Genomic DNA, 72,089 nt, shown 5'->3' on the forward strand with positions numbered 1-72,089 from the left:
GATTGATCCTCTCACACCTCAAAAACACATACACAACTCTCTCTCTAACATCTCTCTAGATCCCGATAAACATACCCTCGATCTACCTCGATAAACGTACCGTAATACCTCAATTTCCGCACCCAAATACCGACATGCCTTGATAATCGTGCCACCACCCGACGACGTTAAAAAGGAAAAGGTGTTATAATCCCGACGTCCCGAAAATCAACTCGAAGAGTATAATGTGAAGAATGGTGTCTCGATAAGCGTGCCAAGAAAAAGTGTTGATCAAGGAAGTAAAGAAGACAAAGCAGCAACGAAGTGCTACTCAAGTGTATAGGGTTTATTAAGCCAAGAAAAGGTAGGCATAATGCCCGAATAAAATAATAATAAAATATTGAAAAGGCTTAAAACCTAAGGTCGAGTAAATACTCAATACCTCGATAAATAAAAGAATAAATAACAAAGAAAAGAAAAGAAAAAAATATAAATGTATATTCAAATACATGTGTGGATATATAAATAAATCTTTGTTATAAATATTATTTAAGTATAATGAGTATTATTAAATAATAAAGAAGAAAGATATACGTTTCTTATAGAAAAAGAAACATAGGGTATGTTTAGTATAAAGTAATGGAATGAGTGAAAGAATGGAATGAATGTGGTAATGGAATGGACAAGAGAATGAAATGGATCATTACTATTCCATTGTCTTGTTTGGTTTCCATATAAAAATAGAATGATTCATCACTTTATTAATATTATTGTCAATATTAATAATACAAATATCAATAATAACTAGTTTTTAGGCCTATGCATTGTGATGACATTATCAAACAAATAAATATAATTGTAAAAACATGAATCACGTATGCACGATAAAAGTATTTTTAATTCATCAAATTTAAATTAATTATAATAATAATAATATTGATAATATAATTATAATATTACATTGTATTATACAAATATATATTAAAAAATACAGTATCAGTAATAATAATACTATTAATGATGGTTGACTATTCCATTTCTTAAAGGAAAGGAAAAAAAACACATTTTACCAAAGAATGAAAATGCTTAAAAAAGGAAAGAATTTCATTCTTTAGGAATGATCAATTCCATTACTTCATGACAACCAAACATGCTTAATTTCATTCATTTGGAATGATCTATTCCATTCCGTCTTCCATTTCTTCATACCAAACGCTACCATAGGGTTTTATAAATAAGATATCTATAGGATATCTTATAAAGAAAGATATTTTTAAACTAAAGGTTTAAAAAGAAAATGAAAGAGATTACTTTATAAACTAAAGGTTTTAAAATAAATCGAGGTGGCGATTATAAAACTAAGACTAAAGGTCTTAAGCCGGATTGTATATCCGACTAATAAAAAGTTATACTCGTACTAAAGGAGCGAGATAGCAAGGGAAAGACCCTCGGACGGTGTTGGAAGCCGATCCCAATCAAAAGGTGAATACGCCCCAACTTTTACAAACTTGTTTTCAAACGAGTCAACTTGTTATATGAAAAAACTTTACATGAGACTAAGTGTCTCTAAAAACATTATAAATAAGAGTAAAAGCCTAGCCCTCAGGCTGTAGTATACGCTTGTCTGGATCCTTACATATGTGGTAAAATGCGGTGGGCACATCGCACCACGCTTGGTCACGACCTCCAGCCACGATGGGCCGGACCTAAGTACGTTCGAGTGAGACTGACCATGTGTATATTTATGGTACCTAAGTATATCGAAACGCTGCGGTGTTTTGATGGGGTGACCTAGTGTAAAGACTCAAGTTTATAATGATGTTGTTTTAGCTTGATTATTCCTAAGCCACGATGGGCCGGACCTAAGTTACGTCTCGAGGGGTAATCAAGTAAAAGAAAATATTTTTAGCGTCAGCATATTCACCAGTATTCGTTGCTGTTCTTAACATTTTGCAGGTAATCAAGAATAAGGCTTGAAGAACGAAGTGCTCATGATTCCGATGGCTCGGATATTTTGTTAACTTAAATATTAATGAATGGTGGTTTTTGTAAAGTATAAACAAGTAAACTTAAATGAGACTTTTTGTCTCATCTTTTGTAATGTAAATATTTACAACTTAAAACCACATGTTTTACAAGACTTCCGCTAATAACCCGTAACTCTGATTTATTTACAAATGTGGTACCAACTGTTGGTCGCACTCCTAGGCCTTAGATGGGGGTGTGACAGTACAGAAAAGTTTTTTCCGGGACACAAGTGTAAGAAAAAACAGATTTACATACTCGAGGTGGAGGATGAAAAACAAGCAATGGAAGAGGATGAAGACCATGTTACGTGAATCACTTTTTGAGGGCAAAAAGTGGATTAAGGGGGGAGTATTGTTACATTATTTATTATTATTATTAAGTATTTATCTATTTTGTTTATGTAAGGGGTTAGTTGCTATTTTTGTTAGTTGGGGGGTGTCGTTAGTAACTTGTTTTGCTATTTATTTTGGTACGTATTATGAATGAAATCATATTAGAAGTTTAAAATATTCTTTCTTCTCTAACAAGTCTCTTCATCCCATCCTAACCCTATCAGTAGAGATGGTGATGGAGGAGAAGGAAGAAACGTGGGTAGTTCCGTCTATTTTCTCATTCAACGATGTCTCAAAGCTGAATGAATAAGAGGTTAACTGAATCATTCAGATGTCTTCTTTATCAAACCAAACAGCCCTAACACTGAGCGAATCAGGCATATTCTCTGAATGGTTTCATTCAGAGCCTAAACAAACCTGGCTAACAAGAAATCCGACAAAACGAGACAAAATTACGAAACAAAGGACTTCCAAATTTGTTGTTGTGATGGCATTTATTGTTATTAATAATTTTAATTAATGTATTACGAGCCTTTATTGACTTTTCATGCTTATTCTTTCGGTTAGTAAATAAATTTAAGTTAGTAAATAAGTTTGTTTTTGCTTTTCTTTCTTACTTCTTACATCTTCAATAATCTCTTTTTTCTTCACATAATAATAAGAGAAAGTTATGATTTCTCTCCCCGCCTATAATAAGCGGGAGCACGTTGAACCACCGACTCTTAAATTGCGCGTATTGTACCATTCATTTTTTCCAGCGGGCTCAGTCTGCCCCCTTATCGTATCATTGGTAGTTAAATGGCCAATATACCCTTCATCTTCATCATCAACATTCAACATCTAAGAACCCTAACACAAACAAAAACCCAGAAAATCTCCGACTAAGAACCCAAGCCCAAACCCAGAAAACACATAAATCTTATACAAACACATAAATTAACATCAACATACCCACTTAAACCCATATCTTCATCATTATCATACAACACCACCAAACCCAGATCTTCATCATCATCATACCCACTCAAAACCACTTGGATCTTCATCATCATCATCATCATCATCATCATCATCATCATCATCATCATTCCCACCCAAAACCACCACCATGTTGCTGCCGGAAAATCAAGAACATGTTACCGGAAGTTCAAAAAAGAAGTCCGGATTTGAATTTGGAGTTGAGAATGAGCCGACACACCGCCACCATCGGTGACAACCGCCACCACCACCGTCTTCATCCTTCACCGTCATCGTCTTCATCCACCACTACTGTCTTCATCCGCCGCAAACACCACCGTCTTCATCCACCACCATGATTTCTTAGTATTTAGAACTGATTCCAAGCTACAAACTTTGAAAAACCCCAAATTATTTCGAAACCTTAGGTTACCAATGTTCATGGCTCTTGCAAAACTGGAAGAAAACCGACACATGGGTTTTGTTCTTCTCGAAAAATCACTAAGTTCCATGTAAATTTTTTTTAGATTTGGTGATGATTTTAGAGAAATATGGTAGAGAGATGATGATGATAATGATGATGATGATGGTGGTGGTGGTGGTGTTCTTGAGGATGAAGTTGAGAAGATGATAATGATGATGATAATGTTCACGAGCAAATGAGGATGATGGTTGAACAGATGCTCATTTATTATTATTATCATTATTATTATTATTATTATCTCTAACATTGTTATTATTATTATTATTATTATTACTATTACTACTACTAAAGTGCCCTTAACTAAACGGTCAATTTAATAACAGGGGTTCAATACGCGTAACCTGTGGCTCATATCGGTATTATAGAAAACACATTGGTCAATACGTGCAATTTAAAAATCAGTGGTTCAACGTACTCCCGCCCATATTACACAGGGAGACAAATCATAATTTTCTCTAATAATAATAAGTTTGTTTTCCAATTTTTGGTTTTTAAATATTTATTACTAACTATTTAACATTTAATGTATTATTTATTCTTTATTTAACTCATTTAATAAAAAAGTTTATAAGTTATAACCTAGTAATATAGTGCTCAAATGATTATAATTAATAAACTTATATATTTTAGTTTTATAAATAAAAAATACAACTCATTTACCGTTGCTTTTTTCTACTTCAACAAATAAAATAACCTTGTTTTTCTCTTTAAATTAAAATTTCCAAATTCTTAAATGAATCCAAATCAAGCAGTAGTAGTGAATTATAAGAGTTAGAGCATTCTCAACCTATTCTCTAAAATAATGTGAGGGAAATTTGCAAATGTTAGAGTGGGGTTATGAGTGGTTGTGAGTGTAAATTATAGGATAGAGAGAGAAAAGTAGTGATTTTTTTTGTAAATTTGGAAAAATTTTGTTTGCCAGTATTTATTTTTTAATATTTGTTGAATTGATTGTGAGTATATGAGAGAGAAAAATGTAATGATAAATGTTAAAGAATATTATTTAATTGAATATGAAAGAGAAATGTAATGTTTTTTAGTGTAATTATAGAGATATGGATGACAGACGGGCTAAGAATGCTAGATAAAAGTAAAAAAAATCATTTTTTCTCTCTATATCAAAATTACCAAATTCTTAATTAATCCATATAGAAATCAAGAAAAAAAAATAACAGCAGTAAATTATAAGAACAAGAAAAAAAAAGTAAGATTTTGTTATACTTAGTGAATTTTGTATGATACTAAAGATGAAGAATTGCATCGTTATAAGCCACATTTAGCAAAAATATTAATAAGACACAATAACTAGGTACTGTTTGTTTTTCATAGGTAAAATGTGTGCAGTATGCGGACCACATCTTCAGACATCTGTAGAAGAAGATGTGGACCAAACATCTGTAATTTGAGAGGAGAAGACTGTTTGTTTCTTAACAACTGTAGACTTCTTAAATAATTGGTGGTGGTGTATGAAATGTGGTAGTGATGGTGGTGATGGACGGTGGTAGTGGTAGTGGACAGTGGTGGTGGTAGTGGACAGTGGTGGTGGTAGACGATCAGGCCCAGCCCATAGGGAGGGCAGGAGGGCTCAAGCCCCAGGCCCACTCCCTTTTAAGGGCCCCCCCCACACACACACAGACACATATATATATATGTATGTATTGGATCATTTCAGAAATTTTTTTACAGCGAGAAGTGCGAGAAGTGAAGGTGTAACTCCATTAATCCCTAATTTCACTCCCTTTCTTATTGTGTAGGTACGTATTTTTGTATATGTGCATGTATGTTTGTATGTGTGTAGGTATGTAGGTTTGAATGTGGCTCGGTACATTTGTATGTGTGTAGGTAGGTTTGAATGTGTGTAGGTACGCATGTATATGTGTGTAGGTAGGTTTGAATGTGTGTAGTTAAGACATAAATACAACCAACCTACATAACATAATAAGAAAGTGAGTGAAATTAGGGATTACTGGAGTTACACCTTCACTTCTCGCTGTAATATCACTTCTCTCAAGATCCATATATATTAATTTTGACAAAAGAAAAATGACTCATCTATGTAAATTTGTTACAACAATTATTGTATACAATTATATCCGGCAGTTTCTCTCCGACAGTATCACCTGGAAATAAGTTTCCAACACCAGGTATTTTCCGGCAGTTTCTCCACCTGGAAAGCTTCCGACACCAGGTATTTTTACCCCTTTAATCTTAACCATACTCATAGATCCATCAACCTCCAAATTACTTTAAAACTTGGTGGTCCAGATTCATCAATCTCCATGTATTTTACCCTTTAATCTTAACCACCTTCATAGATTTTCGTCTTAGATTTGCTGTTTGTGAACTCAATTTCAATAAAAATCAGAGCTTTTTTGCTTCTTATTTCTTCCTGAGGACATTTGCGTTTGTCAATTCCACGACTTGAGTTGGGTTGAGCTATCCGATTTGTTTGTTTGAATTGATCTGGGTTTTGGATTACTAAACAGTTTATGTTTATTATAATTGGTGATTTGGGTTTTTGTTTTGCGTCCGAGCCACGACATATTTTTTCTTTTTTTGGCAATTAATTTGTGATTGGGTGCTCTATCGCTTGTATTTGTGTGAGTAGTTGCAATCATAGAGCGTAGGAACCATGACTATTACTTGAGACCAGGTCCCGAAACGAGAGGTGTAGGTAGGGGTGTAGGTAAGGGTAAAGATAGGGAACATATATTGAGTATGGCGTCTTGGAATGTAGGAAATCTAAATAGTAGGTTGCTAGAATTAGTAGATGTGCTTAAAAGACGTAAGGTTCATATAGCTTGCCTTCAGGAGACTAAATGGAAAGGGCATAGAGGAGCCGAGTGTAATGGATATAAGTTGTGGTACTCGGGGTCTGATGAAGCTAGGAATAGAGTGGGGTTTCTAGTGGCTAAGGAACTACAAACTAGTGTGGTGGAAGTGATAAGACATAACGACAGGATCATGGTGTTGAGATTAGTATTAGGAGAGGAGGTAGTGGCAGTAGTGTGCGCCTACGCGCCTCATATAGGCTTAGGGGATCAGGAAAAGAGAGAATGTTTGGATTGCCTAGACGCAGTGGTAGGGGGCATACCTAGGGGTGAGAGGATTTTCATAGGAGGTGATTTTAATGGACACATTGGCAGGGCTAACGATGGTATTCAAGCCGTACATGGGGGCTTCGGTTTTAGTAATAGAAATGAGACCGGCACAGAGCTTCTAGAGTTTGCGGTGGCCCACGACCTAGGTATTATAAATTCGTATTTTAAGAAACAAGATCCACATTTGATCACTTTTAGCAGTGGCGGACGCAACACGCAAATTGATTAGCTTTTGATGAGGAAAAGAGACCGACGTTGGTGGAAGGACTGCAAAGTCATACCGGGGGAGACGGTTTTGGCTCAACATCGACTGCTGGTTGCAGATATAGGCTTTAGAATTAAGCTGACGGTTCGATAAAGGAAATGTACACCTAGAAATCGATGGGGAAATTTGAAGGACGAGAAGCTTCCATTGTTTAAGGATAAACTCATGTTGCAGACTTTGGCTGAAGTAAATGGGGACTCAACTCAGATATGGGAAGCTATGGCGACAAAGATCATTCAAGTAGCAAAGGAGACTCTCGGGGTCATAACAGGAAATACAGGTGGGCATAAGGAGTCTTGGGGGTGGAATAAGGCCGTACAAGACAAGATAAGGGAAAAACAAGTAAGTTTTAGGGAGCTTATGAGGTGCACGAATGAGGAGGAGCGACTGGAGTTGAGGGAGACTTACAAAACGGCCAAGCAAGAGGCGAAGAAGGCGGTGGCGGAAGAAAAACACAAGACCTATATACAGATGTATGAACGTCTAGAAACAAAAGAGGGGGAACATGCTATGTTTAAGATTGCCAAAGCCAGGGAGCGTAGAAGGCAAGATCTAGGGCCTGTGAAGTTTATAAAGGATACAGAAGGACATGTACTGGTTAAGGAGCAGGACATCAAGCTAAGATGGCAAACATATTTCCACAACCTTTTTAACAATGGGAGAGTCTACCAAGTGGAATATGACAACACAACCTCCCATCGACAACAACCGAATAACTACCACTGTCGAAGGATCACATGGGAAGAGGTCCAGACTGCACTTAGGAGGATGGGAAGGGCTAAGGCGGTTGGCCCAGACAACATACCCATCAAGGTGTGGAGGTGCATGGGAGAAGAAGGAGTAATGTGGTTAACTACTTTGTTCAATATTATCCTTAATTCTGGTAAGATGCTAGACTAGTGGAGGACCAGTGTCGTAGTCCCTATCTATAAGAACAAAGGAGACGCCCAATGTTGTGGTAACTACCGAGGAATCAAACTGCTAAGCCTTGCTATTAAGCTATGGGAAAGAGTGATGGAGGTTAGACTTAGACGGGAAACTCAGGTTACGGTGAATCAATTTGGATTCATGCCGGGGCGTTCCACCACAGAGGCAATACACATTTTAAGAAGATTGATGGAAAAGTATAGGGAGAAGAAGCACGACTTTCATATGGTGTTTATTGACCTAGAAAAGGCGTACGACAGTGTGCTACGCCAAGTGCTTTAGAAGTGTCTACATGGTAGAAGGGTCCCGGGGAAATATATAGAGATATTTATGGATATGTATACCGGGAGTGCAACAAGTGTCCGTGCGCCCGTGGGGGATACCGATTTCTTCCCCGTGGAGGTAGACCTTCACCAGGGGTCAGCGCTGAGTCCGTTTCTTTTTGCAGTAGTCTTGGATGAATATCAAAGGAAATTCGAGAGACACTCCTGTGGTGCATGATGTTCGCAGACGATATTGTGTTAGTTGCTGAGAGTAAACAAGAACTACGGGAGGCTAGAGGAGTGGCGAACAGCCTTAGAGATAAAAGGTTTAAGGATTAATCGCTCTAAGACGGAGTACCTACACTGTGATTTTAATGGGGTAAATGACAATGAGGATGTTCATATCACCATTGAAGGGCAAATGGTTACGAAGGTAACGAAGTTCAAGTATCTAGGATCATTTGTCCAGAGCGATGGGGAATTATACAATGATGTGGCCCATCGGGTACAGGTAGGATGGTGTAGATGGAGAGCAGCCACAGGTATACTGTGCGACAAAAGATTCCCAGCTAAACTCAAGGGAAAATTTTATAGGGTCGCAGTTAGACCTGCAATGTTATATGGAACAGATTGTTGGGCCATCAAGAAGGCACATGAGCGGAAAATGGAGGTAGCAGAGATGAGAATGTTACGCTGGATGTGTGGCCACACAAGGTTAGACCGATTAAGAAACATGGTGTTTCGGGAGAGATTAGGGGTAGCTAACATATCCGACAAGATAAGAGAGTGGAGATTGAGATGGTTTGGACATGTGAAGAGAAGAAAGATGACGAACCCTGTTAGATCCGTAGAAAACATTACTATAAGGTGGAGGAGGGGTAGAGGTCGTCCTAAATTGACTTGGGATGAGAGGATTAGACATGATTTGCTAGACCTAAACCTCTCTGAGGACATGGTTGAGGATATGAATTCTTAGAGACTTAGAATTAAGGCTAAGAAATTTTAGGGAGAAAGGATTACCTTAGGTTTTTTTTTGTTTTTGTTACCTGATTTTGGTCATACACCATTATGTTTTTCTCTTTTCATATATTTATATGTTGTTATCTATACATGTATTGGAATTTAAATTTTACTACTTGCTACTATCAATTTTATTACTATTGAACTTTGATGCCCCTTATTTTTCTCCCATACAATGTTACTTTGAGCTGAGGGTCTCCCTAGAAGCCACCTCTCTACCCCATTGGATAGAGGTACGGTGTGTCTACATCCCACCCTCCTCAGACCATACTTATAGCTTTGCTATTGGTGGGATTCCACTGGGTATGATTGATTGATATATATATATATATATATATATATATATGATCAGGATCATGTGAGAACCTTTTTGAAATTGAGAACTATGAGAACTACAAAAAACCTAAAAATAAAAAAAAATCATAAAATAAAAAAAACACAAATATCAAAAAAGTAAAAAAACCAAAATTCTTATTTTATCATCCCGGTTTCATAATAAAAAAAAACTCGGTTTAGCTAAATTATATACACATATGTATAATATATACATATATGTACATTTACATGTTTTTTTTGTACACATGTGTATAATTTAAGATAAATGATGATGTACATATGTGTATATTACGTAACTAAAGATTAAATAAAATTATACATATGTGTATAATACGTCGTTTTTTTAATTTTTTTAATGAAACCGGAATGAAATATAAAAATTTTGGTTTCTTTACCTTTTTAAAATTTTTATTATTTTTTATTTTATGACTTTTTTAAATATTTTTTTAAAAGTGGTTTTAGTGGTCAAAAATAGTTCTCAATTTGCAAAGGATTAATAAAGCCGATATGTGTTAAGAGGCCCACTTCTTTAACAAAATCAAAATAAGACCGGTGTTTGATTGTGAGACGTACGTACATCGAGGGTCCCGGTTCTGAACGACGAATGGCGACTTTAAGACCTTTTGTTTGGCTGGCTCCGGCGTCCAGAGATCTTTTTCATCCAACTATTTATTTCTGTGTCACTGATTTGTGGTTCGTTGTTCAGTGACTCGATATTCCACAGTCCACTCTTCAAGGGAAAGGAGAACACAAACACTTGTGAGGTAATTAACTTATTAGTTATTTTAATTTCCTATTGGTTATTGTTAATTTTTATATAAGTTTTCATCTTAAATAGTCTAATATTTGTTAACTTTAACTTTAATGAGTTTATGATATATCGGTTGGACAATTGATTACTAATAGTTAATTAGCTATGTTAATATTTGTTTTTAGATATTATGCCTCCTAAATTTAAACACTTATCCGGTAGTCAAAAACGTAAAAAGAGAAAAATAGAGTAAGAACTATGAAATAAACAAATCGAGAAGAATGCCAAGATACATACGTTTTTCCAAAAGCATCCTCAAAGTTCTAATTTAAAAGAAAAAGATGTCCGTGTCAATGAAGATCATGAAGATGCACATGTTGATGAAGATCGTCATGGTAAAAAAATTTGTTTTTAATTTTAAGGCCTTTTGTTTTTCATGTCCTAGGCCTTGTTTTTTTTTTGTATTCTCAGAGACGGCCTTGTAGACGATGGTGGTAGGTGGTGAACGGTGGTGGTGGAGAATGGTGGGTGGTGGTGATGGACTGTGGTGGCGGTCAACGGTGGTGGAGGTGGACGGTGGGTGAATAGTGGTGGCAGAGGGCGGTGGGTGGTGGTGGACAATAGGTGTTGGTAGGGTGTGAAGAAGTTTGAAGAAGTTGAATATTAGTTTATTTTTTAAAATCATAAAAGCACTCTTTAGGTCTTTAAAAAACAAAGTGTCTTTTAGATGCTTATGTCTGCGGGCGCAAATTACAAACCTTTAAAGCAAAGACAAACATAACCTAAGTTAAGTACACACGTAGATCAATCATGTAAACTTGACAATAACTTATTTCAACTAAAAACGCCATTACTGAAACAAGTCAATACAATACAGAAATCAAACTTGGAAATTAACACACAAACTCCTTCCAATACATTGGCATCATGCATAAGGGAAACCCAAGTTTCTCTGTATAAAGTTTTTGCCATCATGCATGCATGTTTTCTTGAAGTTGTTTTGAATCATGAAGTCTATGTGTGTTTCTTGATAGCATGCAAATTAGTTCTTATGGATGAGGAGGTAGGGGAGGGATATCTTTTGGAGGAAGTTTTGGCAGAGAAATAGGAGGGCAGGGTTTCTTATAAATTGGTGGAAGAGGTTTGTAAATGGGAACATGTGGTGGCAGGCTAATCGGAGAAGGTGGATTTACTAGCGGTGGCTTTGGTGTTGGTTTGTAGATTGGAACCGGAGGAGGCTTGAAAACTGGTGGCTTTGGCTTGTAAATTGGAATCTGTGGTGGATTTGGCTTGTAAATTGGAACTGGTGGAGGCTTGAAAACCGGTGGCTTTGGCTTTGGTTTGTAATATGGAACCGGAGGGGTCATGAAAACTGGTGGATTTGGCTTGTATGTTGGAACAGGTGTTGGTGGCTTCGGTTTTGGTTTTGGTTTGTATTCTGGGACTGGTGTTGGCTTAGAAACTGGTGGTTTCGGTTTGGGCTCACAGTTTGGTGGCTTGACGACTGGTGGCTTTGGCTTGACAATTGGTGGTTCTGGTTTGTAAACAGGTGGATTTGGTTTTGGCTCTGGCTTGTAAACAGGTGGCTTTGGTTTTGGCTCTGGCTTGTAAATAGGTGGCTTTGGCTCTGGCTTGTAAACAGGTGGCTTTGGCTTTGGCTCTGGCTTGTAAACAGGTGGCTTTGGCTTTGGTTCTGGCTTGTAAACTGGTGGCTTTGGCTTGTAAACAGGTGGATTTGGCTTTGGCTCTGGCTTGTAAACGGGTGGATTTGGCTTTGGCTCTGGCTTGTAATCGGGTGGATTTGGCGTTGGTTTCGGTTTGACAACTGGTGGCTTTGGTTTGGGCTTGTAAACAGGTGGCTCTGGCTTGACGACTGGTGGGTGGGGTTTAGGCTCTGGTGGCGTTTGGACTGGAGTTGGAGGAGGCTCAACAACAGGTGGTGTTGGTACCGGTGGGTTGGGTGTTGGGTTGTACACTGGAACAGGAGGAGGTTCAACAACCGGTGGGTCGTATACAGGCGGTGGAAAAAATTTCTGAAATGGTATTTTTGGTGGGAACGGAAAAGAAGGATACACCTTTGGTGGAAGTGGAAAATGGTGGCCAAAAAAATTGTCTTTTTTCGGCCAATGTGGCAGTTTCAGCTGGGGAGGGTACTTAAAAAATGGCCACAAGAATGCAGAAGTGCAAACAGCTGATGAAAACTTTAGTTTTCCTGTTGGCCCAAATGTGTGCTTTTGGTCTGACTTTGACAAAAACATAATCTTTAAAGTACCATCAGGATCAACTGCACAAGGTTCATTTGCTGCATTGTGAAGTTTTATGTAACATTCTTCTGCCAGCTTTCCATCTTTCAACATCTCTTGTGGTAAAGAAATTTTAAAATTTCCTTCTCCGTTTAGTTCCCCAACACCTCTTGTTTTCAACATCCCGTTTGCGAGTTTGCACTCGACTGTTGCTTTAAGCCCTGAACAAAATACATACATTCTCCGCCTTAAATGTGTATAAATAAGGAAAATGAAGAAAACATCCATTTTGATTGAGGATATTAAGAAAAATTAACTTCGCTTTTTGGTATTACAAAAATAGCCATTTTACTTTTTTTTTATCTTCAATTTCCAATAATCTCCACCAATCACAGGAGGACACACGTTAACAATCACTCAATAACGGATTAGATCCTCGATTAAAATCTATTGAGTTGGAGAGAAATCTTCCGCGGCATGTTTTAACTTAGAAAAAAATCAATTTTGTTTGTTTAGTTTGTGATAATTTGTGAGGTCTATGGTGCAGGAGATCTAATATGATGCACCATACATGGATCTGACGCTCTAGGATAACTTTAATGATCGAATTTATTACGTCATTTTGAAAGCTTCATCGCTAGATTGAACTTGTCACACTCTGGTTAATTGGTAATTTTAAAAGTCAAAGCTATTTTGTAAATTTTCCAAGTTAAAATTAAATAAATATTTTATAATTTTATCATGCAAGTATCATATATCATACAATGTTACCTGATAAAGCATGGCTGCTCTTAATATTATTCTCCTTACAATCACCACATTCTCCAATCCCAACTACCTCAACAACTTTGTCATCACCATGACACAAACTGCTACAAAACAACAAAATCAGCAAGATTCCCAAAAGGGTTTCATGCCGACAGACCGAATAAACCTGCATCGAGACTGATATATTTATAAGCAAGTTTCTAAATAACACTCGCTCATTTTTGGTAGCTTGATCATTTTACTACTACGTTGTTTATATACTATAACATGGGAGCTTATGATCAGTTATGACACTTGCCTATAGAAGCTGCTCGCCGACTATGAACAAGATCACATGACGGTAAGGACCCGCATTTAATGAGAGTTAATGATGTAGAAAATAAATAAATAAAAAAACAATGGGTTGCTAGGTTCAATTATCTTTCATTGATTGTGCTCTCAGCTGCATTGTATACTTGGCTAGCATGTAAATAAGTAAGTCTGACATCTATATGACCTACTCACTAAATGCTGTTCCATTCATGATTAATACCTTCATTTCTTGGTGCTTCCTAAAAGATGATGGAGATAGTTACAGACTTACAGGTTGATGTTATTTCAAAAACTTAATTTGATAAGCTCTTTTGAAATCTTTTCAACTTATGAGCGGAAGTGAACAACCTTATAATCAAATGCACATAATTCCAAAAAGATCGATTCTATAAACCAGCGTGCATGAACAGGGTGCGGTAATTTAAAATCAAAGTTTTAACAACCATTACCTTGCATGTTTTGTTTAAGTTATTCAACACTTATGACAGTTGATTAGCAACCACAGATAATAAAGGGATAATGACCAAAATGTCCATTTGACCAACCAAATCCCAAAATGTCCACCCTAAAACTCTTCGACCCATTCTTTATAATCATTACTCGGCAAGAATTTTAACCAGCCAGATTATGCCTCGCATCATAAAATCATCAGGTCGATAATGTGTTTTTTTGATTGCTGGAGCCAATTGGATTTTTATGTGTTCGATGAGATTATTTTGGCTTCTGACGAGATTTGTTTTGGTGTTCGACAAGATTATTTTGACGAGATTTGTTTTGGTGTCCAACGTGAATATTTTGGCTTCCAACGAGATTTTTTGGACAAGTGGTTGAGTTTGGTTAGTTAAAAATCCTGTCGAGTAATGATTAAAAAGTGATCGGTTCGATGAGTTTTAGGGTGGACATTTTGAGAATTAGTTGGTTAAATAAACATTTTGTCGACATTTACTGCTCAAAATGGACATTTTGGTCATTTTACTATAATAAACTCTATATAGTATCCATCAGGTCTTTATAGCTTCGGTTCGAAATCATCACTCATCAGGATCATTCTTTTATAATCTTGTTACAGCCTCAAGAGCCATACTTCAGTAATGGTGAATATGCTGTTATTCATGAGCACGGCAACCTTTAAAAAATATTATTGGGGCCAGCTAGACATTGTTGTATCAAACAGTTGGAAGATAATAGATTAAAATGATGCATTAAAGTGATACAGATATCTCATTTACTCAATGCAGCCCACGTTTAGATTCAATAACCTGTTTTTATACCGTATTGGGTCGGGCTCATAATCGGTTTCTAAAATACAACTTTAATTCAAAAAGTAATCCATAACTATATAATTCCATAACTAAAAATCAATTTCCAATAAAGTTGTTTTTAAATAAAAGTTTATGGCATTCAACTATTGAACGCATCAAGTTCACGATCGCTCAAAAGATGAAATTCACTATCATTGTCATCCTCGTCAATAAGAACATAACGATTTTCATTTCCTATGATATTAAATAAGAAGTTTTTTAGTTACCAATAATCATAATATACTAAAACCGAGTGAGTTAAATCGGAAAGCCTAATGTTATAACAGGGAGTTTAAAAATTAAAACACAAAATTGGACATGGGTATAAACAGGTTCATTGGTATGCAACAGTAATACTGGATTTTCAGGCGGTTCGAAAAATATACCGGCACCCTAATTAGACTTGAATCTATCGTATCGGTGATATCTCCGGTAGTCTGTACGAAGGTTACCCGGCTGGCTTTTTAAACATGGAAATGAACTGTATAATTTCAAAAACTTAATTAGACAAACTGTATAATTTCAAGAACTTAATTAGACAAACTTATTCGTGTGCATGACATTTTTTCTACTATTATTTCTAAAATGTGTCATAATTGAAATATTTCAAACAACATTTAATGTAATGGTCTGTAGCAAATTAAAGGCATTGTTTTCCAATGTAAAGGACCCGTAAAAAATATATCATTTTATGTATCAATGGTTATCTGGAATGAATACTCGCCACTAGTACAACAGTTACCCGACTAAAGTCACGTCACGCTTCCGCCGCATCATGCGGTTTCCTGTTATTATATATATAGGGGAGGGTTATCATAAAAATAAGTAGTTTCCTACAAAGACTTAGAATAAATCATAGTCATTGGATCATGTTAATCAATGGTTGAGATTTAAAATTAGCAAAAACCGACATAGTTTCCTAGAATTACTCTTTCACCATTATAACCGACATAGTTTGTTAGAATTGTTTTTTCACCATAAGTTGTAATGCCACATGTCAAAATTATATTGGTTCTTATCAATTTTAGGAAACTCCTTATTTTTATTTGAACCATTATATATATATATATATACTAGCTTTTAGCCCACCGGTTTATGTAGATTTTTATTTTATTTTAAATATATAATTTTTGGTTATGATGTGTTTAGGTTTCAACTTAAAGATACCATTTTTTGACTATACAACTCGTATAGGGCTATATGGGTCGTATAGGCCTATACGGGCTGTATATACAAATTTTCGCACACACATTTTTTGTAACCATATATTTATGTGAATTATGACTTTTAAATCTTATATTTATGAAGCCATCATCTAGACTTGCACCATATTTTTTAGCAATTTTAGTCGCTCTTCTTTTCGACCATTTCATGTTTTGTTTCACTTATATAGAATTATGTTTTATACTGAAAGGTCGAATAATATAATAAAATAAAATGTCTATTAAAATTTACATAACATACTTGGCTAAGTAATTTGTAGTTGTACCCTGAGAACCTTCGCTTAAGATTATATTATGTTACACCTTATAATATGTCCATACACAATAATCAATCAATGATTAAGCACACAACAAAACATTTGGCCAAAACAACATACCGATAAACATCTGGTCCACATACATAGAAATAAGTTTTCTATATGGTCGTATAGCCTATACGGCCCGTATAGAGGTTTTATGGTGTACCAGGTGACTCGTGACCGTATAGACTTATACGAGCCGTATAGACATGTCCAATCAAGGGTGATGTATGAGAATCACATCTCTTTAAAAACAACAGTTATGTTCATATAAAAGGCAAGCAAACCAACCGTAGCGTTGATTAAAAGTTGTAACTTTTACTTAAAATTAAAAATTTAAGATTGGTGTAGTGGGTTGACGCCCCACTACACAGCACCATTATAACACCAATTACTCCATTTCAAGAGTGGCGCCAATGGCTTAAGCCCCCTTCCGGCACTAAGGGATTAACCCGCGGGAGGGCTCCTTTGGGTGGGGCGACAACCTTTTCCAACCAATCAAACTTCTTCGCTCACATTTTTTATTCATTTAGAAAAAGATTAAATAATAATTGTGTTTTGAGTGAAAAGTTAGTGAAAGCCTTCATGCCTATACGATAGGCTGTTTTTTACCTTTTAGTTAAACCATTACACATAGTCTAAAATAAAATTAACACTGCAATTAGTTATTGTACCGAATACCAACCTAAACACATGATCAATGGGAAACTATAGAGGTAAATAAAAAGCAAAAATACTGCAAATACTAAATGTAAAAAAAAAAAAAGGATGAAGTCATGAAGGTATCAATATTAATTGCAATTTTGAATAAATAGAAAAAAAAAAGACATTACATTTGCTACTTTGTTTTAACTATAAAAATACAACATGCACGCCTGATTACAACAACTTAAACAACGAATAACAAATTCTCAAATGGCTAAAGCTGACCTGAAAGAGCAGAGAATAACATAAAGGCTAGCCTTAGCATTATTAATTTAAGTTTGATTACACATTATCCTTGCATCTCGTTGAAAGGTGGTTCCTTTACATGATATATATACCGTTAAAACAGGAATCACTTAGCCTAAGGTAGTGGGGCTTGGTTGAGCCATAAGTGATCCAATATATTTGCGCCACGTAGGCGTTGATGTGGCACAGGAGCAAGCCCCTCAACCAAGCCCCAGAGGGTGTAGTGGTCCAGGTGATCAGGGGTTTGATGCAGTTTTTTATTTATTTAATTATTTTAAATAATACATTAATAATGATATAAAACATTACATTAATAATAATATAAAACATTACGTTGATACTAGTCTAATACAAGATTATCGGGTCTTCTATCCCACAAATGCTCGACCAACTCATGCCGAACGTTGCCGTGTAACTCACCGCTCTTGATGATATTTATGTTGTCGAGTCGTTGTTCATTGGTGATCGTCGATTCTTGTCTTGGAATATCACCTTGGTAGTTTTGACAAATAGCTTGACCCTCGTCTTCTAGTATCATGTTATGTAGGATTATACACGTGATGACGACTTCCGTTATCTTCTCCCTTGTCCAAAATCTTAATGGATTCGCCAACTTTGCCCATCTTTTCTTTAGGACTCCAAACACCCTTTCAATATCTTTCCTTGCCGATTCTTGTTTCCTCGTGAAGTACTTTCGCTTGTCAGAAACTGGAGACGCGTAAGCTTGAACAAGTATCCTCCATTCGTTGTAAATACCATCAACGAGGTAGTACCCGTACTTGAAAATGTTCTCAATTTGCAAAAAAAGCTTGAGGGGGTTCAACCCCGTCGATAAGGTCATCGATTATCGGTGACTGATCGATAACATTGAGGTCATTATTAGACCCGGCAACCCCAAAGAACGCATGCCAAAACCAAAGATCCTGTCACGCCACCGCCTCAAGTACAATAGTAGGGCCGGGGTGATCACCTCGATGGAATTGACCTCGCCAAGCAGTGAGACATATAGCCCAACCAACATGCATACAATCAAGGCTACCGAGCATCCCGGGGAAACCATGCTTTTCACCGTGCACCTCGTATATGCGTTGGATATCATACATTGTTGGTCTACGTAAGTATCCCCGCTTGTATAGCGATATGACCCCTAAATATAATTATTAAAGTTATATAAGTTATGTAAATATTTAAAAATATATAAACAAACATAAAAAAATTATATACCTCTACAAAAGTGGTTAAGCGCATCGCGTCCAGTCTTTTTAGCCATTTGTAGATACTCATCCAACATGTCTGATCCAACACCATACGCTAGTTGCCGAAGAGCGGCGGTAATTTTTTGAGTAGCTGTGAACCCGGGCTTACCTCTAGCGTCATCCTTTGTTGAAAATACTCAAAGTGCTTCGGCAAGTCATTTGCTAGACGCATGAATAATCGTCTAGTTATTCGAAAACGGGTTCTAAAACTATCCTCACCATATGTGGGATTGGGACTAAAATAGTGACGTATCAAAGTTTCGTTAGCGGTCTTTCGATCACGAATACGCGGTTTCCGAAACAATGGGGCTTAGGGGCGATTTTGATCTCTCAAAAAGCTTATCGTCGTTTGAACCGCTTGACAAATGAGTTCGTCTTCTTCGGTAGAATAGAAAGACGATGACGACGATGCCATTTATAAATATGGAGATAAATAGAAGTTTTGATAGAGAGAATGTGTGGTCTGAGTTTTTATAGAAAGTGTGGATTTGTATTTATAGGTAAACAAAAAAAATTAAATATATTTGACTGGCCAACGGATAGATTGACCAGCCAACGAGTCTCCAACGGCTATTTCTCCTGCGGTCACAGTCACGCCGGACCACCGCGCCCCGGCTCACCTGAGAGGTGTAGCGGTGTCCGCGAGCCACGTAGGTGACCGCGCCCCCGCTCATCCCTCACTTCCCTCAGCCTTATCATGAGAAGGAAACAATAGAAGGGGTTGGTGTGTATCAATGCGCCAAGATCTTCTCACACATTCAAATGGTTTTGGTCAGGTATCGTCATCTTTGGCACCAACAAAAAAACGACAAAACACTACATGGATACTGAAATTAAACCAAAATTAATTATAATTAATAGCATAAACATATACCTGCAATAATATTCTGGGTGGGTTTCTTCCCTTACATCATGCGGACGCCATGCATCAACCACCATTAGAACCTCTTAATCACCCCTTTTAACAACAAAGACATTCCATGCATGAGGTGCAAAATCCAAATGCCCCCTCATAAGTTCACAAGGTACTTGAGGCCCCACTTGGTCAAATAGATACTAAATTTCAAGAAAATTAGAAAACAAAGATACTAAATTTCAAGAAAATTAGAAAACAAAGATACTAAATTTCAAGCAAATTAGCAGATTAGAAAACTAACTTCCAGATTTCTTTTTTTTTTTCGGTTTTGAGTCAAAACCCTACCCATTTGCTTATTGGATTAAGGATGAATAATTATAGCCACATTTGTGGTTTCACAACACCACAAAAGCAATAAAAAATGTCACATTTTTCTTAATTCAAAGAATTCTAACCCTGTAACCGGATCAACCTTGCCCTTGCTTGCTTTATGTGCTTCTTCACATGCAAATATAAAACACACAAATCCAAATCACATTAAACAACAATATAGATAGATTTAGAGATTAATCACCAAATTCTTTTCTTCAACAATAACACGATTCTGTGATGGAATCACATGTTTTATAGTACCAGTTTCGCCGCTATCTTTGACCCTAATTATCATCCCCTGTAACAAACAATTACAATAAATGTACATAAAAAGATAGTCGATACACTAAGCTTTATCGTTTACGTTGTTGGGTTTCTATGGAATTTATAAACTTAGTTAACCATTTAACTAGTCACAATTAAGGCGGAAGCGTGATGTTTACAAACTAAACATATGTATCCATGTTTATATATATGTTACAAGTTTATAAAATGTGTACATGAACAACCTAATTTATTCATGTTATAAGATTACCAATAATCTATTTACTAGAAACCCGAAACAAGGATCAAATGATACGGAAAAGCTAAACTATCAAAGCTTGTAAACACTTACATTCTTAACCCTTTAAGAGTTTAGTTGGTGGTTGAAGAAGATGATGATGTTGATGCTAGACTTTCAAAGGGAAAATCCTCAAACGGAATGTACCCCGAGCCTCCAACACACACCGAGCTATGTTAGGAAGTTTGAACACGAAAAACCGAGACCCGAGCCTTCTTTTCTTCCTTGGCCGTAAACAAGAAGAAAGAAAAAGAGTGTTGTGGTTTTTGTTTACTTGAAAGTGTTATAATAATGTATCTTGATCTTGATCTTTTATCATTACACACCATCATCCAACATGGTGTTAGGTTTTTGGTTAAGTTCACACTCAACCTTTTCATGACAAAATATTGACCAAGACATGGGGTGTGGGGCCCACCCAAAACCGGCCCCAATTATTATATTTTTTTTTTTTATTTTTTTTTATTTTATTTATTTTATAAAGTATAAAATAAATATATAAACACCCCATCTTTTATAAACCATTTTACAAAAGAACACATAGTTAAATAATCATTCCAATAATAATTATTTGAATAAATAAATTAACCAATTAATTTATTTAACACTTTCAAGTAATTATTCAGAAACCCGTTTTTCTGAATGTGTCGTGTTCTGTATTTGTCTTATAGATCTTATCTTAACAAATACATAATTGGTGTGTGTCTAACTCGTTATTGGGTATGACCCGACTTGGATCAAACACGGCTAGCCACATTAACCTAATTATGTGTCTCGGGCATATGGTATTCCAACAATCTCCCACTTGCACGAGACTCATAGGAAGTTAATGCTAATGGTGAATACCGCCTAACAACAGGTCACCACCCCTAGTGTGTTTGACTAAGTGCCATTCAATAACATCATCCCCTTCAAGTCCATACTTGATATGATATAGGTAAGTCTTATCATTACATCCCTTTGTTACTAGATGTCCTGTCAAATCGAAGAGACACAGATTGATCATTCTCTCATTGATTTAACTTAACAGGCCTTAGACATCTAAACTCTCAACACATAAGAGGAACAAATCCCATCTTGACTGCATACATCCTTGTTGACATCTCGTATGATATCTGAGCTCTTTCTTTTACGTCATCGTGTTACCGAAAAACAAAGAAGAGAGTCAAGTTATCAAACTTGATGAAAAACAGGATCCAATATGCATCTCAGGTCAAAGGACACAATGATACTCGCCTTTACTCAAGGATTACTTATGATCAGTTGCACTAACTCCATGCAGTGATCCTTGATAGCGGATCATGTCCAATATTTGTATCCCACAAATATTTATGAACCTTGGTGGCAAACCTATGCCTTATATTCATCACATGAATATCAACCAATCCGGGTTCATAATAGTCTTACCTTCATACTTGTTCCCACAAGCATGATCGACTACGGACGTTTAGAACAACATAAGTTATTCATGGATTAAACATGCAAATATAGAACATAACTCATTGAATAATTAAACATAATTAATTTTCATGAGATACCCATTACATTCGTTCTTATACAAACACTAAACACAGATTAAATCCACTCACTAGAATACCGAAGTCCTAATGCACAAACATGACCCTCATGCTTTGGCCTATCGAGGAGCTTCGTGAGTGGGTCCGCAATATTTTGATCGGTATGAACTTTATGAATACATATCTTCTTCTTTTCAACTTCATCCCTTATGTAGTTGAATCTGCGCTCAATGTGCCTCGTTTTCTGATGAGCACGAGGCTCCTTGATCTGTGCAATAGCACCCTCATTGTCACAGAATATCTCTAGGGGCTCCTGAATGGTAGAGATAATCCCTAGATCCATGATGAACTTTTTCATCCATGCAGCCTCTTGGGCTGCCATTGAAGCGGCGATGTACTCAGATTCTGTAGTGGATAACGCGACAACATCCTGCTTCGAACTCTTCCAAGAGACAGCGCCTCCATTTAAGATGAAGACATATCCCGACTGTGACCGAGAATCATCTCGGTCAGTTTGGAAACTCGCATCCACGTAACCCTTTACGACGAGTTCCTCATCACCAGACCCATATATTAAAAACATATCCTTAGTCCTTCTAAGGTATTTTAATATATTCTTGACAGCCATCCAATGACTGTCACCTGGGTTGTGCTGGTATCTACTCGTTATGCTTAAAGCATACGAGACGTCCGGTCTGGTGCACATCATTGCATACATAATAGATCCTATTGCCGAAGCATAAGGAACATGCTTCATCCTATCCTGCTCTTCCTTAGAGCTAGGACTTTGGGATGAGCTTAACACGGTTCCTCTAGGAATAGGTACCAAACCTTTCTTAGAGTTTTCCATCCTGAACCTTTTCAGGATTTTATCAATGTACGCACTTTGATTGAGTCCGATCAATTTCCTTTGTCTATCCCTATAGACCTTTATTCCCAAGATATATGTCGCTTCTCCAAGATCCTTAATTGAGAAACGACTACTTAACCACGCTTTAACGTTTTCCATACTTGGTATATCATTTCCAAATAAAAGTATATCATCGACATACAAAATAAGGAAAATGATTATACTCCCACTAGCCCATTTATACACACACGCCTCATCACCGTTTTGGACGAAACCAAACGCTTTGATTTCTTCATTAAAACGATGATTCCACATCCGTGATGCTTGTTTCAACCCGTAGATTGATTTCCTTAACTTACAAACTTTATCAGGATTAGATGGATCAACAAAACCTTCAGGCTGAACCATATGGACATCTTCCTCAAGATATCCATTAAGAAAAGCGGTCTTGACATCCATTTGCCATATCTCATAATCAAAATGAGCTGCAATGGCAAATAATATCCTGATCGACTTAAGCATCGCGACCGGCGAGAATGTTTCATCATAATCAATCCCTTGAGTTTGCGTGAAACCTTTTGCTACAAGTCGTGCTTTGTAAGTATCTAAATTTCCATGCATATCGGTTTTCTTTTTGAAGACCCACTTACATCCAACCAGTTTGGAGTTAAGTGGACGATCAACCAATTCCCAAACTTGGTTATCGTGCATGGATTGCATCTCGGCGCTCATGGCTTCAAGCCACTTGTCACAATCAGGTTGTGACATAGCATCTTTGTAGGAGATCGGTTCATCCGAATCGACCAAGTAACAATCATCCACAAGAAATCCATATTTCTTGGGAGGTCGACTAATCCTATTAGATCTGCGAACAACGTGTGTATGATCAACCATTTGATCATCTTCAACATCCTCGTGTTGAAAGCTAGTATCGACCAACTGTGTATCATCAAGTGATTCTTGAACCTCTTCAAGTTCCACTTTCTTTTCACTAGGTCCTTCCATAAGGAACCTAGTTTCTAAGAAGTATCCTTTGCGTGAAACAAACACTTTTTGTTCACTAGGATCATAGAATATATATCCTATATCATCCTTTGGGTATCCTATGAAGATACACCTGATGGATCGAGCCTCAAGCTTATTTGGGGTGTCACGTTTAACATAAACTATGCATCCCCATACCCTTAAATATGAAAAGGATGGAACCTTTCCATGCCACACTTCATAGGGTATTCGATCCACCTTTTTGGTCGGGGCCATATTCAAAATACGAGCCGCTGTAAGTAGCGCATATCCCCAAAATGACGGCGGTAGTGAGCTTCGTGCCATCATTGATCGAACCATGTCCAACAGTGTTCGATTCCTCCTCTCGGATACTCCGTTATGTTGAGGAGTTCCAGGAGGAGTGAGCTGTGAAATAATTCCACAATCTCTAAGATGACTTTGAAAAGCATCACTTAGGTACTCGCCTCCTCTATCGGAGCGGAGTACCTTGATTGTTCGGTCGAGCTGATTTTGTACTTCATTTTGAAATTCCTTGAACATTTCAAAGGCTTCATGTTTGTGTTTCATTAGATACACATACCCATATCGACTAAAATCGTCGGTAAAGGTAATGAAGTACCTTTCACTATTCCTACTAGCTGGCTTGAAAGGTCCGCATACATCCGTATGTATGATACCTAACAAATCCTTAGCCCTTTCATTTGTACCTTTGAAAGGCTCTTTGGTCATCTTGCCTTGAATACAAGATTCACACTCATCAAACGAACCTAACTCGTTTGTTTTCAAAAGACCTTTCTTTTGGAGAGTATTTATACGATTCTTGTTTATGTGTCCAAGGCGACAATGCCAAATGTAGGAATCACTCAAATCCTTTTTGAGTCTTTTAGTAGAAGTTTGATATAATGAGCTATTTGAGGTATTATCATGAACCAATTCATAAATACCGTTGTTTGGTACAGCTTTAAAATAAAAGATACCATTAGATGATACATGCATTTCTGATCTTACAAATTTAAAGTCAAAGTTACATTGTCTAAGAAGGTGCACAGAAATAATGTTCCTAGTCAAACTAGGAGCATACAAAACATTTTTCAAAACAACTTCCAAACCACTTGGAAGCGATAAAGTGAAGTCTCCTCTAGCGACCACGTGCACCCTTGCACCGTTGCCCATGAAAAGATTCACTTCGCCCTTCTTTAAGTCTTCATTCCTTTTGAACCCCTGCAACCAATTGCAAATATGAGTTCCACATCCGGTATCCAATACCCATGTGTTAGAAGAAATAAGATTTAGCTCAACATTAATCATAAAGACATTACCCGAGGTATGCGCCACATTCCTCTTGTCTTTTAGCTCTTTTAGGTAGACCGGACAATTGCGTTTCCAGTGTCCGGTCTCCCCACAACCAAAACAAGGATCATCCTTATGACCCTTCGGTTCCATAACCTTTTGTTTCTTTGCCATAACCGGTGATTTGCCCTTACCCTTAAGATGCACAGGGGGACCCTTTCTTTTTGCTACCTTAGCCTTAGGATTGGGTTGAGACCGATTCTTGGATCTACCTTCATTGATCGCAAACATGGGTAAAACCCTTTTGCCCATGCTCGCCTCGGCTGTTTTAAGCATTGAGTGAAGTTCTCCAATGGTTTTGTCCCACCCGTTCATGTTATAATTTAACACGAAAGTGTCGAACCTTTTCGACAAAGAGTTAAGGATCAAATCCGTTGCTAACTCTTTTGAGATGGGACAATTGAGCTTGGCGAGTCGATCAATGTAACTTTTCATCTTAAGTACATAAGTTGAAACTGGTTGATTATCATCCATTCTACATGCATGCAAGGCTCGAACCGTTTCGAACCTTTCAACTCTTGATTGCTTAAGGAACATTTCCTTAAGTTGAGTAATCATGTCGTACGCATTATGGTTTTCGAAATCCTTTTGGATTTCGGGAACCATAGTCGCCAACATGAGGCATGACACTTGAATGGAATCTTCCGTGAGTTTGACCCAATTCATATATTCGACCTCACTTCCCTCTTCCGGTTCTTCGGGGATAGGTGTTTCCAAAACATGATATAATTTTTCTTGTTTTAGAACAATCCTTAAATTTCGGAACCAATCCGAAAAGTTATTGTGGTTAAGACGGTCTTTAGCGAGAATAGATCGGAGAGATACGTTTTGGACGTTAGGGATTATGTTGTCGTCGACGTGTGCGGCCATCTGCAGAATTTTAATTAAGTTCATTTTAGTGTTTTACCTTTTTAATTATTAATACCCTTTTATATATATACCAAATATAATTAATAATTAAAATCTAGAATCCAACGATAAACCCGACTCCGGTTAGGTGACCTTTTTCCCATTGTCGATTTATCAAGGTAGTTATTCATAACAATTGCAAACCCTTTTGCAACTTCTAGAGTTTATGGGACCGGTTCGAAATCATATTTCGTGTCGGCATGTTTATCCCATCAACACCTATTAGACCCCATGTTTGGGTGACCCTCTTCACATGGTTCTAATTTAAGTCGTCCTACTTGTATCAACTTGTAATATTAACATACAAACGGTTAGGTGACCTTTTTCCCATTTATATGCCAATATTACCTTAAAATATTAATTTACTCTTACGCGGTTAGGTGACCTTTTTCCCACTAAGAGCTTACTAATATGTTAAGCGTTATACAAAAGGATGGTGTTTAACTTATTATCCTTAATTTTAAAAGGGATTTTTAGTTTTAATAATTCTAGTTGTAAAACTTTAAATCATGTTCTAACATGCATTTAGTAACATGATATTTTGAAACCATTTTCAAAATTCTAATTTATAATAAAGCCATTTTATTATGGGCGTGAGACGGCTAGTTAATAAATCCATTTTATTAAACTATGTGTCACGTAATTACCGATAATTATTAGAACCCGTTTTATGCTTTGTTAATTAATTCTATGTGACGAAGTTGATATCCTAATATCTAACAACCACACAATCAAACAATCAATTAATTAACAAGCATACACAATTATACTAGACACGAGCCACTAAGTTAGACCACACTTGTTAGCCGAAACAAGTGTGTGTCTTAGGTCCGATCCTAAGGGACACATGACACATGGATGTTGTAGCTCCCACTCGATCCCGCATCCAAATGCTTCGAGCATCTTCTTCAACCCCGTTGTGATCCATTGGGCTTGAACTTGGGCCTTAGCTTCCATAAGCTTCCATTTGGGCTTAATTGGTGGGCTTAGGTCCTTTTGGGCTTGAATCCCTTTAATGGGCTTGTGAGACCCATTATCACCATACCCGGCCCAATTAGGCCCAAACTTCCAATTTTGCAATCTTCTTTAATTTTACAAAATCAAATGTCCTAATACATTTTTTCTATAAAATAAAGATATTACAAATAACCTATTTATTACATACCCATATGAATAAATAATTACAAAATAGCCCCTAATTAATTATTACAAACCGAAACTTTGAATAATTAACTACAATCACAACATCAACCACAAACAAACATCCACTTTGGTCTACGGCTCGGTCTAGTTTTAACAAACATAACCCGTTATGTTTTAGGAACCCGTTCCAAAACCCCTTGACTTTATCGGGCCTAGCCCAACCCATTTGGGCTTGACCCAATAACTAGATTATGGGCTTCGGCCCACATGTGCAAAACACATGGGCTTCGGCCCAATTAAAAAACTCATGGGCTCGGCCCATTTAACCAAAAATGGGCTTCGGCCCATATAGCTTTTCCCTTTAATTTCCGGTTAGCCCAATAACCATGTTAAAGTGGGCTTCGGCCCAAATTCACCCGAATTGGGCTTCGGCCCATTTACTCGGTTTTAATTTTTTTTTTTTTTTTTTTTTGAACAAAGCCAAAAACAATAACAAGATTAAATACAAAAAAAATCATGCATGTTAATTTTTGTATAAAATCTTTCAAGGGGAAAAAATATAAAACCGAGAACCCGAAGCTTAGTTTCCCGTATCCCGGCTCTTGATGCCATTTGTTGGGTTTCTATGGAATTTATAAACTTAGTTAACCATTTAACTAGTCACAATTAAGGCGGAAGCGTGATGTTTACAAACTAAACATATGTATCCATGTTTATATATATGTTACAAGTTTATAAAATGTGTACATGAACAACCTAATTTATTCATGTTATAAGATTACCAATAATCTATTTACTAGAAACCCGAAACAAGGATCAAATGATACGGAAAAGCTAAACTATCAAAGCTTGTAAACACTTACATTCTTAACCCTTTAAGAGTTTAGTTGGTGGTTGAAGAAGATGATGATGTTGATGCTAGACTTTCAAAGGGAAAATCCTCAAACGGAATGTACCCCGAGCCTCCAACACACACCGAGCTATGTTAGGAAGTTTGAACACGAAAAACCGAGACCCGAGCCTTCTTTTCTTCCTTGGCCGTAAACAAGAAGAAAGAAAAAGAGTGTTGTGGTTTTTGTTTACTTGAAAGTGTTATAATAATGTATCTTGATCTTGATCTTTTATCATTACACACCATCATCCAACATGGTGTTAGGTTTTTGGTTAAGTTCACACTCAACCTTTTCATGACAAAATATTGACCAAGACATGGGGTGTGGGGCCCACCCAAAACCGGCCCCAATTATTATATTTTTTTTTTTTATTTTTTTTTATTTTATTTATTTTATAAAGTATAAAATAAATATATAAACACCCCATCTTTTATAAACCATTTTACAAAAGAACACATAGTTAAATAATCATTCCAATAATAATTATTTGAATAAATAAATTAACCAATTAATTTATTTAACACTTTCAAGTAATTATTCAGAAACCCGTTTTTCTGAATGTGTCGTGTTCTGTATTTGTCTTATAGATCTTATCTTAACAAATACATAATTGGTGTGTGTCTAACTCGTTATTGGGTATGACCCGACTTGGATCAAACACGGCTAGCCACATTAACCTAATTATGTGTCTCGGGCATATGGTATTCCAACATACGTCACATCCTAAAATCTTCTAGTGCGGTGTATGAGCTATTGAGTTGCTTTCCACCAAATTAACTGGTCTGAAACAGGCACGCATCAAGCAAAACCAAACTAACGTGAAAACATAAAAAAAAATAGAATTTATACTAATGTGATTGTTAAACATTGGCTTTGTAGTAGACTTGAAAAATTATGCATCACTGACTCCATGAATTTAGATTACACAAATCCCAGTAAGTAAAGAACCTGACCTGTAACAGTGGACCTGATATGATGAACATCCCATTAGTTAAAATTAAAAACATAAAACATTACATTAAAAACCTGGAATATTCATTGTCAAAGTTCAATAGATCATCCATATTCATGAAACAGTCATACTGATAAGCTATGACCTCAGATCTTAAAATTTAGCTCTAACGAATCTTCAGTTTGGTCATATGAGCTACCTATGCAAAAACCTAAATTTGGCACCCAAACACACAAATCTCTCCAGCATAACCAATATAATTCAGGACATGTTACCTGCATTAACTTCACGGAACGATACGATTCGGTTGTTTCAAGACTTCCTAAAAACGCACATGCAACACAAAAAACAACATAAGATAAACCTAAACTAACAATGTAGCCCAAATCCTTATTTTTTAAGCAAAATTATAACCATGCATTTTTGTTATAAAGTAGAGAATATTATACATTCTGCTTCTACATCGACAAACAAAGTTGTCATATTAAAATAAGTTAAGAATATACTTAATGGCTTCGCCCAGTCCGAACCGGAGATAAATAGTTAATTGCAATGTAATTGAAATATGCATCAGCCAAAAGTTACTAACCATGAGACCACTTCAACCAATTGATCGGCTCTATTCTTGTAGCTACATTCACTAAAAAACAATGAATCCATCCAAATCTGAAACCGAACCGGTTGACAACAAAAAATTCGAACAAAATTCTACAAACCTTTCAACGGTGTGGTCAATGATGGAGTTAACCTCACGATGATCATCTTTGTCATCTCTATTTTACACAAAGAACAAACCTAATTTTAGCTCTAGTGCCTACATATATAAAAAAATGTGACATCCTGAAATTCTGTGAATAATATTAAAATATTATTTACGTTAAAGAAACTAATTTGAGTTAATAGAAAAAAATAATAATTATATAATAATTATAAATTGATGGTAGGTTAAAATAGAATTAGAGACTTAAGATTAAGATGAGCCTAAGATCCATGGGCTTAAGGAGTATAAATACACCTTAAACCCTAAATCCTTTCCATCTCCATCATTCTACACCTTAGCCTACACCATCAAAAACACACATTTAAGCAAAACACTCTCTACACTATTTTATTCTACGATCCAAGACCAACCGAAGGTAAGAAATCATTTATCTGAGCTGACCAAACATTTTTTAAACTCGACACCGCAACCCCGGTGTCACAACCCGAAAATCTTAATTAAGACAGCGGAAGACTTTGACAAAGTCATTCGGGTGGTGACAGACGCCGTTTCAGCCAATCATAACTAAGTACCCATTTATAATAAAAGTTGAACTTTATTTGACCATCAGAGTTTTTACACGTGTCATATTACACGATTATTATTCAAACTACAAGTTCAACATAAAGTCAACATTTTCCATTCAAACACACGTCACAATTTTCCCGCGCTCTTCGCGAAGCTTCCATACTTCATTTATATACCTTAAAAGCATATTAAAATATCGATCAACACGATGTGTTGGTGATATTTCCTTTATAATAAAAATAGTCCATATATATATATGAATCGAAAACATAATCCAAATAATCAAATCCGAAATCAATTCGTGAGTAATCGTCACTACACCCCGAATTATATCTAAATATTCCGTGTATAATGATCTACCTCCATTATATCACAAATCCGTGTGTAATGATCTACCGTCATTACATCACAAAACAATAGGCATTTTATTTCTTAAACAAACTGAGTTGTTGTAGACGAGCAAAGAATACAACATTACGTATGACTATCATAGTTGATAACCCGATACATACAATACTCAAAATATTCTCACTTTTAACCCAACGCGATTGGAAGTGGGGGGCGTCACCCAAATAGATCTACTAATATTTCTGTGCCCCTTTCTAGGGTTAACTGTTACTTATCCCAACTAGACTCATCGCACATTTTACACCAATTTGTAAAATAAAATGCCTTTATAAAACAACAACAAAAACAATATGTAATAAAGAATATGCTTTTCCCCAAAACACAATTAAATATCGTTTTGAAAACATTTCCAGTTAAAAATCGAGGGGGTTCGATAGAGAAACTCACGGCTTGTACCTTTCGTTCCAGAATTTGGGTGTCCTATATCAGTACACGTTTTGTTAATAAAAACTTGGTTTTAGTTTTTATATAAAGCCCTTTTTAGTTTATTAATCCTAGTTTAGTGTTCACATAAGCACATAAGCAAATAAGCAAGTACACATAGTTCGGCTTTCCGTTAGCTATTATTTAAATAACTATGTCAAATAAATAAACACTTAAAATATATAATAATATTTTAAGTTTTAGTTGCTGTAAAGTTTTAAGAAAATATTAATCTTTTATTTTTCACAAAACTTGTCGGTTTTATCGGTCTTATGCTTAAATTGCGTTATTTCGGTTTTTCTTTTAAAATGTAACTTAAAAATCATGTAAAATACTTGTTACATATACATTAATCAGGTTTTATAAGTTAACTTGTGAAAATTTATTATTTTCATGTTTGTTAATATTTCCTTAAAATGACAACTTTTTAACGTTTCGTGTCGGTTTTCGCGACACGAACCATTTAGGACTAAGTTTTATCATCCTGTCCTATTCTCATGTATTAACTTATGTTATACTTGAGTATTTTAACACTTTATGGGTTGTTCTAAAACAGTCCCTAATAGTTGTGTCGGTTTTGTTTAAAAAGCTGATTATTTGACCGTTTAAGTTACCGACGAGTCAAATAAATTACACAAGTCTATACTAATCATCCTATGAACTAAACACACATATAATAACATATAATTTACCATAAATTGCAGTTTTTACTATATATGTTCATAGGACGCCTTAATCGAGTTTTTCGGTTCCTATTTTGTATTTTAGATTATCTTAACAATGATACTAGTTATGCTTGTTATTTATATATACAATTATCATTAAATATCTTTAAAAATCCAGATCTTTAACCTCTTTTATAAGCTTCTAATAATTCCAAAATATACTTTTAAGAGAAGGTTTATATTCTATTTTAGAAGATTTTATGTGTTCATGATCCAAGTCTTTGTTCTAACAAAGTTTCCCATTTTAGTAACTTTATTATTTGATAATTCTAATTAATATAATTCTTCCTCTTCGATTAAATACAATCCTATGTTTAATTCATTCAATTAGTTTGATATGGTTTCATACATCCTAAATAATCTATTCCATTTTATTCTTTTAATTCACTATTTAACAAAGTTTCTATCTTTAGCAAGGTGTTGTTTACTTAAACAATGAGTTTAACTAATCCAAGTTTCAATCACTCATTCTATCTTGTTTTAAGTTGTTATTAATCACCTATTAATTTCATCTATTATAATTATTACATTAAAATCTCATTTTCATCTTTTCTTAGATTAAAGTTTCTTTATTTAGTAATTTTAACAATCTTTGTTAATCTCCAAGTTTCAACTGTTAATTCTAGCATATAACCTATCTTATTTTCAATTAGCTTATTCCATATCATTTCTTAATTCAACAATCCATCCAAATTCCCTAATTAATCCAAAATCTATTCTAATATCAAATCCTAATATTAAGTTTATAACAAACAATCAAGAGATCCAACAATACTTAAATCAAGCTTAGCAACCAATGTTGGATATTTAGGATGAATGTGTGCACGTGTAATGAGTTTGATTATCCCATTTACACACACACCCACAACACATAAACACACATACCTATTCACTTATTCAAGCTTTCAATCATTAAATCAACTCAAGAACATCAAACCTTGTATATCCATAACCAATACTTAATTAATCTTAACATAAGACTTACTTGTTTCTTGAGATTTTGAAAAATGGTGTTAAGAGTGAGTGGTGTAGTGTGTTAGATTCTGTCAAGGTGGTTTTGTGATGAAATTGATCACTTGATGTTGAGTAGTTGAAGATTAAACCTTATCGTATGCCGACGTGTTGGTGAAGTTGTGGAGGGAGCCTAACTTCACGTGTTGGTGAAGTTAGAAGAACTTCACGTGTTGGTGAAGTCAGAAGGACTTCACGTGATTGGTTGAGATGATCAATTAGGCACGGGGATGCATGCATTTCAAAAACCTCAATCATTATAGTCGAAGAAGCTTACACTGAAGGGGAGATCGGATATGGAAGACGCCGGGTGATTGTTAGATTTGTGAAGCTACAAGACAGTTTCAGACACGGCTGGTTGAAGAGCAAACAGAAGATCATCAGTTAAGAGGGAGTCTGTTGGTGCATGTTTTGTAACAGATGATCTTTTATGTTTGTTAGAATTGAGAGCAACGGTCAAAGTAGAGTCTGTTGGTGCATTTTGTGACCGTCGCTATGTAATTCTGACCAGCGGAGACGCCATAGGCGAAGTTAGAACAACTTCACCTTAGGCGAAGTTATAACAACTTCGCCATAGGCGAAGTTAAGAACAACTTCGCCTACAGGCCCAAGCCCAAGCCTGCGAAGTTGTTTATATATATATATGTTTGTCTTGTTTAGGTTTGGTTATCCAGAAAGTCAGAGTGTTTTGTGATCAGTTTAATTGTCTAGAGAGAAACCGAGAAGGAGAGTCGTGTGGGACGGCCCGAGGTAGAGCTCACCTCGGGTCGGCCGTCATTTGTTTTTGTGTTTGGTATGTAATGTGTTTCGGTTATTATATAAAATATCTGCAGATGTGTTTGTCCCATTCGTGTGTTTGTTCGTTTGTTTGTTTGAGTGTAATCGTGTTCTTCGTCTTCTACACCATAAACGAGTCTAGGAGGATTCCGCACTCCTAGACATCGTGCGGATCTCGTATCGATCAGCGACGCCACGCGAGAACTTACAAGTGGTATCAGAGCCTTAGGCTCTTATGCTATGGTTCGAGATCTGCGTTTTGGTGTTTCTGGCACGTTTCTGATGCGTTTTTGGCCGAACAGCGGCCGTAGGCGAAGTTATTGGGTTCAGGCGAAGTTGTCGCTTAAATTTTAGGGTTTAGGCGAAGTTAGCAGCCAGGCGAAGTTAATGAGGGGCGAAGTTGACTTTTAGGCGAAGTTGACTTTTAGGAGAAGTTATGGAGGGGCGAAGTTGACTTTTAGGCGAAGTTGACTTTAGGCGAAGTTGAATTTCAGGCGAAGTTAAAAAAAAAAATAAATAAATAAAAAATTTTTGTTTGGAGTTTTCGTCTGTATGGCCAGGTGTACACGATTATTGTGAGACCGAAGACGTTGTTCTGTTAACGAGTGAAACTTGTTATCTCTTGGTCTTACGTGTGAACAAATACGTGTCAACTCTGGATATGGAGTTGAGGTTGTGAATGGGATATTGATTGAAACTGGATATTGACACATATTTGGTGTTTGTGGGCAAAGAAATATTTCGTTGTTCGAGGTTGACCAACTGAAGAAAGTCAAATCGAACTGAAGGTTTTCGTCATTACTGGATTGCGGTCAGAGCATATCATTTATGTTATTTTCAAGGAGTTCGAGAATTGGGTCCTGTTACAATTTTGGAAGAAGTTGGATTTAATCGGGAATTAAAGTGTTTATGTTCTTGATTGTTATCCCTGGTGATTGAAGATTCTTCGGATTAATTAATGGTCATGTGTGTTAGATTCTGTCAAGGTGGTTTTGTGATGAAATTGATCACTTGATGTTGAATAGTTGAAGATTAAACCTTATCGTATGCCGACGTGTTGGTGAAGTTGTGGAGGGAGCCCAACTTCACGTGTTGGTGAAGTTAGAAGAACCTCACGTGTTGGTGAAGTCAGAAGGACTTCACGTGATTGGTTGAGATGATCAATTAGACACGGGGATGCATGCATTTCAAAGACCTCAATCATTATAGTCGAAGAAGCTTACACTGAAGGGGAGACCGGATATGGAAGACGCTGGGTGATTGGTAGATTTGTGAAGCTACAAGACAGTTTCAGACACGGCTGGTTGAAGAGCAAACAGAAGATCATCAGTTAAGAGGGAGTCTGTTGGTGCATGTTTTGTAACAGATGATCTTTTATGTTTGTTAGAATTTAGAGCAACGGTCAAAGGGGAGTCTGTTGGTGCATTTTGTGACCGTCGCTATGCAATTCTGACCAGCGGAGACGCCATAGGCGAAGTTAGAACAACTTCACCTTAGGCGAAGTTATAACAACTTCACCATAGGCGAAGTTAAGAACAACTTCGCCTACAGGCCCAAGCCCAAGCCCGCGAAGTTGTTTATATATATATATGTGTGTCTTGTTTAGGTTTGGTTATCCAGAAAGTCAGAGTGTTTTGTGATCAGTTTAATTGTCTAGAGAGAAACCGAGAGGGAGAGTCGTGTGGGACGGCCCGAGGTAGAGCTCACCTCGGGTCGGCCGTCATTTGTTTTTGTGTTTGGTATGTAATGTGTTTCGGTTATTATATAAAATATCTGCAGATGTGTTTGTCCCATTCGTGTGTTTGTTCGTTTGTTTGTTTGAGTGTAATCGTGTTCTTCGTCTTCTACACCATAAACGAGTCTAGGAGGATTCCGCACTCCTAGACATCGTGCGGATCTCGTATCGATCAGCGACGCCACGCGAGAACTTACAAGTGGTATCAGAGCCTTAGGCTCTTATGCTATGGTTCGAGATCTGCGTTTTGGTGTTTCTGGCACGTTTCTGATGCGTTTTTGGCCGAACAGCGGCCATAGGCGAAGTTATTGGGTTCAGGCGAAGTTGTCGCTTAAATTTTAGGGTTTAGGCGAAGTTAGCAGCCAGGCGAAGTTATGGCCAGGCGAAGTTAATGAGGGGCGAAGTTGACTTTTAGGCGAAGTTGACTTTTAGGAGAAGTTATGGAGGGGCGATGTTGACTTTTAGGCGAAGTTGACTTTAGGCGAAGTTGACTTTCAGGCGAAGTTAAAAAAAAAAAATTAAAAAAAAAAATAAATAAATAAAAAATTTTTGTTTGGAGTTTTCGTCTGTATGGCCAGGTGTACACGATTATTGTGAGACCGAAGACGTTGTTCTGTTAACGATTGAAACTTGTTATCTCTTGGTCTTACGTGTGAACAAATACGTATCAACTCTGGATATGGAGTTGAGGTTGTGAATGGGATATTGATTGAAACTGGATATTGACACATATTTGGGTGTTTGTGGGCAAAGAAATATTTCGTTGTTCGAGGTTGACCAACTGAAGAAAGTCAAATCGAACTGAAGGTTTTCGTCATTAATGGATTGCGGTCTGAGCATATTATTTATGTTATTTTCAAGGAGTTCGAGAATTGGGTCCTGTTACAATTTTGGAACAAGTTGGATTTAATCGGGAATTAAAGTGTTTATGTTCTTGATCGTTATCCCTGGTGATTGAAGATTCTTCGGATTAATTAATGATCATGTGTGTTAGATTCTGTCAAGGTGGTTTTGTGATGAAATTGATCACTTGATGTTGAATAGTGTTGATTAAACCTTATCGTATGCCGACGTGTTGGTGAAGTTGTGGAGGGAGCCCAACTTCACGTGTTGGTGAAGTTAGAAGAACCTCACGTGTTGGTGAAGTCAGAAGGACTTCACGTGATTGGTTGAGATGATCAATTAGGCACGGGGATGCATGCATTTCAAAGACCTCAATCATTATAGTCGAAGAAGCTTACACTGAAGGGGAGATCGGATATGGAAGACGCTGGGTGATTGGTAGATTTGTGAAGCTACAAGACAGTTTCAGACACGGCTGGTTGAAGAGCAAACAGAAGATCATCAGTTAAGAGGGAGTCTGTTGGTGCATGTTTTGTAACAGATGATCTTTTATGTTTGTTAGAATTGAGAGCAACGGTCAAAGGGGAGTCTGTTGGTGCATTTTGTGACCGTCGCTATGCAATTCTGACCAGCGGAGACGCCATAGGCGAAGTTAGAACAACTTCACCTTAGGCGAAGTTATAACAACTTCGCCTACAGGCCCAAGCCCAAGCCCGCGAAGTTGTTTATATATATATATGTGTGTCTTGTTTAGGTTTGGTTATCCAGAAAGTCAGAGTGTTTTGTGATCAGTTTAATTGTCTAGAGAGAAACCGAGAGGGAGAGTCGTGTGGGACGGCCCGAGGTAGAGCTCACCTCGGGTCGGCCGTCATTTGTTTTTGTGTTTGGTATGTAATGTGTTTCGGTTATTATATAAAATATCTGCAGATGTGTTTGTCCCATTCGTGTGTTTGTTCGTTTGTTTGTTTGAGTGTAATCGTGTTCTTCGTCTTCTACACCATAAACGAGTCTAGGAGGATTCCGCACTCCTAGACATCGTGCGGATCTCGTATCGATCAGCGACGCCACGCGAGAACTTACAAGTGGTATCAGAGCCTTAGGCTCTTATGCTATGGTTCGAGATCTGCGTTTTGGTGTTTCTGGCACGTTTCTGATGCGTTTTTGGCCGAACAGCGGCCATAGGCGAAGTTATTGGGTTCAGGCGAAGTTGTCGCTTAAATTTTAGGGTTTAGGCGAAGTTAGCAGCCAGGCGAAGTTATGGCCAGGCGAAGTTAATGAGGGGCGAAGTTGACTTTTAGGCGAAGTTGACTTTTAGGAGAAGTTATGGAGGGGCGAAGTTGACTTTTAGGCGAAGTTGACTTTAGGCGAAGTTGACTTTCAGGCGAAGTTAAAAAAAAAAAATTAAAAAAAAAAATAAATAAATAAAAAATTTTTGTTTGGAGTTTTCGTCTGTATGGCCAGGTGTACACGATTATTGTGAGACCGAAGACGTTGTTCTGTTAACGATTGAAACTTGTTATCTCTTGGTCTTACGTGTGAACAAATACGTATCAACTCTGGATATGGAGTTGAGGTTGTGAATGGGATATTGATTGAAACTGGATATTGACACATATTTGGGTGTTTGTGGGCAAAGAAATATTTCGTTGTTCGAGGTTGACCAACTGAAGAAAGTCAAATCGAACTGAAGGTTTTCGTCATTAATGGATTGCGGTCTGAGCATATTATTTATGTTATTTTCAAGGAGTTCGAGAATTGGGTCCTGTTACAATTTTGGAACAAGTTGGATTTAATCGGGAATTAAAGTGTTTATGTTCTTGATCGTTATCCCTGGTGATTGAAGATTCTTCGGATTAATTAATGATCATGTGTGTTAGATTCTGTCAAGGTGGTTTTGTGATGAAATTGATCACTTGATGTTGAATAGTGTTGATTAAACCTTATCGTATGCCGACGTGTTGGTGAAGTTGTGGAGGGAGCCCAACTTCACGTGTTGGTGAAGTTAGAAGAACCTCACGTGTTGGTGAAGTCAGAAGGACTTCACGTGATTGGTTGAGATGATCAATTAGGCACGGGGATGCATGCATTTCAAAGACCTCAATCATTATAGTCGAAGAAGCTTACACTGAAGGGGAGATCGGATATGGAAGACGCTGGGTGATTGGTAGATTTGTGAAGCTACAAGACAGTTTCAGACACGGCTGGTTGAAGAGCAAACAGAAGATCATCAGTTAAGAGGGAGTCTGTTGGTGCATGTTTTGTAACAGATGATCTTTTATGTTTGTTAGAATTGAGAGCAACGGTCAAAGGGGAGTCTGTTGGTGCATTTTGTGACCGTCGCTATGCAATTCTGACCAGCGGAGACGCCATAGGCGAAGTTAGAACAACTTCACCTTAGGCGAAGTTATAACAACTTCGCCTACAGGCCCAAGCCCAAGCCCGCGAAGTTGTTTATATATATATATGTGTGTCTTGTTTAGGTTTGGTTATCCAGAAAGTCAGAGTGTTTTGTGATCAGTTTAATTGTCTAGAGAGAAACCGAGAGGGAGAGTCGTGTGGGACGGCCCGAGGTAGAGCTCACCTCGGGTCGGCCGTCATTTGTTTTTGTGTTTGGTATGTAATGTGTTTCGGTTATTATATAAAATATCTGCAGATGTGTTTGTCCCATTCGTGTGTTTGTTCGTTTGTTTGTTTGAGTGTAATCGTGTTCTTCGTCTTCTACACCATAAACGAGTCTAGGAGGATTCCGCACTCCTAGACATCGTGTGGATCTCGTATCGATCAGCGACGCCACGCGCGAACTTACAAGTGGTATCAGAGCCTTAGGCTCTTATGCTATGGTTCGAGATCTGCGTTTTGGTGTTTCTGGCACGTTTCTGATGCGTTTTTGGCCGAACATCGGCCGTAGGCGAAGTTATTGGGTTCAGGCGAAGTTGTCGCTTAAATTTTAGGGTTTAGGCGAAGTTAGCAGCCAGGCGAAGTTATGGCCAGGCGAAGTTAATGAGGGGCGAAGTTGACTTTTAGGCGAAGTTGACTTTTAGGAGAAGTTATGGAGGGGCGAAGTTGACTTTTAGGCGAAGTTAACTTTAGGCGAAGTTGACTTTCAGGCGAAGTTAAAAAAAAAAAATTAAAAAAAAAATAAATAAATAAAAAATTTTTGTTTGGAGTTTTCGTCTGTATGGCCAGGTGTACACGATTATTGTGAGACCGAAGACGTTCTGTTAACGAGTGAAACTTGTTATCTCTTGGTCTTACGTGTGAACAAATACGTGTCAACTCTGGATATGGAGATGAGGTTGTGAATGGGATATTGATTGAAACTGGATATTGACACATATTTGGGTGTTTGTGTGCAAAGAAATATTTCGTTGTTCAAGGTTGACCAACTGAAGAAAGTCAAATCGAACTGAAGGTTTTCGTCATTACTGGATTGCGGTCAGAGCATATTATTTATGTTATTTTCAAGGAGTTCGAGAATTGGGTCCTGTTACAATTTTGGAACAAGTTGGATTTAATCGGGAATTAAAGTGTTTATGTTCTTGATCGTTATCCCTGGTGATTGAAGATTCTTCGGATTAATTAATGGTCTTGTGTGTTAGATTCTGTCAAGGTGGTTTTGTGATGAAATTGATCACTTGATGTTGAATAGTTGAAGATTAAACCTTATCGTATGCCGACGTGTTGGTGAAGTTGTGGAGGGAGCCCAACTTCACGTGTTGGTGAAGTTAGAAGAACCTCACGTGTTGGTGAAGTCAGTAGGACTTCACGTGATTGGTTGAGATTATCAATTAGGCACGGCGATGCATGCATTTTAAAGACCTCAATCATTATAGTCGGAGAAGCTTACACTGAAGGGGAGATCGGATATGGAAGACGCTGGGTGATTGGTAGATTTGTGAAGCTACAAGACAGTTTCAGACACGGCTGGTTGAAGAGCAAACAGAAGATCATCAGTTAAGAGGGAGTCTGTTGGTGCATGTTTTGTAACAGATGATCTTTTATGTTTGTTAGAATTGAGAGCAACGGTCAAAGGGGAGTCTGTTGGTGCATTTTGTGACCGTCGCTATGCAATTCTGACCAGCGGAGACGCCATAGGCGAAGTTAGAACAACTTCACCTTAGGCGAAGTTATAACAACTTCGCCATAGGCGAAGTTAAGAACAACTTCGCCTACAGGCCCAAGCCCAAGCCCGCGAAGTTGTTTATATATATATATATGTGTGTCTTGTTTAGGTTTGGTTATCCAGAAAGTCAGAGTGTTTTGTGATCAGTTTAATTGTCTAGAGAGAAACCGAGAGGGAGGGTCGTGTGGGACGGCCCGAGGTAGAGCTCACCTCGGGTCGGCCGTCATTTGTTTTTGTGTTTGGTATGTAATGTGTTTCGGTTATTATATAAAATATCTGCAGATGTGTTTGTCCCATTCGTGTGTTTGTTCGTTTGTTTGTTTGAGTGTAATCGTGTTCTTCGTCTTCTACACCATAAACGAGTCTAGGAGGATTCCGCACTCCTAGACATCGTGTGGATCTCGTATCGATCAGCGACGCCACGCGCGAACTTACAAGTGGTATCAGAGCCTTAGGCTCTTATGCTATGGTTCGAGATCTGCGTTTTGGTGTTTCTGGCACGTTTCTGATGCGTTTTTGGCCGAACATCGGCCGTAGGCGAAGTTATTGGGTTCAGGCGAAGTTGTCGCTTAAATTTTAGGGTTTAGGCGAAGTTAGCAGCCAGGCGAAGTTATGGCCAGGCGAAGTTAATGAGGGGCGAAGTTGACTTTTAGGCGAAGTTGACTTTTAGGAGAAGTTATGGAGGGGCGAAGTTGACTTTTAGGCGAAGTTGACTTTAGGCGAAGTTGACTTTCAGGCGAAGTTAAAAAAAAAAAATTAAAAAAAAAATAAATAAATAAAAAATTTTTGTTTGGAGTTTTCGTCTGTATGGCCAGGTGTACACGATTATTGTGAGACCGAAGACGTTCTGTTAACGAGTGAAACTTGTTATCTCTTGGTCTTACGTGTGAACAAATACGTGTCAACTCTGGATATGGAGATGAGGTTGTGAATGGGATATTGATTGAAACTGGATATTGACACATATTTGGGTGTTTGTGTGCAAAGAAATATTTCGTTGTTCGAGGTTGACCAACTGAAGAAAGTCAAATCGAACTGAAGGTTTTCGTCATTACTGGATTGCGGTCAGAGCATATTATTTATGTTATTTTCAAGGAGTTCGAGAATTGGGTCCTGTTACAATTTTGGAACAAGTTGGATTTAATCGGGAATTAAAGTGTTTATGTTCTTGATCGTTATCCCTGGTGATTGAAGATTCTTCGGATTAATTAATGGTCTTGTGTGTTAGATTCTGTCAAGGTGGTTTTGTGATGAAATTGATCACTTGATGTTGAATAGTTGAAGATTAAACCTTATCGTATGCCGACGTGTTGGTGAAGTTGTGGAGGGAGCCCAACTTCACGTGTTGGTGAAGTTAGAAGAACCTCACGTGTTGGTGAAGTCAGTAGGACTTCACGTGATTGGTTGAGATTATCAATTAGGCACGGCGATGCATGCATTTTAAAGACCTCAATCATTATAGTCGGAGAAGCTTACACTGAAGGGGAGATCGGATATGGAAGACGCTGGGTGATTGGTAGATTTGTGAAGCTACAAGACAGTTTCAGACACGGCTGGTTGAAGAGCAAACAGAAGATCATCAGTTAAGAGGGAGTCTGTTGGTGCATGTTTTGTAACAGATGATCTTTTATGTTTGTTAGAATTGAGAGCAACGGTCAAAGGGGAGTCTGTTGGTGCATTTTGTGACCGTCGCTATGCAATTCTGACCAGCGGAGACGCCATAGGCGAAGTTAGAACAACTTCACCTTAGGCGAAGTTATAACAACTTCGCCATAGGCGAAGTTAAGAACAACTTCGCCTACAGGCCCAAGCCCAAGCCCGCGAAGTTGTTTATATATATATATATGTGTGTCTTGTTTAGGTTTGGTTATCCAGAAAGTCAGAGTGTTTTGTGATCAGTTTAATTGTCTAGAGAGAAACCGAGAGGGAGGGTCGTGTGGGACGGCCCGAGGTAGAGCTCACCTCGGGTCGGCCGTCATTTGTTTTTGTGTTTGGTATGTAATGTGTTTCGGTTATTATATAAAATATCTGCAGATGTGTTTATCCCATTCGTGTGTTTGTTCGTTTGTTTGTTTGAGTGTAATCTTGTTCTTCGTCTTCTACACCATAAACGAGTCTAGGAGGATTCCGCACTCCTAGACATCGTGCGGATCTCGTATCGATCAGCGACGCCCTGGTGGGACTTACAAGTTCCACTCGCATGATTCAAAACCTAAACCAACAATTAAAACATAATAATATTAGATGAATTCAACATAAACGAACATTTAAAACTATAAATTATATGAAAGGGGACAAACATCAATACATACCTCGAATAGTGTTCGACGCTTACCTTTGAAGGGTTACAAATCGGGTTTAGATGTTGAATTGTTATAATTAGAGATCAGAAGTTTGACCTAATTGACACCCATCACATGACCCATACCCGCGAATGTTATAGAAATGGGCTAAATCAATGAGAGTTTACCATTTACAAATAAAACAATCTAATGACTCTATAGAGTGGGGTGAGCGTTGTGAGAGCAACACATAGGATATTATGATAGACAATAATATAGATAGTTATATATATATATATATATATATATATATATATATATATATATATATATCTATATGTATATATATAGGGATTATCTCATAGAATAGCAACCAACATTTGGAAGTGTCTCAATTAGGTCACTGGTGTAATTGTTTGTTCTATTTAGGTCACTAAGTTTTGTTTTATGTTTAAATAATAGGTTTTTTTTAACTAAACAACAAGTCATCCATTCTATATATTATTTTATTTAAGTTTTTTTTGTTAATGTTATGAAATTGGAAAATGTAAAAGCAGAAAAGAAAAAAAATAATATAAAAAATTTTAAACGAATTTTAAAATACTGCAAACAAAATTTCAATTTCGCCAAAAAAAAAAAAAAATTTAATAGCAAAAAATTTTAACGTATTTTAAAAAATTGCAATTTATTTTTTGAAAATTTGCGAAACTAAAATTTAAAAATCGCAAAAAAAAATCTTGTAAAAAACTACTAATTTTTTTATAAAACCTAAGAAAAATACTTAGATGACATTCATAAAAACGTATTTTAAGTATATATTTACAAAAGACTACACCAAAAAAATCTTTAATTATGTAATGCTCAGTAGAATGCTCAAACGAATTAAAATACATCAAAATTTCTAGCGTGTCAAAATATAAAAAAACCCAAACGGGTCAACATAGGCCCAAACGAGTCAAAAAAACCCTAAGATACACCCAAACGTGTGAAACTAATCCAAAAATACACCTAAACGGGTCAAAATACACCAAATCAAATGGGTCAAAATACACCGAGATACACCCAAACGCGTGAAACTAGTCCATAATACACTAAATGGGTCAAAATACACCAGAAAACACCCAAACGGGTCAAATCACCTAATCTTCCATCTCACGAGTCACACTTGTTGACTCTACTTTTTTATTTCTTGCTCTTGGTCTTGCCATCTTTGGTTGTGGGTCTTTTTTCTCTTTTGTTAAAGACATGATGTTATGTCCAACTTCTAGGCAATTTTGACAAGTCATTTTTCTTTTAGTTCCAACTTGGTTTTTATTCTCTTTTTCTAATGGCTCTATTTTCCTTTTTAATGACGGTCTACCGGGCATTCGTCTTTCTTTTGGAGGTAGGGGTTTAATTTGATTTAGGCCAATGCATACTTCCCTTCACAGGTTTTATACAATTTTATATGCTTCCTTAAACATGTCATTTTTAAACCAGGGACTGACATAAGTATCTGGGTTTTTGTTGAGGAACGCTAAAGCTGCTACCGTATGAAGACCATGGATGCTTGACAATTGCCATGATCCGCAAGTGCAAGTTTGCCCTGGTATCTTCACTACTTATGCACTCCTTACTTCAAATATGTTGTAACATTTCGGGTTTTCCACTTTTATTTTGTAACCGTTACCCGACCCATTTATGGGGGGTCCGGGCTCTATAATTAATAAAATCCCGCACTTATCATTACTATATTATTTATTTATCGCAACACTTTTTTAAATTTGACGTTTTTAACCCAAAATATAAAGTTCTATCTATTTCTAGATCCATCTTCAAACTTGAGGGGCCTGTTTGTAAAGTCTGTTATAATCCGTTTGTAATAAATCTATGAATTTGGAAATCATTTATTTATGTTAGGCGCGGCTCACCGACTACCTATATATGTTAAATCGCATCATATTGATTCTTTATTTCCTTTTACATTAAGCCGACACTAATTGATAGCCAATGACCTCGTAAACGTTGATTATTTTTCAATTAAATTCATGAATACCTTCCTTATAAGGTGACCGACAATACACCTATATATAATTGAATTCATTTGATCTGTAATCGCTCGTTCATTGCGTTTCTTTGGCCGGCTCTGTTCTCCTTCGTTCTTTCTCTTCTGTTCATCAATCTAGGTAATTAAGGGCATGGTTGGGATCGCGTTTGCATGGGGAAAAAAACCCCTAAACTTGTTTTGATCAATTGTAACGTATTGGATCAAATCAAGATTAGGGTTTGTATATTCAATTTGGGGATAAACAGTTTGTATTTATTAATTTTTGAACGAGTGTCATATTGCACGTCGTTTGGGCTAGCCTGCTAGTTAACATGTGAATGTTTGGGGGTGGAGGTCACGGGTTCGACCCTCCTGCACCCCGGTTTTTTTGGAAACCTTATTTTCTTAATCAATTTAATTAAAAAATAATTATATTATTAATAATAATGTTTAATAATGATTATTTCACTAAAAACCGACCTTTATAACACTCGTTTTCATTCATATAATTTCTAAGACTCGTTTTCATACATATATATATACATTTATATATATATATATATATATATATATATAAATATATATAAAGATACTTAAAAACTAACGTTTAACAAATACATATCAAGTAATTTTAGTTATAAAACTAAAAATAACATTTTATTAAGTATATTTTCATAAATCAAAAATAATAGTTTAATATTAAATCCTTATAAATAAAATATTAAAATAATATTTCTTTGTTATCAATTATCCAGTTTAATCTTGTACTTAGCATGTCCGGTTATTCTCATTTCTCATAGGCCCTAACGTTCGCGTGTAATTCTTCTCTGATTTTCACTACCATAATCATCCTCGTTCATTCTTGAGGTGAGTACCACATTCCCCTCCTATTTTACTTCTTTTTCCTCGTTTTGTGGATATATGCGTAACTTAATATATTTTCACATTTATCTATACACAAAACTGCAATTGTTTGTCTTATGTGTTAACTAATCTCATGCCATACTTGTTATATGTTTATGTACTCAATGTGAACCGCATTCGGAGAGGTCTAGCATAATCTCAGAAAATAGTATGATCATACGCTAGTTGTTATAGCCTTGTGCTTTTTGACATCTCATTTTATTTGCTCATTGCTTGATTTGTTAATCTCATATGACTCGTTGCAGCTACTTATTTTATTATATATATATAACTGAACTGGTGTGTTGCTCACTCAACCTCGTGTTGACAAATTATATTATTTTCAACGCATATGCAGGTCACCGTTTGATGTGAAGTGTGGACTTAGAAGAATTGTTTTAAGGACTTATGCTAGAAGAGTTTATTTTTGAGACTATGAATTTTCATTTGAATTATTTGATGTTTTGTTTACTTTGGATTTCTTTTTTTAATGAATAATGGTGTTATTTGAATTAAATAAATAGATATTTAAATTTATATAATTGCGTGATAGTAACCTTGCGAGTTGTGACAATCGGTCCACGCCCCGGTATTTCCGCCGTAGGTTGGGGTGTGACAAATTGTTATCAAAGCCGACGGTTTAAGATAGGTCGTTAGAGATTGCCTTAGACACATGTTTAGGAGCCCTATATGTGCTTATCTGCTTACCTTACGTGTTCTATATGATTGTTACTACTTTCCCTTAGTTAATAATTTTTCTTATTATATTATTGTCATGCACACACATACTGCTCCGAGGCTATGCCTCAAAACTTAAAATTTTATTTAAATTTAAAATCAATATTAGATTGCTTTTTAATTACGGGAAATTCCTTAAGAATTCCCACCTGTTGTTTTCACTCGTTCACCTTAGGGCTAGGTTATATAGCATGTTCCTATCATAAGAAAAGGGGAGAGAAACTGTGAGTTGGGCACTGGCAAAACGGTTCCAAGAACCAAAGGTAAGAGGCTAATCCTTACCTGGGTGATAACCTAACCACAGTACTCAACCCTATGGACCCGAGCGAGACCCATGAATGCCATATGACCGATACCCTAAGCTGTCAGCCGTGACCACATTAGTGGTTGCATTCCTTATAATACTTTTAAAACCAAATTCACGGTGGATCGTGGCTTAAATTCGATAACCTTCCGATTATGGTTTTTACGTTATTTTACATGGTTAGTCGGGAATCCCGACTATCCATTTCTTAACTTGTTTCGTATTTTTGTCAGAGTCATCAACGTGGTGGTTCACAAGATAATCCGACTACCCATATTTTATTTCGATAGTTCGTTATTTAGTTTGGTCGGTTAAAGAAGCTCATCGGGCCGGCAAACTATATCGCATTGATAATTCGTTAATTTGTTGGGACAATCAAATTGCCATGTAACGCTCATGGGCTGTCCAACCCAATTGTTTATTCGTTATTTATTGTTGGGCCATTCAAATTACCATGGAAAGCTCATGGGAGGCCAACGTCCCGAGATGCATTTCGTTATATTTTTGGGTGAAACTAACCTAACTGAAATTTAATATTTTTTTTTAACTAACTTTGTTTCCCCATAAATATTTACACATATGATCCCCAACTCATAAACCTTTACTCTTATTTTCCCGTAGAATGTTGTCACTCAGAAATCACCGTCATCATCAACGTTCATCTGGCTCACGCGACCGCCGCTTGGCTGCTAGAATCACGAGAGAATTGCTGCTGCTATGCCTGAAATTGTCGCCCAAATCCAGAGCCTCAACTCTAACGGTTCAGCCACCTCGGCCGCACCCGATAACTATGATTTCCGTAACCTCTTAATCACCAAACCTACATCTTTCCGTGGTGAGGAAAATGCCACCGCCTTGCTCCAATGGTTTGAAGAAATGGAGAACATATTTATCCACTGTGAATGTCTGGATGTCAAATGGACCAATTTTGCTTCTAGCTTCTTTGTGGATCGAGCTGTTATATGGTGGAATGCCCTGAGGAACGACCAAGGGTCTGATTTGGTCGTGGCAATTCCTTGGGAGGAACTGAAGGAGGCGATGAAAAAGGAATTTTGCCCAGACCACAAACTGCAGAGGTTGGAAGCGGAGTTTTGGGATCTTAAGCAAATTGGTGGCGATAACTCCACTTATTCAAACCGATATCGCGATATAAGCCGTATTATGCCTCATCTTGTAACCCCCGAGACCCGTGGAATTCAGAAATACATTCGTGGTCTCCCACTCGTTTTTCGCAATGCCGTAATGAGTCGTAACCCATCAACCAACGGTGAGGTAATGTACCTAGCCGCCTCCCTCACCGATAGTCACGTTTGGGATGGAGCCTTATCTCGCAAGGTTTCCAAGCCTACTCCCGAGAAGACTAAGACCAACTCCTCTACCGATGCCAAAGCTGAGACCAAACCTTCCCACAATAACAACAACCGCTTCAACAAGAAACACCAAAAACATAAGCCCAACCATTAAAACTACTCCATCAACCAATCCAACAACCAAGCCCCAAATGACCCTAATGACCCAAACAAGAAAGCTTACTTTGGCCCACATCCCCTTTGTGCCAAGTGTAACCGCCATCACCCGATCCAATCCCGTTGTCGGTTGTGCACTCAATGCAACCGTTATTGCCACCTTGCCAATACTTGCTGTGCACCGCCTGGTTCTCAAGTTGTCCAAACCCGGTCTGCACCCCCTACTACTAGACCTGCTGCTAACCTTGCTCAGCCTGGTGTTCCTAATACCCGATCTTGCTACCACTGCGGAGACCCAAATCATTTCCGTAATGCCTGCCCATTACTCACCCATGCTAACCAAGCCCATGTCATGCCTGCACCTCCTTATGTTACCCATCCACCACAAGCCCTAGTATACCATGCACCGTACTACACTGCTCAATCCTACCAAGTGCAAACTTACCAACCTCAACTATGCACCCCAAACCCATGCAACTCCTGTGCCTCAGCTCATGGCTCCTCCATCGACATCAAATCAAGCCCCTGCAATTCAAGCTCCTCCTTTGAACCAAGTTGCTCAACCCCCCTTAAGGGTCCAATGGTCGTGCGTTTATGATGAATGTGGATCAAGCTCAGAGTTCTAGCGATGTGGTGAATGGTACGTTTCTCATTGATAATCATCATGCTTCGATTTTGTTTGATACGGGTGCCGATAAGAGTTTCATATCTATGGATTTTGCGTATTTTATTGATAAGCCTCGGGATAAGTTGTCTAGACCTTTTACCGTAAAATTAGCCTACAGAAATTCTATTATGATTGAGTCGGTAGTCAGGGATTGCTTCATAGTCCTTAACAAAGTCGAGTTTTTAATTGACCTCATTCCGATGCAAATGGGTAGTTTTGATGTAATTGTAGGGATGGATTGGTTAATTTTAATCGTGCGGAAGTCGTTTGTTTCGAAAAGTTCATTCGTATACCTCTCGAAAACGGTCGTGTTCTTAAGGTTTTCGGTGATACTCCAACGTCTAAGATTAATCTCATGTCGTGATTTCAAGATCAACGTTATTTGCGCAAGAAATGTGTCGCCTTTCTAGCCCTCGTGGTGGAGAAAGAGCCGAAAGAAAAGAAGTTATCCGATATCCCGGTTGTTCGCGATTTTCCCTATGTTTTTCCCGATGATGTCATTGGTCTTCCTGCGGTTCGTCAAGTTGAATTCCGAATTGATCTTATACCCGGAGCTAACCCCGTAGCTAAAGCCCCTTACCGTCTTGCACCCTCCGAGATGCAAGAACTCTCAAGCCAACTCCAAGAACTTTCAGACAAGGGATTCATTTGCCCGAGTTCTTCTATTTGGGGCGCACCTGTGCTATTTGTCAAGAAGAAGTATGGTTCATTCCATATGTGCATTGACTATTGAGAACTCAACAAGCTTACCGTTAAGAATAGTTATCCGCTCCCTCGAATCGACAATCTTTTTGATCAACTTCAAGGAGCCGCATGCTTCTCGAAGATCGGTCTCCCTTCGGGTTATCATCAACTCCGAGTTGGTGATGATGACATCCCCAAGACTACCTTTCGAACTCGTGATGGTCATTACGAGTTCTATGTTATGCCTTTTGGGTTGACAAACGCGCCCGCGGTGTTTATGGATCTCATGAACCGTGTTTGTAAACCTTATTTGGACAAGTTCATTATTGTTTTCATCGATGACATCTTGATCTATTCAAAATCCGAGAGCGACCACAAGAATCATCTTCATACCATTCTTGATCGGCTTCGAAAGGAGCAATTGTAAGACAAGTTTTCTAAGTGCGAGTTTTGGTTGAAAGAAGTTCAGTTTTTGGGCCACATTGTTAATGAAAAGGGTATTCATGTTGATCCTGCAAAGATCGAAGCTGTTAAGAATTGGAAGCTGCCAACGACTCTCACCGAAGTTCGTTCTTTTCTCGGTTTGGCGGGTTATTACCGTTGTTTCATTCATAACTTTTCCAAGATCGCATTGCCCCTCACCACTTTAACACACAAGGGTAAAACCTTTGTGTGGGGGTCAAAGCAAGAAGAAGCCTTTGAAACTCTTAAGGACATGCTTTGGAATGCTCCTATCCTTGCTTTTTCGGAAGGAAATGAAGATTTTATCGTTTTCTGCGACGCTTCTAACCAAGGTCTTGGTTGCGTTCTCATGCAACGAGGTAAGGTTATCGCTTACGCTTCGAGACAACTCAAGGTTCACGAGAAAAATTATACGACGCATGATCTCGAACTTGGTGCTGTCGTATTTGCCTTGAAAATTTGGAGACATTATCTCTATGGTACGAAGTGTGTGGTGTTCACCGATCACAAGAGTCTCCAACACATTTTTGACCTAAAAGAACTCAATATGAGACAACGTCGATGGGCCGGGTTGCTTAGCGACTACGAATGCGAAATTCGCTACCATCTTGGAAAGGCGAATGTCGTGGCCGACGCTCTCAGTCGTAAGAAGCCATTCAAATCGATACTTCTTACTTGTGTTCTTGTTCAAAATGATCTCGAAAAGCGTGTTCTCTATGCTCAACACGAGTCCGTCACCGAAGACAATATGTATGACGAGATGTCGTGTGGTGTCGAAACAAAACTCGAAACTAAACCCATCGTCTGTTTACTTTCTGAACCACTTATGGATCCCCAATCTTGATGATCCTCGCACATTTATTATGGACAAAGCTCACAAGTCACGATATTCCATACATCCTGGTGCGGATAAGATGTACGCCGACCTTCGTTATGTCTATTGGTGGCTTGGTATGAAGAAATATATCGCTTTGTATGTTTCTAAATGCTTCACTTGTTCCAAAGTGAAAGCCGAGCATCATCGACCTTTTGGTTTACTCGAGCAACCTCCCGTCCTCGAGTGGAAATGGGAGGTATTTACATGGACTTTATCACTAAGTGATGTACATAAAATTATACATATTTTCCGCATCAAATAATCTCTAAAAATTGCAATTTCTATCAAATAACATAGCACAAAAGGCTACTTATAATAATAAAATGTAATTTCAGGTGAAACCAAGCCCCAAACGAAGAAACAAGCGAAAAGAAGAAGAAAAACAGAAGAAAACAAAAGAAAAACAAAGAAACACGTCCCATGCCTCAAGAAACACGCCCCCATGCTTTTGAACACTAGAAAAGACAAAAATCTACAAAAAAAATACAAAAACTAGGAACAAAAGCACGAGACCGTGCCTCTCAACCACGAGGCTGTGGTCACCTTTCAGAAAAGACAAAATGAAATTGGCACATGTCATAAAAATGCACGAGGCCGTGCCTCAGGAAGCACGAGGCCGTGGTGAGTCATCATGTATGATTTGACAACATGCAACTGGGACACGTAGACACGAGCCCGTGCTTAATATAGCACGGGGCCGTGCTTCTATCTCCAGACAACCTATAAATAGAGGCTTTTGTGTCATTTGAGAAGTGTGCCTTGAAAAGAATTCTATCCGGTTTTCTCTTATAAAAACACACACTAACACTCACATAGACGATTTAGTGAAGTGTTTGAAGGCTTGGAGGTCATCACCATCAACCATCATCATCATCATTAAAAGGAAGATTCATCTACATTTGGATAGATTGTTCCAAGTTTAATCATGTATTTGTTATCATCATTCATCTTAATGATTATCATCTTGCTCATTAAGAGCTAAACTCATTTTACCATCTAAAATCTATGAAGAAGCTTTGTTTTACTTGATGATTATTTAAAACATGTGGTGTAGTCTAGTAAAGTACATGGTTATCTTACAATTATCTTTTGATGAGAAATGTTTCACCATCTTAAATCACTAATTCAAAGTTGGTGGTTGTTAATTCTAATGGAAATCGTTCATGATCGATTCATGTTCTTGAAAGCTAGAAATACTTTGATACATTATCTAAACAGGGATCCTTATATTATACTTATAAATGATGAGATATAAGTTATGATGTATTTCTCTAGGTCTTGGTAATCGGAAAATAACTTTGCTTAGGATATCATGCTAGTTAAAGAAATCATATGTTAATGGAATGTGTAATCATAACCAACATAAATCAACCAAGGGGTGGTTGTGTGATGAACTACAACCACCCGAAGTTGTTAGAATTGGTATTTGAGAAATCGAAGTCAATCCTAATATTTCTACTTTACGAAACTACTTGCCATCTTAAATTGACATCATTGAGATGGCATGACATTAGGAAAGGGTGGAATTTAAAATGCGCATGCTATCTCCTTAGTGCCAAAGATGCTCACTTAAGGTTTAAGGAACTATATATCATATATTGCTATGGCAAGTTTATCACATGTTTAAATATTAACTATCAATGTTAGAATGGAGTGGATTCTTGATCTTAGATGGTAACCATCGCATAATTGAACAACTCGTTTAGAATCTCTCGTCTTGGTCACCTATATATTATATATAAGTATTTATATTTTATAAAAAGTTCGAAAATTAACCCCAAAACGATTAAAACCTTCGATTAAAGTTAAACAACAATTTATTATTAGAAACATTTGTGTCCATGGATCGATACTTGGTTCTTACCAATACTATTCTACATATACGATAGGTACACTTGCCTATTTTGTGTGTGTTTAGTCTTTGTAGAAATCACTTTTATAAATTTGAAACACGATCTTGTGCAAAAGCAAATAATCCAATCTCTTTATATTTTCCAAGCCGCACGCGCACACATCAAGTTTTGGCGCCGTTGCTGGGGACACGGTACGTTTCTAAGAACGATCCAAGTTTTAATTTAATCATTGTCTATAATTGTATAAATTTTTCTTAACTTCTATTTTATTTCATTTTTTTACTAACTATTAAACTATATAATTTTACGACTAGCCTAATTTTAACCTTTATTTACCTAACCTTTACTTTAGATTAATTAATTTAGACTTTAGTTTAGTTTGGTTTAAAATAGCTTAGCCTAACTTGTAGTTTAACTTAGACTAATCTTAGCTAACTTTTGCCTTAGTTTTAATTTTGATTTAGTCCCATGTATGTCCTCTACTATTGAGCCTAAGCTTGTTTCTCCAATTTCTGAACCGGAACGACTCTTTCGTCGACGAACTCGTAAACGGACAATAGAAACCGCCGAAGCAGTCAAGGACGAATCAGTAGACGCCACCACAATAGGAGAAAATCAAACCGAAGAAATGATGGCGGCCCAGAACAATGAGCCGAACATGAGCCAATATGCCAAGCCAACTCTCGAAGGCTATGGCAATGGAGTGGCTCCACCCGATATCACCAAACAATTCGAAATCAAATAAAGCACCATTCACATGGTGGAAAATTCAGTTCAGTTTCATGGTCTCCTCGACGAAGACCCTCTTTCTCACATATCTCGATTCTTACGAATCTGCGGAACCTTTAAAATTCAAAACAGTTCAGAAGATCAAATCAAACTCAAACTCTTTTCTTTCTCTCTAAGGGGTTAAGCCTTAGAATGGATAGAATCCCTTTCCTCTAGTTCCATCACTACATGGGACCAGATGGTTGACCAGTTTCTCCTCAAATACTTTCCGCCTGACAAAACTGCCAAATACCGAGCCAGCATTACCGGATTCAGGACCGATGATGATGAATCGCTACACGCAGCATGTGGAAGATACAAAATTCTTCTGAGAAGATTCCTACACCATGGACTTAGCGTATGGTTACAAGTAAAAACTTTCTTTGACGCACAATTCAGTCAAAACAAACAGGCCATCGACCAAATCGTTGGTGGAGACTTGGGATCCAAATCACCTAACGAAGCATTTGAAGTCCTGGAAAAGGCCGCAATGAAGAGTTTTGCTTACAACCCACCAAGTTCTACACCTTCCCATAAAGGAATACACCACTTCGATTCCAACACTCTTGTCACAGCACAACAACAACTTCAAGCCAAGCTATCAAAAACCAGACTCACCTGTGACACTTGTGGAGGAAGTCATAATACAAGCGACTGTAAACAAGTCATTATGGCCATGGAAGAAGTTGATTTCGTCGCTCGTCAGAACAACGCTTTCAGCAACAACTACAATCCAGGATGGAGAAACCACCCGAATTTCAGATGGAAAGACGGAGGTAACACTCAACCGGTGAGGGAGCGAGTAGTGGGGAGAAGAAGCCCACGTTAGAGGAGATGATGGCATAGCAGACACAGATGATGTCGCAGCTTATGACTCGAGAGGATTCCCGTCACAAAGAGACTCAAGCGAAATTTCGGGAGCACGAGTCATTCATGAGGAATCAGGGGGCATTGATGTACATAAAGTTATACATCTTTTTGGCATCAAATAATCTCTAAAAACTGCAATTTCTATCAAATAACATAGCATAAAAAGCTACTTATCATAATAAAATGTAATTTCAGGTGAAACCAAGCCCCAAATGAAGAAACAAGCGAAAAGAAGAAAAAAACAGAAGAAAACACAAGAAAAACAAAGAAACACGCCCCATGCCTCAAGAAACACGCCCCCATGCTTCTGAACACCAGAAAAGACAAAAATCTAAAAGAAAAGACAAAAAACTGGGAACAAAAGCACGGGACCGTGCCTCTCAACCACGGGGCCGTGGTCACCTTTCAGAAACGACAAAATGAAATTAGCACATGTCATAAAAAGACACGAGGCCATGCCTCAGGAAGCACGGGGTCGTGATGAGTCATCATGTGCGATCTGACAACATGCAACTGGGACACGTAAGAAATAGGCCGTGCTCAATAAAGCACGGGGCCGTGCTTTTCTCTCCAGACAGCTTATAAGTAGTGACTCTTGTGCCATTTGAAGAGTGTGCCTTGAAAAGAATTCTATCCAGTTTTCTCTTATAAAAACACACACTAACACTCACATAGAAGATTTAGTGAAGAGTTTGAAGGCTTGGAAATCATCACCATCAACCATCATCATCATCCATCATCACCATCATTAAGAAGGAAGATTCATCTACATTTTGTTAGATCATTCCAAGTTTAATCATTTGTTATCATCATTCATCTTAATGTTTATCATCATGTTCATTATGAGCTAAAATCCATTTACCATCTAAAATCTATGAAGAAGCTTTGTTCTACTTGATAATTATATAAAACATGTGATGTAGTCTAGTAAAGTACATGGTTATATTACAATTATCTTTTGATGAGAAATGTTTCACCATCTTAAATCACTAATTCAAAGTTGGTGGTTGTCAATTCTATTGGCAATAATTCATGATCGATTCATGTTCTTGAAAGATAGAAATACTTTGATACATTATCGAAACATGGATCCTTATATTGTACTTAGAAATGATGAGATATAAGTTATGTTGTATTTCTCTAAGTCTTGGTAATCCAAAAATGGCTTTGCTTAGGATATCATGCTAGTTAAAGAAATCATATGTTAAGGGAATGTGTAAGTATAACCTACTTAAATCAACCAAGGGGAGGTTGTGTGAGTTAACTACAACCACCCGAAGTTGTTAGAATTGGTATTTGAGAAATCAGAGTCAATCCTAATCTTTCTACTTTACGAAACTACTTGCCAACTTAAATTGACATTTTGGAGGTGGCATGACATTAGGAAGGGGTCGACTTTAAATGCGCATGTTACCTCCCTAGTGCCAAAGATGCTCACTTAAGGTTTAAGGAGCTATCTATCATATATTGCTATGGCAGGTTTACCACAAGTTTGAATATTATTTATCAATGTTAAAATGGAGTGGATTCTTGATCTTAGATGGTAACCTTCGCATAATTGAACAACTCGTTTAGAATCTCTCGTCTTGGTCACCTATATATTATATATATAAGTATTTATATTTTATAAAAAGTTCAAAAATTAACCCCAAAATGATTAAAATTTCCGATTAAAGTAAAACAACAATTTATCATTAGAAACATTTGTGTCCACGGATCGATACTTGGTTCTTACCAATACTATTCTACATATACGATAGGTACACTTGCCTATTTTGTGTGTGTTTAGTCTTTGTAGAAATCACTTTTATAAACTTAAAACACGATCTTGTTCAAAAAGATAAATATCCAAATCATTCCATCTATTAATAATTAACCGCAACGCACAGGACACATCAAGTTCTTGGCGCCATTTCCGGGGACACGGTACGTTTCTAAGAACGATCCAAGTTTTAATTTAATCATTTTCTATAATTGTACAAATTTTTAACTTCTATCTTATTTTTTTTACTAAAAACTAAATATATAATTTTACGGCTAGCCTAATTTTAACCTTTATATACCTTACTTTACTCTAGCTTACTTAATTTAGACCTTAGTTTAGTTTAAAATAGCTTAGCCTAACTCATAGTTTAATTTAGACTAACTTTAGCTAATTGTTTTTTTACTTTAGTTTTCATTTTGATTTAATCCCATGTATGTCCTCTACTTCTGAGCCCGAGCTTGTTTCTCCAATTTCTGAACCGGAACAAGTCATTCGTCGACGAAATCGTAAACGGACTACAGAAACCGCCGAAACAATCAAAGACGAATCAGTAGACGTCACCACATCAGGAGAAAGTCAAACCAAAGAAATGATGGCGGCCCAAAACAATGAGCCGAACATGAGCCAGTATGCCGAGCCAACTCTCGAAGGTTATGGCAATGGAGTGGCTCCACCCGATATCACCGAACATTTCGAAATCAAATTAAGCACCATTCACATGGTGGAAAATTCAGTTTAATTTCACGGTCTCCTCGATGAAGACCCTCTTTCTCATATATCTCGATTCTTACGAATATGCGAAACCTTTAAAATTCAAAACTGTTCAGAAGATCAAATCAAGCTTAAACTCTTCCATTTCTCTCTAAGGGGTCAGGCCCTAGAATGGATAGAATCTCTTTCCTCTGGTTCCATCACTACCTGGGACCAGATGGTTGAACAGTTTCTCCTCGAATATTTCCTCCTGATAAAATTGCCAAATACCGAGCCAGCATCACCGGATTCTAGACCGATGATGATTACACGCAGTATGGGAAAGATACAAAAGTCTCTTGAGAAGATGCCCTCACCATGGACTAAGCGTATGGTTACAAGTACAAACTTTCTTTGACGCACAATCCAGTCAAAACAAACAGGACATCGACCAAATCGCTGGTGGAGACCTGGGATCCAAATCACCTAACGAAGCTTGAAGCATTTGAAGTCCTGGAGAAAGCCGCAAAGAAGGGTTTCGCTTACAACCCAGCAAGATATACACCTACCCATAAAGGAATACACCACGTCGATCCCAATACTCTTGTCACAGCACAACTTGAAGCCCTTTCTAAAAAATTTGAACAACTTCAAGCCGAACTATCAAAAACCAAACTCACATGTGACACTTGTGAAGGAAATCATAAGACAAGTGACTGTAAACACGTCATTATGGCCATGGAAGAAGTCGATTTCATCGCTCGACAGAACAACGCTTTTAGCAACAACTACAATCCAGGATGGAGAAACCACCCGAATTTCAGCTGGAAAGACGGGGGTAACACTAAACCCATACCAGGATTCGAAAAAAGACCAATAAATCAACCCTTCCAGCCTAAATCTCAATTTCAAGATCAAAGTTCAAGTAGCCATCAAAACCCAAGCTACTCGAAAATCGAAGAAATGCTAATTCAATTCATGACGAAAACAAATGAAGCAGAGAAGAAGGCCGACTCAAGAGCTGTTGATATCAGCGGAGTATTATTAAAACATGAAGCCGATCTCAAAAGTCAACAAGCATCACTTAAGAATCTAGAAACTCAAATCGGACAAATTGCCCGACAATTATACGAAAGACCACCTGGCACTCTTCCAAGCAACACAATCACCAACCAGAATGCAACAACTAACGCTGTTAAACTCAAAAGCTGTACGACCAATGTTGCCTTACCAAATTCAGAAACAGTTACGGAAAAGGAGTCCCCTAATGAAACGCAGGAAAGACGGACCCCGACGGGCACAGTACAACCCAAGGAACCAGTCCGAACTTATATTCCACTTATTTCGTACCCTAGAAGACTGAAGCCAGAACGATTGGAAGCTCAGTACGGGAAGTTTTTAGAACTCTTCAAACAACTCCATATCAACATTCCTTTTGTCGAAGCCATCACTCAAATGTAAAACTAGGGATAGGAGAACCAAAACCCACCCGCATGAGCATTCAATTAGCTGACGGATCTGTTAAATCCTCGGGGCATTGTTGAAATCATGCTCGTCAAGGTTGACACATTTGTTTTCCCAGTAGATTTTGTGATTCTAAACATGGAGGAAGACAAAAGTGTACCTCTGATTTTAGGAAGACCCTTTTTAGCCACCACAAAGGCTATTATTGATGTTTGCACCGGTAAGCTCACTCTCAGGGTCAATGATGAGGCAATCACTTTTGAAATAGGAAAATCTATGCAATATCCGCAACAACACGATGACACATTATACTGTGTTGACAACATAGATTCCATCGTAAGTTGCTATATGCGAGATTCCTCCATTAATACACCGCTAGAAACACAAGTCATAGACAAAACACTCAACATACCCATAATAGAAAACGAAAATATCAATGGTGATTATCAGGAAGCATCAGAAGTAATATATGAGATCACTAAATGCAATGAAAAATCAAAACCATCAATCAAAGAACCACCAGCCTTAGAGTTAAAAGAACTACCAAACCATCTCGAATACGCCTTTTTAGAAAAAGATTCTCAACTCCCAGTAATTATTTCATCTCACCTTTCTAAAAAAGAGAAAGACGAACTTCTTTAGGTTCTCAAAAACCATAAGAAGGCCATCGCATGGAAGATCATGGATATCAAGGGAAATCAGTCCCTCATTTTGTACGCACAAAATTCTCATGGAGGAAGAATACCAACCCGTGGTCCAACATCAAAGACCTCTCAATCCAAATATACAAGATGTGGTGAAGAAGGAAGTAATCAAACTACTTGATGCCGGATTAATCTACCCAATCTCGGATTAACCTGGGGTAAACCCGTTCAAGTAGTACCCAAGAAGGGAGGAATGACGGTCGTAATGAACGAGAAGGACAAGCTGATACCAATGCGAACCATCATAGGCTGGCGAGTTTGCATTGACTACCAGAAGCTTAATGACACCACAAGAAAAGATCATTTTCCACTTCCTTTCATCGATCAAATGCTTGAGCGATTATCTAGAAAAGTTGCGGTCCATTCGAATAAATGTGACCATTCGAATACAAGGGTCCATTCGAATACAAGGGTCCATTCGAATAAATGGGATCATTTGAATACAAGGGTCCATTCGAATGCAAGGATCCATTTGAACAAAAGGAACCATTCGAATAAGAGTACATTCGAATAGGATTTGGCCATTCGAATGGAAGGCCCATTCGAATAGAATCTGGCATTCGAATGGAAGGTCCATTCGAATAGAACATGCCATTCGAATAGACTGAGGATTCGATTAGAATAGCCCAGACTTAGAATTTCTGATTAACTTTTAGTAAAGGATTGTTAATGAAAATAAAATTCGAATAGAATTTGGCCGTTCGAATGAAAGGCCCATTCTAATAAAATCTGGCCTTCGAATAGACTGAGGATTCAATTAGAATAGCCCAGACTTAGAATTTTCTGACCTGGCAGCTCCACCCCAGCCAGGGGCTCTGCCCCTTGGACCCTTCTAGGGGCGGTGCCGCCCCTAGACCCCGCTGCCAGGGGTGCTACCCCCGTAGTGAGGGGTTACAATGACTTAGAAGTAGGATATAGTTAGAATTAGTAATTGACACTCGTAATTATTATACAGTTAGCCGTGCACAGCTAAAGAGGGGCATTATTGTAAACTCATAAAGAAATAGGATCTAGGTGAGTTTCTAGCCCCATTCCTTGTTATGTTTTCGGGGCCGTGTGCATACTCAAGGTGAATGTTAATACACTTACCTTAAGTGGTAAGTGTGTGCCATAATGATAGATGTGATAGTTATATTTATTGATGTTATGATTGATTTCTTGTCGGTACGTGAACGATCTTCGGATATTGCATGTATTGTCAAGGAAGGTAATGTGTAGTATGTATGGAATGGGTACGTAAAGAAAGGTACGTATGGAATGTGTATGTATAGAAAAGTATGTATGATTGTATAGACAGAAGGGACCAGACCCTAATAATATTTGAGACAGAAGGGACCAGACCCTAATAATATCTAAGACACAAGGGACCAGACCTTAATAATATCTGAGATAGAAGGGACCAGACCCTAATAATATTTGAGACAGTATGAAAGTATGAAAGTGTGTTGATGTGAGAGAATGTATGTAAAAATGTGTGTATGAATGTATGAATGTATGAATGTAAGAAAGAAAGGTAAAAAGATAAAGTATTTGAATATGTATCTTTGGATACGTATACATATGTAAGTCTACGAATGTATTGTATGTTGCCTGATTAACTAGAACTCACTCAGTGTAGCTGACTTTTAGTATGCACACAGGTGAATAAGTTGAGGCAGCTCGCTTGATGTGGACACATGGCATTGCAACGAAGATACTGGCATCTCAAGAAAAATTTTATGTTGTTTATTTAACTATGTTTTATTTTGAAAGAAAAAATTTAAAGATGATAAGACAAGATTTTTATGTTATGTATATGGTTGAAGTTTCATATTCCGCGAAAGTTTAAATTAACTATGATATTTAGAACTGTATTTATGAGTAAATCCAACGTCAAAAGTAAGGCACCAGGATCGGGGCCTTACAAGTTGGTATCAAAGCATAAGTTCGAGAGAATTATGCATCATACATGCTTTGACTCGTATAGAAAATGGGACATAAGTAAGAAAAGAAAGGAGATGCCAGTTCAATAAAGCCATGTGCCGCTCAAGCAAGCTAAAAAAGTAAATTACATAATTGATTTCATGTGTAATGTAAGGATGTGTAAGAAAGTTAGCTTAATTGCTAGAGATATGAGTGTTCGGTTATGTGAAATGTTTGATTGTCTAACTGTTAAAAGTAGAATCCAACACAAGTGGACTCACAAAAGGAAGTGCATAGGACACAGAGAGTAACGTGATCAGCCAAAGCGAAAAGAAGAAAAAAACAGAAGAAAACACAAGAAAAACAAAGAAACACGCCCCCATGCCACAAGAAACACGCCCCCATGCTTCTGAACACCAGAAAAGACAAAAATCTACAAGAAAAGACAAAAAAATGGGAACAAAAGCACGGGACCGTGCCTCTCAACCACGGGGCCGTGGTCACCTTTCAGAAATGACAAAATGAAATTAGCACATGTCATAAAAAGACACGAGGCCATGCCTCAGGAAGCACGGGGTCGTGGTGAGTCATCATGTGCGATCTGACAACATGCAACTGGGACACATAAGAAATAGGCCATGCTCAATAAAGCACGGGGCCGTGCTTTTCTCTCCAGACAGCCTATAAGTAGTGACTCTTGTGCCATTTGAAGAGTGTGCCTTGAAAAGAATTCTATCCAGTTTTCTCTTATAAAAACACACACTAACACTCACATAGAAGATTTAGTGAAGAGTTTGAAGGCTTGGAAATCATCACCATCAACCATCATCATCATCCATCATCACCATCATTAAGAAGGAAGATTCATCTACATTTTGTTAGATCATTCCAACTCCCAGTAACGATTATCAGGAAGCATCAGAGGTAATATATGAAATCACTGAATGTAATGAAAAATCAAAACCATCAATCGAAGAACCACCAGCTTTAGAATTAAATGAACTACCAAATAATCTCGAATACGCATTTTTAGAAAAAGATTCTCAACTCCCAGTAATTATTTCATCTCGCCTTTCCAAAGAAGAGAAAGACGAACTTCTTAAGGTTCTCAAAAACCATAAGAAGGCCATCACATGGAAGATCATGGATATCAAGGGCATCAGACCGTCCTTTTGTACTCACAAAATTCTCATGGTGGAAGAATACAAACCTGCGGTCCAACATCAAAGACGTCTCAATCCCAACATGCAAGATATGGTGAAAAAGGAAGTAATCAAACTGCTTAATGCCGGATTAATCTATCCAATCTCAAATTCACCTTGGGAAAGTCCCGTTCAAGTGGTACCCAAGAAGGGAGGAATGACGGTCGTAATGAACGAAAAGGACGAGCTAATACCAATGAGAACCATCACAGGCTGACGAGTTTGCATTGATTACCGGAAGCTTAATGACGCCACAAGAAAAGTCATTTTCCACTTCGTTTCATCGATCAAATGCTTGAGCGATTGTCTGGAAAAATGTTCTACTGTCTTCTTGACGGATTTTCCGGATACTTCCAAATTCCTAGTGCTCCTGAAGATCAGGAGAAAACCACTTTCACATGTCCATACGGAACCTTCGCGTATCGAAGAATTCCATTTGGATTATGTAATGCGCCAGCCACCTTCCAACGTTGCATGGTGGCCATCTTTCATGAAATGATCGAAAACTCGATGGAAGTCTTCATGGACGACTCTCAGTCTTTGGAGATTCCTTCGATCATTGTTTAAACAACCTCGATAAAATGTTGGCTAAGTGTGAAGACGTAAACTTAGTACTCAACTGGGAAAAATGCCACTTAATGGTCAAAGAAGGTATCGTTCTAGGTCACAAGATATCCCAAGCAGGACTAGAAGTTGATAGGGCCAAAATAGAGACCATACCAAACTTCCACCGCCAACTTCAGTCAAAGCCATAAGAAGTTTTCTAGGTCACGCAGGTTTCTACCGCCCCTTCATAAAATATTTTTCCAAAATCTCTAGACCTATGACCAAACTTCTGGAGAAAGACGCACCCTTTGTCTTCTCTAAAGAATGTGTTGAATCATTCAACATATTAAAAGACAAACTTGTCAACGCACCAATCATGACTACACCCGATTGGACCCTTCCATTCGAAATCATGTGCGATGCAAGTGACTTTGCAGTTGGAGCGGTACTCGGACAACGCAAAGAAAAACATTTTCACCCAATTTACTATGCAAGTAAAACTCTTAATGATGCACAAGAAAATTACAACACAACAGAGATAGAGTTATTAGCAGTAGTTTTCGCCTTTGAAAAGTTTAGATCCTACCTAGTCCTTTCCAAAACCATAGTTTACACCGACTATTCCGCCATACGATACCTCTTCAACAAGCAGGATGCCAAACCCAGACTTATCCGATGGATCCTACTACTCCAAGAATTCGATATAGAGGTTAAGGACAAGAAAGGAGCAGAGAACGTCGCCGCAGACCATCTCTCACGCTTAGAATGCCCAGCTTCAGATGATCATCATGAGGAAATCATCAATGATAATTTTCCACATGAAGTTCTCATGCATATCCAAGCAGTCATAGAGAAGAAAGACGAAAGTCCCTGGTTTGCCGACTTCGCAAACTACCTAGCTTGTAGAATCCTAAGAAAAGGGCTTACTCATCAACAACAGAAGAAATTCTTCTCCGATCTTAAGTTCTACTTTTGGGAAGATCCATACTTGTTTAGGATAGGTGTTGATCAAGTTATTCGTAGGTGTGTAGCAGGAAAGGAAGCCTTAGATATTCTCAAACACTGTCATGAAGGACCAACTGGTGGACGCCACAGTACCGCCACTACAGTCGAAAAGTGTTTGATGCAGGATTCTTCTAGCCCACCATATACAAAGATACACATACTTTGATCCAAGCATGCGATGCTTGTCAAAGAGCCGGGAACATCTCATCCAAAAATGAGATGGCTCAAAAGAGCATCCAAATTTGTGAAATCTTTCATGTATGGGGAATAGATTTCATGGGCCTATTTCCTAGCTCATTCGGAAATAAATACAACCTTGTAGTAGTCGATTACGTATCCAAATGGGTAGAGGCACAATCCCTTACCAATAACGATGCTCGAGTGGTTGTACGATTTCTGAAAAAGTTATTTTCACGATTCGGCACTCCGAAGGCCCTAATCAGCGACAGAGATACCCACTTCTGTAACGCTCTGATGAACAAAGTCTTAGCAAGATATGGGGTTATCCACCGACTGGCAACACCATATCACCCTCAGACTAGTGGGCAAGTGGAGGTCTCAAATCGAGGAATTAAAAGGATTTTAGAATGAATTGTAGGAATGAATCGCAAGAATTGGGCAAAAAATTTAGATGACGCTTTGTGGGCACTCAGGACGGCTTACAATATTCCCATAGGAACGACACCCTTCAAGCTCGTTTATGGAAAAGCATGTCATCTACCAGTAGAATTAAAACACAAAGCCTACTGGGCTCTCAGAGCAGTAAACTTTGATCTAACGTCCGCCGGCATAAACCGGGAAGATCAAATTCGCAAGCTCGAGGAACTAAGAGCATTGGCTTATGAAAATTCCTGGTCTTATAAGGAGAAGACTAAACGTCTGCATGACGTTCATTTAAAAGGAAACAAACAAATTCCAAGTGGGCGATTGTGTACTGCTATACAACGCTCGTTTACGTCTTTTTCCAGGAAAATTGAAGTCTCGATGGACATGTCCATATGTAGTTGAATCAGTTTTTGACTATGGGATAGTTGAGATCTCAAATTCAAATGGCCAAAAGTTCAAGGTAAATGAACATCGATTAAAACCATATATCAATGGACCATTTGAAGAAGTTCTGGAGGTACTAACCCTCCAACTCTCTAAATAGGAAGGAAACAAGGTCTGGCTAAGACCTTCGCAAAACTAGGCCTTGTAAATAACATAACATAAAAAAAAACTAAAACCACGGGGGCGTGCTTCCAAAAGCACGGTCCCGTGCCATAAATCGCGGACCGGAATCTTCGCTGCAAAAATCTAAGTCAGACTAGTTTGCAATAAAATTGTCAGAGCAAAGACACATGCTGTGCTTCTAACAGCACGGGGCCGTTCTTAAGATACTGGTTGGCTATAAAAGGCGCCTTGTGTCATTGCATTCCTTGCACCAACCAAAACCAAACCAATTGTCTCAGAAAATTCAAACATGCCAACTGAGACGAGTGAAGCAATCCCCGTTTCCCGACACCCGAGAAACGATGCCCGCCATGTTTCAAAAACCGAGCTTTTCTTGAAACTTCAAGAACTCGTCAAGGAGCTCACATAAATGAACATCCTTCTAGAGATGCGCCTTGTTCAACTCATCGAATCAGTAGAAATATGAAAATGGAACTTCGAGACATCAACGCACAACTCCAGTTTCAAGTTCTCGGTTTCACATACTTTCCACCACCAGGACCATTCGGAGGAGGAGAGCCTTTTGGAAACCTCTAGGAAAATTAATTTTCTACCTTTATGTTTAAACAAGTGCTTTATGCACAATGTGTTAGGATTTCGGGCTTAACCCGATTATTTTCTTATTTTTAGGAAAATAGGGCTTATCCCGTATTTGTTTTAGGACCTTTTAATTTAATGAAAAGTAATTTATAGGATGACTAAATTTCTAAATTATCATACCAAACATCATTATAAGAAATCCAGCTTTCGCGTTTTGTTGAAAATTACAAGAAAATCATCTGTGACAAAAAGCACGGGCCGTGCTTCCCTAAGCACGAGGCCGTGGTCACCATAGAATCTTCAGCATGATACGCGCTGACTCCATACAATTCTCTAACTCAGAAACATTTATTCCCCTAGAAGCACGGGGCCGTGCTTCCATAAGCACATGGCCGTGTTCAATTTTCCAGTCTCTATATAATGTATGCATAAACTCACTATTCCATTCACACCAAACACAACATTACTGAAATCGAAAGCAAGAAGGTTGAATGGAGACCAGTGAGGAAAGGCAAGCAACATGAATCATCCTCAAATCTTGAGGATGAGGTCATGAGGCTACAATGCATCATGAGAGACCAAGTTAAAAGAAACATTCAAACCGAAGCTCGCGTAATCGAGCTAATCAACAAAGTCGAACTACTGAGGTTATTAAACTTCCATGTTGTGGATGGCCACCACAAAGATGTGGCCTCCAAGCTCAACTTTCTCAACCGAGAAATCGTTAAGCTCTACAAAAAGCTCTCCGAGCTATTGGAAGCCAAACGAGCACCTCCCCACATCCAGGACTTGTTCGGGAATGGTGGTCGTTGAAGTCCCGACTTTGTTTCATGTTGAAGTTGCTTCCGCTAGTGTTATGTGTTAGAATCAAGAATTTTTTGTGTACTTTTAATTTCCATTATGTTTATATGTTTTTATGTTTTAATGAAATTTAGGACCTCTAATTATTATCTTAAACTAACCAGCAAATAAAATCAGTTAAAAAACGAACCAGCTCGTCTCACGACAGCCGATACTCTTTCGAGGGTATATATGGGCTCATTGATCAATTCTAAGCTAACACTACCGCCTCATTTAACATGATTACAGAGCAAATGGCTGCCTCATATGCACAACAAGCAGCTGAATATGCAGAGACGAGGCGAGAGATTGATCGTTTGGGCTATCGCATGGACAGACAGTGGGGACCATTCGACCCGGAAACGGGTAACTGATGACTAGCGGCACTGGTAGGTCAGGCATGGGCATGGTTTGGTGGTACTTTATGATATTATTATTATGTGTGTTTTAAAAAAATTTATTTCTGTCATGCTTGTGTTTGTTTATTTGTTGGTTTGGATACTTTTATGGCCGTGGGTGCCAATACATTATGGTAGGAATTAATTTAGCCCGATAGGGCAAGGGATGGATGATTCCATACCTAATTTTTAGCAGTTTATGCTTGTTTGTTTGTGGTTGTTTGCAGTTTTATATTATACAGGTACAAAAACAGGAAAACGGACGATATACAGGTGACGATCTGTCGAAATTTCGTTAACCCGTAGGGAAGTAACTCTCCATTTTAACCCACTATACTCAATTAGAATTTTTATCTTTTTCATGAATCTTTCTACATTGAGGACAATGTGAGATTCAAGTGTGGGGAGGGGAATTACTTGACCAATTGTTTGTTCAAATAATCATAAAAATTCTCTAATCAACAAATATTTATTGCAGCAAACAAAGATTATTTTTAAAACACCTGAAGAGAAATCCAAGAAAAGTTTTTCACAAATAACCAATTAGTAAAGGAAAGTGAAAAAAGTAAAAAGAAGTTTTGTAATATTGAGAATAAATTTATGGAAAATATGGCGTTTATACCTAATTCATCCGTTACTGTGAGATAAACCTCATGCCATATAAATAATTTTTTCAGAAGCTTTGAGTGAGTCATATATTTCGTGTGATTTAGAACTTGTCGCAATTATTCATTTCAAGACAGCACGAAGCGTTGTATAAGGAAGAAGGTAATGTTGTCACAATTCCATCAAACCATTCGCCAAATTACAAAACCCAAAAAAAAACCTTAAACCTAAACCATACCACTTTATCCATCTCACCGGTAAAATACAACACTGGTCTTTTACCGGCAGACCCTAAAGTACTGGAAATGCATTCTTTCGATTTCAATTTACTTTGCTGCATACATTTCACAAAACCTAGGTTGCCTCAAGAACTTAGGGAGAGAATCTCTCTATTTAGCAATGAGGTGAGGAAAAAGTGGCGCCAAGAAGAGTAAAGGCCACCATTTTGTGGAATTTCCAAAAACGCAATGAAGAGAAGAGCAAAAAGATACGAACGATGCTTAGGTTGCGGAAACTGGTCCCACGAAGGAAGATGTAGAAGGAGTCAAACTCAGTCTCAGCATGAATATACCGAACTAATGAGGGTGGGGGCTATTAGGCTCAAAGCCGAACGGTCCACTAGAGTTGGAAGTTATGTTCATAACAGGATTGAGGAAGAACTGATCCACATCCTCGACAAAACTGGTCTTGACGATCTGACCTTAAAAGAGTCACTAGGTCTCTAAAAAAACATCGGGATGAAAAGCTAACTATCGAAGACATCTCAGAATCCCCGATTACCAAGAAAAGTTGTATTTACCATCCTCCACCAAGAGCCCTTATCCACCACAAAATACCAAAATTCCAACTCACACAAAACCAACCCGTATTACCTTCTGATTTATGCATCCCTTCACAAAGGTGGAGATTTGAACTTGTTACAAGCATATTTATCACAGGTTGCATTCTGACTAAGAGTGTTCACATACATACATCACAGGTACGATCAGATAAAAACCGAGTGTGAGTGAACATTGTGAGAACGTGACGTTTTGTATTAACGGAAGCTCATAAGAACAAAATTCTCTTTTTATTTATCACTAATTAAGATTGGTTATTTTGTTTCCATTTTCTCAGAGCTCGCTTAAGGGATGGCTATAATCCAAGTTTGCTGTTTTAGAGAATATTTATAAAAAGATTGCTTGAGGACAAGCAATGTTCAAGTGTGGGGATGTTTGATGTACATCAAATTATACATCTTTTTAGCATCAAATAATCTCTAAAAACTGCAATTTCAATCAAATAACATAGCATAATAGGCTACTTATCATAATAAAATGTAATTTCAGGTGAAACCAAGCCCCAAAAGAAGAAACAAGCAAAAATACGAAGAAAAATAGAAGAAAACACAAGAAAAACAAAGAAACACGCCCCCATGCCTCAAGAAACACGCCCCCATGCTTCTGAACACCAGAAAAGACAAAAATCTACAAGAAAAGACAAAAAACTGGGAACAAAAGCACGGGACCGTGCCTCTCAACCACGGGGTTGTGATCACCTTTCAAAAACGACAAAATGAAATTAGCACATGTCATAAAAATACACGGGGCCGTGCCTCAGGAAGCACTGGGTCATGGTGAGTCATCATGTACAATCTGACAACATGCAACTGGAACACGTAAGCAAGAGGCCGTGCTCAATAAATCACGAGGCCGTGCTTTTCTCTCCAGACAGGCTATAAATAGTGGCTCTTGTGCCATTTGAATAGTGTGCCTTGAAAAGAATTCTACCCGGTTTTGTCTTATAAAAACACACACTAACACTCACATAGAAGATTTAGTGAAGAGTTTGAAGGCTTGGAAATCATCACCATCAACCATCATCATCATCCATCATCACCATCATTAAGAAGGAAGATTCATCTACATTTTGTTAGATCATTCCAAGTTTAATCATCTATTTGTTATCATTATTCATCTTAATGTTTATCCATGCTCATTATGAGCTAAACTCCATTTACCATCTAAAATCTATGAAGAAGCTTTGTTCTACTTGATAATTATATAAAACATGTGATGTAGTCTAGTAAAGTACATGGTTATATTACAATTATCTTTTGATGAGAAATGTTTCACCATCTTAAATCATTAATTCAAAGTTGGTGGTTGTCAATTCTATTGGCAATCGTTCATGATCGATTCATGTTCTTGAAAGATAGAAATACTTTGATACATTATCGAAATATGGATCCTTATATTGTACTTAGAAATGATGAGATATAAGTTATGTTGTATTTCTCTAAGTCTTGGTAATCCAAAAATGGCTTTGCTTAGGATATCATGCTAGTTAAAGAACTCATATGTTAAGGGAATGTGTATGTATAACCTACTTAAATCAACCAAGGGGAGGTTGTGTGAGTTAACTACAACCACCCGAAGTTGTTAGAATTGGTATTTGAGAAATCAGAGTCAATCCTATTCTTTCTACTTTACGAAACTACTTGCCAACTTAAATTGACATTTTGGAGGTGGCATGACATTAGGAAGGGGTCGACTTTAAAATGCGCATGTTACCTCCCTAGTGCCAAAGATGCTCACTTAAGGTTTAAGGAGCTATCTATCATATATTGCTATGGCAGGTTTACCACAAGTTTGAATATTATTATCAATGTTAAAATGGAGTGGATTCTTGATCTTAGATGGTAACCTTCGCATAATTGAACAACTCGTTTAGAATCTCTCTTCTTGGTCACCTATATATTATATATATAAGTATTTATATTTTATAAAAAGTTCAAAAATTAACCCCAAAATGATTAAAATTTCCGATTAAAGTAAAACAACAATTTATCATTAGAAACATTTGTGTCCACGGATCGATACTTGGTTCTTACCAATACTATTCTACGTATACGATAGGTACACTTGCCTATTTTGTGTGTGTTTAGTCTTTGTAGAAATCACTTTTATAAACTTAAAACACGATCTTGTTCAAAAAGATAAATATCCAAATCATTCCATCTATTAATAATTAACCGCAACGCACAGCACACACCAAGTTCTTGGCGCCATTTCCGGGGACACGGTACGTTTCTAAGAACGATCCAAGTTTTAATTTAATCATTTTCTATAATTGTACAAATTTTTAACTTCTATCTTATTTTTTTTACTAAAAATTAAATATATAATTTTACGGCTAGCCTAATTTTAACCTTTATATACCTTACTTTACTCTAGCTTACTTAATTTAGACCTTAGTTTAGTTTAAAATAGCTTAGCCTAACTCATAGTTTAATTTAGACTAACTTTAGCTAATTGTTTTTTTACTTTAGTTTTCATTTTGATTTAATCCCATGTATGTCCTCTACTTCTGAGCCCGAGCTTGTTTCTCCAATTTCTGAACCGGAACAACTCATTCGTCGACGAAATCGTAAACGGACTACAGAAACCACCGAAACAATCAAAGACGAATCAGTAGACGTCACCACATCAGGAGAAAGTCAAACCAAAGAAATGATGGCGGCCCAAAACAATGAGCCGAACATGAGCCAGTATGTCGAGCCAACTCTCGAAGGTTATGGCAATGGAGTGGCTCCACCCGATATCACCGAACATTTCGAAATCAAATTAAGCACCATTCACATGGTGGAAAATTCAGTTTAATTTCACGGTCTCCTCGATGAAGACCCTCTTTCTCATATATCTCGATTCTTAGGAATATGCGGAACCTTTAAAATTCAAAACTGTTCAGAAGATCAAATCAAGCTTAAACTCTTCCATTTCTCTCTAAGGGGTCAGGCCCTAGAATGGATAGAATCTCTTTCCTCTGGTTCCATCACTACCTGGGACCAGATGGTTGAACAGTTTCTCCTCGAATATTTTCCTCCTGATAAAATTGCCAAATACCGAGCCAGCATCACCGGATTCCAGACCGATGATGATGAATCGCTACACGCAGTATGGGAAAGATACAAAAGTCTCTTGAGAAGACACCATGGACTAAGCGTATGGTTACAAGTACAAACTTTCTTTGACGCACAATCCAGTCAAAACAAACAGGCCATCAACCAAATCGCTGGTGGAGACCTGGGATCCAAATCACCTAACGAAGCATGAAGCATTTGAAGTCCTGGAGAAAGCCGCAAAGAAGGGTTTCGCTTACAACCCAGCAAGATATACACCTACCCATAAAGGAATACACCACGTCGATCCCAATACTCTTGTCACAGCACAACTTGAAGCCCTTTCTAAAAAATTTGAACAACTTCAAGCCGAACTATCAAAAACCAAACTCACATGTGACACTTGTGGAGGAAATCATAAGACAAGTGACTGTAAACATGTCATTATGGCCATGGAAGAAGTCGATTTCATCACTCGACAGAACAACGCTTTTAGCAACAACTACAATACAGGATGGAGAAACCACCCGAATTTCAGCTGGTAAGACGGGGGTAACACTCAACCCATACCAGGATTCGAAAAAAGACCAATAAATCAACCCTTCCAGCCTAAATCTCAATTTCAAGATCAAAGTTCAAGTAGCCATCAAAACCCAAGCTACTCGAAAATCGAAGAAATGCTAATTCAATTCATGACGAAAACAAATGAAGCAGAGAAGAAGGCCGACTCAAGAGCTGTTGATATCAGCGGAGTATTATTAAAACATGAAGCCGATCTCAAAAGTCAACAAGCATCACTTAAGAATCTAGAAACTCAAATCGGACAAATTGCCAGACAATTATACGAAAGACCACCTGGCACTCTTCCAAGCAACACAATCACCAACCCGAATGCAA

At 37.7% G+C, this 72,089-nt stretch overlaps 2 protein-coding genes across 4 annotated transcripts; both read right to left on the reverse strand.

Annotated features, from left to right (window-relative positions):
- Window positions 1-11,205: 11,205 nt before the first annotated feature.
- LOC143594645 (uncharacterized) lies at window positions 11,206-13,757 on the reverse strand. Of its 3 annotated transcripts, none has more exons than XM_077074014.1 (3): window positions 13,458-13,757; window positions 12,297-12,907; window positions 11,206-12,128 (listed from the first exon to the last, which is right to left on the reverse strand). In XM_077074014.1, exons 1-3 carry the CDS (start codon window positions 13,624-13,626, stop codon window positions 11,493-11,495), a joined length of 1,416 nt encoding a protein of 471 aa, XP_076930129.1. In that variant the 5' UTR covers window positions 13,627-13,757; the 3' UTR covers window positions 11,206-11,492. The 3 variants fall into 3 exon arrangements, with proteins under 3 accessions (XP_076930129.1, XP_076930086.1, XP_076930045.1); XM_077073971.1 differs by having other exon boundaries at window positions 11,206-11,717; window positions 11,748-12,907; XM_077073930.1 differs by having other exon boundaries at window positions 11,206-12,907.
- A 1,410-nt stretch (window positions 13,758-15,167) lies between these two features.
- Window positions 15,168-18,381, reverse strand: LOC143585098 (uncharacterized). The gene is made up of 2 exons (XM_077066988.1): window positions 18,033-18,381; window positions 15,168-15,262 (listed from the first exon to the last, which is right to left on the reverse strand). Exons 1-2 carry the CDS (start codon window positions 18,379-18,381, stop codon window positions 15,168-15,170), a joined length of 444 nt encoding a protein of 147 aa, XP_076923103.1.
- Window positions 18,382-72,089: the final 53,708 nt, after the last annotated feature.

The sequence above is a fragment of the Bidens hawaiensis genome, unplaced genomic scaffold (assembly GCF_021521415.1).
Source record: "Bidens hawaiensis isolate Kalapana, Puna unplaced genomic scaffold, B.hawaiensis_p1.1 tig00000190_1, whole genome shotgun sequence".
In the NCBI taxonomy this organism is placed as follows: Eukaryota; Viridiplantae; Streptophyta; class Magnoliopsida; order Asterales; family Asteraceae; genus Bidens; species Bidens hawaiensis.

Coding starts and splice junctions, on each gene's coding strand:
- LOC143594645 (XM_077073930.1), bottom strand. CDS start 13,626: ATGCAGGTTTATTCGGTCTGTCGGCATGAAACCCTTTTGGGAATCTTG. Junction 12,908..13,457: donor GAGCAGCCATGCTTTATCAG/GTAACATTGTAT, acceptor TATTTTGTTCAG/GGCTTAAAGCAACAGTCGAG.
- LOC143585098 (XM_077066988.1), bottom strand. CDS start 18,381: ATGACCTTATCGACGGGGTTGAACCCCCTCAAGCTTTTTTTGCAAATT. Junction 15,263..18,032: donor TATTTGTCAAAACTACCAAG/GTGATATTCCAA, acceptor TTAATATCATAG/GAAATGAAAATCGTTATGTT.